This window comes from Coregonus clupeaformis, chromosome 20, assembly GCF_020615455.1.
Source record: "Coregonus clupeaformis isolate EN_2021a chromosome 20, ASM2061545v1, whole genome shotgun sequence".
In the NCBI taxonomy this organism is placed as follows: Eukaryota; Metazoa; Chordata; class Actinopteri; order Salmoniformes; family Salmonidae; genus Coregonus; species Coregonus clupeaformis.
In genome coordinates, this window is record NC_059211.1 from 26188421 (window position 1) to 26260509 (window position 72089).

The window sequence follows — 72089 nt, forward strand, 5'->3', positions numbered from 1 at the left end:
ATAAAGGGGATACAAGGCACTCAAGCATGATTGACAAGGTAAAATCTTTCCTGTCCTGAATGATTTTCCTTAGCATTGCACTTCTCTCTTTCTTTCTACCCTTCTCTCTCAGTCTTTCTGTCCTGGGGCTCTGTGGGGTATGTTTGTGTTTGTGAACAGAGCCCCAGGACCAGCTTGCTTAGGGGACTCTTCTCCAGGTTAATCTCTCTGTAGGTGAGGGATTTGTTATGGAAGGTTTGGGAATCGCTTTCTTTTAGGTGATTGTAGAATTTAACGGCTCTTTTCTGGATTTTGATAATTAGTGGGTATTGGCCAAATTCTGCTCAGCATGCATTTATTGTTGTTTTACGTGGTACACAGAGGATATTTTTGCAGAATTCTGCATGCAGATTCTCAATTTGGTGTTTGTCCCATTTTGTGAATTCTTGGTTGGTGAGCAGACCGCAGACCTCACAACCATAAAGGGTTCTATAACTTGTGATGGAGAGTTTAATGTTGGAGCTTTTCTATTCTATACATTTCTATGTTCTATGTTTGTGCTTTTCTATGAACCAATTTCTGTGTTCATGCAAGTGACTGACTGAACGAATCCTCACTATGAGTAGCTGCAATTTGGCAGTACGCCCAGACCTTTCTTTTGAGAATGGAAGATATCTCAGTTGCAAGGTCTCAGCTTAGAGAGAAGAAGCCTCGTGAGGTATTGGTCTGTCACATGAATGAAACAAAACGGTAATTATGTATGTATTATGCTAAATCATACAAATATAACTTGTCTGTGTATAGCCGTATATAAGACAACTGCTGGGACGGCCCCAGCAGAGCTTGTGATTGACATGTGTACTATGGTGAATTGAGTTGGTTGGAACCTCTCCACCGCGCTGACTATAAACAATGATTAATTTAAGATTGACTTCGAGTGTCCCTGTGTAAGAATTTCCACAACAAACTGATTCAAGTATTTTTAGCCAGATCCTAATTGGTATGTCAAATTTTATGTTCCTTTTGATGGCATAGAAGGCCCTTCTTGCCTTGTCTCTCAGATCGTTCACAGCTTTGTGGAAGCTACCTGTGGCGCTGATGTTTAGGCCGAGGTATCTATAGTTTTTTTGTGTGCTCTAGGGCAACGGTGTCTAGATGGAATTTTATTTGTGGTCCTGGCAACTGGACCTTTTTTGGAGCACCATTATTTTTCCCCCAACACCACTTTCCATCGATTTGTATAGCAGGCCCTCATGCGAAATTGAGTCAAGAGCTTTTGTGAAATCAACAAAGCATGAGAAGACTTTGCCTTTGTTATGGTTTGTTCTTTGTCAATTAGGGTGTGCAGGGTGAGTACGTGGTAATTTGTTAAAAAGTCAATTTGACGTCTACTCAGTACATTGTTTTCACTGAGGAAATGTACGAGTCTGCTGTTAATGATAATGCAGAGGATCTTCCCACTGTAGTTATAAGGGTCAAATTTGTCTCCACTTTTGTGAATTGGGGTGATCAGTCCTTGGTTCCAAATATTGGGGAAGATGCCAGAGCTAAGGATGATGTTAAATAGTTTAAGTATAGCCAATTGGAATTTGTGGTCTGTATATTTTATAATTTCATTTAGGATACCATCAACACCACCAGCCTTTTTGGGTTGGTTTGTATTTTTTCCTGTTGTTCATTTACATTTTAGTCATTTAGCAGACGCTCTTATCCAGAGCGACATACAGTTAGTGAGTGCATACATTTTTCATACTGGCCCCCCGTGGGAAACGAACCCACAACCCTGGTGTTGCAAGCGCCATGCTCTACCAAATGAGCTACAGGGGACTACTTCATTCAATGAAATTCTGGTGTTCTGGTAGTCTTTAATAGTTTATTCTAAGATTTGTATATGATCATGTATATGTTTTTGCTGTTTGTTCTTTGTTATAGGGCCAAAAAGATTGGAGAAGTGGTTTACCCATACATCTCCGTTTTGGATAGATAACTCTTCCTGTTGTTGTTTGTTTAGTGTTTTCCAATTTTCCCAGAAGTGGTTAGAGTCTATGCATTCTTCAATTATATTGAGCTGATTTCTGACATGTTGTTCCTTCTTTTTCCGTAGTGTATTTCTGTATTGTTTTAGTGATTCACCATATTGGAGGCGTAGCCTCAGGTTTTCTGGGTCTCTATGTTTTTGGTTGTATAAGTTTCTCAATTTCTTTCTTAGGTTTTTGCATTCTTCATCAAACCATATGTCATTGAAGTTAATTTTCTTAGATTTTCTGCTTGAAATGTTTTGATTTGATAGGGAAGCTGAGAGGCCATGCAATTCAGTACTCTTCTCAAAAACAAAAGCAATTTAGGTCAAAAGAGTCCATACTAACAAAGGAAATAGAAGGTCTAACAGAGCAGATAGATAGCAATAAAAACTGTACCATAGAGGCTCAGAATAGGTTTGAGGAAAAGCAAATAGAAATGGAGGAATTTATTCAAGAAAGATCAAGTGTAATATATTATACAAATAAAGCAAACCTGATGGAATATGGGGAAAAATGCACCAAATTCTTTTTTAATCGTCAACATAGAAATGCTACCAAAAATAATTTACTGAAACTGGTTACAAATGACAGAGTCACCCATGATTCACCTAATTATATTTTGAAGGAGGAAGCAAAGTACTTTAAGCATATGTTTTCGTTTTAGTCTCCTCCATCTCCTCTAACCGGAGCTAATTGTATGGATTTTTTTTCTATTGATAATGTAAAATTAACAGCTGTACTGAAAGACTCATGTGAAGGCGAAATTACAGAGGAGGAGCTTCTTGATGCAATTAAAGCCTTCAAGTCCGGGAAAACTCCAGGGCTGGATGGCATACCAGTTGAGGTATACCAAACCTTTTTTGATATACTCAGAGGACCATTATTAGCATGTTTTAACCACTCCTATGTAAATGGTAGATTGTCAGACACTCAACAAGAAGGTCTGATTTCTTTATTACTGAAACAGGATACAAGTGGGAAATATAAAGATCCAGTCCATTAAAAAAATTGGAGGCCCCTTACACTTCAAAATATAATAATGTCGGACATTATTCATCCTAATCAGACAGGTTTTTACATGGACGATACATTGGAGATAATACACTGCTCAAAAAAATAAAGGGAACACTAAAATAACACATCCTAGATCTGAATGAATTAAATAATCTTATTAAATACTTTTTTCTTTACATAGTTGAATGTGCTGACAACAAAATCACACAAAAATTATCAATGGAAATCAAATTTATCAACCCATGGAGGTCTGGATTTGGAGTCACCCTCAAAATTAAAGTGGAAAACCACACTACAGGCTGATCCAACTTTGATGCAATGTCCTTAAAACAAGTCAAAATGAGGCTCAGTAGTGTGTGTGGCCTCCACGTGCCTGTATGACCTCCCTACAACGCCTGGGCATGCTCCTGATGAGGTGGCGTATGGTCTCCTGAGGGATCTTCTCCCAGACCTGGACTAAAGCATCCGCCAACTCCTGTACAGTCTGTGGCGCAACGTGGCGTTGGTGGATGGAGCGAGACATGATGTCCCAGGTGTGCTCAATTGGATTCAGGTCTGGGGAACGGGCGGGCCAGTCCATAGCATCAATGCCTTCCTCTTGCAGGAACTGCTGACACACTCCAGCCACATGAGGTCTAGCATTGTCTTGCATTAGGAGGAACCCAGGGCCAACCGCACCAGCATATGGTCTCACACGGGGTCTGAGGATCTCATCTCGGTACCTAATGGTAGTCAGGCTACCTCTGGCGAGCACATGGAGGGCTGTGCGGCTCCCCAAAGAAATGCCACCCCACACCATGACTGACCCACCGCCAAACCGGTCATGCTGGAGGATGTTGCAGGCAGCAGAACATTCTCCACGGCGTCTCCAGACTCTGTCACGTCTGTCACATGTGCTCAGTGTGAACCTGCTTTCATCTGTGAAGAGCACAGGGCGCCAGTGGCAAATTTGCCAATCTTGGTGTTCTCTGGCAAATGCCAAACGTCCTGCACGGTGTTGGGCTGTAAGCACAACCCCCATCTGTGGACGTCAGGCCCTCATACCACCCTCATGGAGTCTGTTTCTGACCGTTTGAGCAGACACATGCACATTTGTGGCCTGCTGGAGGTCATTTTGCAGGGCTCTGGTAGTGCTCCTCCTGCTCCTCCTTGCACAAAGGCGGAGGTAGCAGTCCTGCTGCTGGGTTGTTGCCCTCCTACGGCCTCCTCCACGTCTCCTGATGTACTGGCCTGTCTCCTGGTAGCGCCTCCATGCTCTGGACACTACGCTGACAGACACAGCAAACCTTCTTGCCACAGCTCGCATTGATGTGCCATCCTGGATGAGCTGCACTACCTGAGCCACTTGTGTGGGTTGTAGACTCCGTCTCATGCTACCACTAGAGTGAAAGCACCGCCAGCATTCAAAAGTGACCAAAACATCAGCCAGGAAGCATAGGAACTGAGAAGTGGTCTGTGGTCACCACCTGCAAACCAGTTCTTTATTGGGGGTGTTTTGCTAATTGCCTATAATTTCCACCTGTTGTCTATTCCATTTGCACAACAGCATGTGAAATGTATTGTCAATCAGTGTTGCTTCCTAAGTGGACAGTTTGATTTCACAGAAGTGTGATTGACTTGGAGTTACATTGTGTTGTTAAAGTGTTCCCTTTATTTTTTTGAGCAGTGTATAAGGCAAGTACTGGAAACAATAGAACACTATGAAAAATCTGGGAAACCAGGCCTGCTATTCATAGCTGACTTTGAAAAGGCTTTTGATAAAGTACGACTGGAGTTTATATATAAATGCCTGGAACATTTCAATTTCGGAGATTCTCTTATAAAATGGGTTAAAATCATGTATAGTAACCCTAGGTGTAAAATAGTAAACAATGGCTATTTCAGTTTTAAACTGTCAAGAGGATTAAAACAAGGTTTCCACTATCGGCATATCTATTTATTATGGCCATCGAAATGTTAGCGATTAAAATCAGATCCAACAATAATATCAAGGGATTAGAAATCCAGGGCTTAAAAACAAAGGTGTCATTGTACACTGATGATTCATATTTTCTCTTAAATCCACAATGTGGATCCATCCACAGCCTCATAGAGGATCTAGATACATGTTCTAACCTCTCTGGATTACAACCAGATTATGATGTGTACTATATTCCGTATTGGATCAATAAAAAATACAACTTTTTTTTTCATTATCGTGTAGTTTACCAATAAAATGGTCTGATGGTGATGTGGATATACTCGGTATACATATGCCGAAATAAAGAAATGATCTCACTCCAATACATTTTTATAGAAAGTTAGCAAAAATAGATAAGATCTTGCTACATGGAAAGGTAAATGTCTATTTGTTTATTTGTGGAAAAGTCACCCTGATTAACTCTTTAGTAATATCCCAGTTTACCTATATGCTTATGGTCTTGCCTACACCTAGCGACCTGTTTTTTAAATTATATGAGAAAAAAATATTACATTTGATTTGGAATGACAAGCCAGACAAAAGTAAACGGGCCTATTTTTATAATGAATATGAATTCGATGGGCAGAAATTATTAAATATTAAAGCATTAGACCTCTCACTAAAAGCTTCAGTCATACAAAAGTTATGCTTAAATCCAAACTGGTTCTCTAGCAAATTAGTAAGAATGTCTCACCCTATGTTCAAGAATGGCCTTTTTCCCTTTATTCAGATTACAACCTCTCACTTTCAGTTATTTGAAAAGGAAATAATCTCCCAAATATCACTATTTCTAAAACAATTGTGGTTAAACTCAAATATACTGATTGATAAAAAAACATTGTTTTTTGAAAGAATGTTTAAAAAAGGTGTAATCTTCATAAATTATATCATAGGTAGGACTGGTGGAGTTATGTCACACATGCAGCTAACAAACGCATATGGAAATGTCTGCTCTACCCAAAATTACAACCAACTAATTGCAGCATTACCGCAAAATGGAAGAGGAAAGTAGAAGGGGGAAAAAGTAAGGAGCTTGTCTGTCGGCCCTGCATTAAAGACCATAATAGGTTAAAGAAAATTGTGATAAATAAAATAGTATACCAGTTTCATTTAAGGACTAAATAATTGACTTAGAATTGTTCAATTTAAATTATTATGCAAAATTCTTGCAACCAATAAAATGTCATTTACAGTGGGGAAAAAAAGTATTTAGTCAGCCACCAATTGTGCAAGTTCTCCCACTTAAAAAGATGAGAGAGGCCTGTAATTTTCATCATAGGTACACGTCAACTATGACAGACAAATTGAGGAAAAAAAATCCAGAAAATCACATTGTAGGATTTTTTATGAATTTATTTGCAAATTATGGTGGAAAATAAGTATTTGGTCAATAACAAAAGTTTCTCAATACTTTGTTATATACCCTTTGTTGGCAATGACACAGGTCAAACGTTTTCTGTAAGTCTTCACAAGGTTTTCACACACTGTTGCTGGTATTTTGGCCCATTCCTCCATGCAGATCTCCTCTAGAGCAGTGATGTTTTGGGGCTGTCGCTGGGCAACACGGACTTTCAACTCCCCTCCAAAGATTTTCTATGGGGTTGAGATCTGGAGACTGGCTAGGCCACTCCAGGACCTTGAAATGCTTCTTACGAAGCCACTCCTTCGTTGCCCGGGCGGTGTGTTTGGGATCATTGTGATGCTGAAAGACCTAGCCACGTTTCATCTTCAATGCCCTTGCTGATGGAAGGAGGTTTTCACTCAAAATCTCACGATACATGGCCCCATTCATTCTTTCCTTTACACGGATCAGTCGTCCTGGTCCCTTTGCAGAAAAAGCCCCAAAGCATGATGTTTCCACCCCCATGCTTCACAGTAGGTATGGTGTTCTTTGGATGCAACTCAGCATTCTTTGTCCTCCAAACACGACGAGTTGAGTTTTTACCAAAAGTTCTATTTTGGTTTCATCTGACATTCTCCCAATCCTCTTCTGGATCATCCAAATGCACTCTAGCAAACTTCAGACGGGCCTGGACATGTACTGGCTTAAGCAGGGGACACGTCTCGCACTGCAGGATTTGAGTCCCTGGCGGCGTAGTGTGTTACTGATGGTAGGCTTTGTTACTTTGGTCCCAGCTCTCTGCAGGTCATTCACTAGGTCCCCCGTGTGGTTCTGGGATTTTTGCTCACCGTTCTTGTGATAATTTTGACCCCACGGGGTGAGATCTTGCGTGGAGCCCCAGATCGAGGGAGATTATCAGTGGTCTTGTATGTCTTCCATTTCCTAATAATTGCTCCCACAGTTGATTTCTTCAAACCAAGCTGCTTACCTATTGCAGATTCAGTCTTCCCAGCCTGGTGCAGGTCTACAATTTTGTTTCTGGTGTCCTTTGACAGCTCTTTGGTCTTGGCCATAGTGGAGTTTGGAGTGTGACTGTTTGAGGTTGTGGACAGGTGTCTTTTATACTGATAACAAGTTCAAACAGGTACCATTAATACAGGTAACGAGTGGAGGACAGAGGAGCCTCTTAAAGAAGAAGTTACAGGTCTGTGAGAGCCAGAAATCATGCTTGTTTGTAGGTGACCAAATACTTATTTTCCACCATAATTTGCAAATAAATTCATTAAAAATCCTACAATGTGATTTTCAGGATTTTTTTTCTCTCAATTTGTCTGTCATAGTTGACGTGTACCTATGATGAAAATTACAGGCCTCTCTCATCTTTTTAAGTGGGAGAACTTGCACAATTGGTGGCTGACTAAATACTTTTTTTCCCCACTGTATATGGGGGATACAATCTTCCCAGCTCTGCAGATTTTGCTGCGAAGAAACAGAATCATTAGATAATTTGTTCTGGTACTGTCCATATGTAGCTTGTTTTTGGTCACAGGTCCAGGAATGGCTGAAGAATTGCAATATTTACCTGGAGCTAACCCTGCAGATAGCACTACTGGGTGATTTGAAAAGTCATAGTCAATCGATCAATAATATAATAATACTTTTAGCAAAAATGTTTATTTTCAATTTACAATCTGTAGAAACAATGAGAATAGAAAGGTTCAGAACCTTTGTGAAACATCACAGCACAGTTGAAAAATATTTGGCAAATAGAAATCCTATATGGATGGTGTTAAGAGATAGATGGGAGGGGTTGAACAGAGCTGAAGGTTGGGACTAATAACAACAAGATAACTAATGTAAAACATACTGTGTCCATCTTACGTATATAGGTTATAGGTGAAGAACTTTTGTGAAAGAGCACAGTTTGAAAGATATGACAAATAGAAATCAAACCGGATGGACATCAGACATAGATGGGAGAGGTTGATGGTAGAGGAAGGACAGGAGTAAAAACAAACAAAATAGAACTATTGTAAAATAGACTGTGTCCATAAAATGTATATAGTCTGTATAAGCTGGAAGTAGAGTCATAAGTGTTGTTGTTCACTAGTTTACTCCAATTAGGGGAGGGGTGGTAGGGTTAGAAAGTAATAAAGGAAAATATACACTACCGGTCAAAAGTTTTAGAACACCTACTCATTCAAGGGTTTTTCTTTATTTATACTATTTTCTACATTGTAGAATAATAGTGAAGACATCAAAACTATGAAATAACACATATGGAATCATGTAGTAACAAAAAGTGTTATATATACAGTGAGGAAAAAAAGTATTTGATCCCCTGCTGATTTTGTACGTTTGCCCACTGACAAAGAAATGATCAGTCTATAATTTTAATGGTAGGTTTATTTATAATAATAATACACCGTTTAACAGACACATTTTTCCAAAGCGACTTACAGTCATGTGTGCATACATTTTTACGTATGGGTGGTCCCGGGGATCGAACCCACTACCCTGGCATTACAAGCGCCATGCTCTACCAATTGAGCTACAGAGGTGACAGAAAAACGCATGTCAAAAATGTTATAAATTGATTTGCATTTTAATGAGGGAAATAAGTATTTGACCCCTCTGCAAAACATGACTTAGTACTTGGTGGCAAAACCCTTGTTGGCAATCACAGAGGTCAGACGTTTCTTGTAGTTGGCCACCAGGTTTGCACACATCTCAGGAGGGATTTTGTCCCACTCCTCTTTGCAGAACTTCTCCAAGTCATTAAGGTTTTTGAGGCTGATGTTTGGCAACTCGAACCTTCAGCTCCCTCCACAGATTTTCTATGGGATTAAGGTCTGGAGACTGGTTAGGCCACTCCAGGACCTTAATGTGCTTCTTCTTGAGCCACTCCTTTGTTGCCTTGGCCATGTGTTTTGGGTCATTGTCATGCTGGAATACACATCCACGACCCATTTTCAATGCCCTGGCTGAGGGAAGGAGGTTCTCACCCAAGATTTGACAGTACATGGCCCCGTCCATCGTCCCTTTGATGCGGTGAAGTTGTCCTGTCCCCTTAGCAGAAAAACACCCCCAAAGCATAATGTTTCCACCTCCATGTTTGACGTGGGGATGGTGTTCTTGGGGTCATAGGCAGCATTCCTCCTCCTCCAAACACGGCGAGTTGAGTTGATGCCAAAGAGCTCGATTTTGGTCTCATCTGACCACAACACTTTCACCCAGATCTCCTCTGAATCATTCAGATGTTCAGTGGCAAACTTCAGACGGGCATGTACAGTGGGGAGAACAAGTATTTGATACACTGCTGATTTTGCAGGTTTTCCAACTTACAAAGCATGTAGAGGTCTGTAATTTGTATCATAGGTACACTTCAACTGTGATAGACAGAATCTAAAACAAAAATCCAGAAAATCATATTGTATAATTTTTAAGTAATTAATTTGTATTGTATTGCATGACATAAGTATTTGATCACCTACCAACCAGTAAGAATTCTGGTTCTCACAGATCTGTTAGTTTTTCTTTAAGAAGCCCTCCTGTTCTCCACTCATTACCTGGAATAACTGCACCTGTTTGAACTCGTTACCTGTATAAAAGACACCTGTCCACACACTCAATCAAACAGACTCCAACCTCTCCACAATGGCCAAGACCAGAGAGCTGTGTAAGGACATCAGGGATAAAATTGTAGACCTGCACAAGGCTGGTATGGGCTACAGGACAATAGGCAAGCAGCTTGGTGAGAAGGCAACAACTGCTGGCGCAATTATTAGAAAATGGAAGAAGTTCAAGATGACGGTCAATCACCCTCGGTCTGGGGCTCCATGCAAGATCTCACCTCGTGGGGCATCAATAATCATGAGGAAGGTGAGGGATCAGCCCAGAACTACACGGCAGGACCTGGTCAATGACCTGAAGAGAGCTGGGACCACAGTCTCAAAGAAAACCATTAGTAACACAGTACGCCATCATGGATTAAAATCCTGCAGCGCACGCAAGGTCCCCCTGCTCAAGCCAGCGCATGTCCAGGCCCATCTGAAGTTTGCCAATGACCATCTGGATGATCCAGAGGAGGAATGGGAGAAGGTCATGTGGTCTGATGAGACAAAAATATAGCTTTTTGGTCTAAACTCCACTCGCAGTGTTTGGAGGAAGAAGAAGGATGAGTACAACCCCAAGAACACCATCCCAACCGGAGGTGGAAACATCATTCTTTGGGGATGCTTTTCTGCAAAGGGGACAGGACGACTGCACCGTATTGAGGGGAGGATGGATGGGGCCATGTATCGCGAGATCTTGGCCAAAAACCTCCTTCCTTCAGTAAGAGCATTGAAGATGGGTCGTGGCTGGGTCTTCCAGCATGACAACGACCCAAAACACACAGCCAGTACAACTAAGGAGTGGCTCCGTAAGAAGCATCTCAAGGTCCTGGAGTGGCCTAGCCAGTCTCCAGACCTGAACCCAATAGAAAATCTTTGGAGGGAGCTGAAAGTCCGTATTGCCCAGCGACATCCCCGAAACCTGAAGGATCTGGAGAAGGTCTGTATGGAGGAGTGGGCCAAAATCCCTGCTGCAGTGTGTGCAAACCTGGTCAAGACCTACAGGAAACGTATGATCTCTGTAATTGCAAACAAAGGTTTCTGTACCAAATATTAAGTTCTGCTTTTCTGATGTATCAAATACTTATGTCATGCAATAAAATGCAAATTAATTACTTAAAAATCATACAATGTGATTTTTTGGATTTTTGTTTTAGATTCCGTCTCTCACAGTTGAAGTGTACCTATGATAAATATTACAGACCTCTACATGCTTTGTAAGTAGGAAAACCTGTGTATCAAATACTTGTTCTCCCCACTGTATACAGTGGGGAAAAAAAGTATTTAGTCAGCCACCAATTGTGCATGTTCTCCCACTTAAAAAGATGAGAGAGGCCTGTAATTTTCATCATAGGTACACGTCAACTATGACAGACAAAATGAGGGAAAAAAATCCAGAAAATCACATTGTAGGATTTTTTATGAATTTATTTGCAAATTATGGTGGAAAATAAGTATTTGGTCAATAACAAAAGTTTCTCAATACTTTGTTATATACCCTTTGTTGGCAATGACACAGGTCAAACGTTTTCTGTAAGTCTTCACAAGGTTTTCACACACTGTTGCTGGTATTTTGGCCCATTCCTCCATGCAGATTTCCTCTAGAGCAGTGATGTTTTGGGGCTGTCGCTGGGCAACACAGACTTTCAACTACATCCAAAGATTTTCTATGGGGTTGAGATCTGGAGACTGGCTAGGCCACTCCAGCACCTTGAAATGCTTCTTACGAAGCCACTCCTTCGTTGCCCGGGCGGTGTGTTTGGGATCATTGTCATGCTGAAAGACCCAGCCACGTTTCATCTTCAATGCCCTTGCTGATGGAAGGAGGTTTTCACTCAAAATCTCACGATACATGGCCCCATTCATTCTTTCCTTTACACAGATCAGTCGTCTTGGTCCCTTTGCAGAAAAACAGCCCCAAAGCATGATGTTTCCACCCCCATGCTTCACAGTAGGTATGGTGTTCTTTGGATGCAACTCAGCATTCTTTGTCCTCCAAACACGACAAGTTGAGTTTTTACCAAAAAAGTTCTATTTTGGTTTCATCTGACCATATGACATTCTCCCCAATCCTCTTCTGGATCATCCAAATGCACTCTAGCAAACTTCAGACGGGCCTGGACATGTACTGGCTTAAGTAGGGGACACTCAGGATTTGAGTCCCTGGCGGCGTAGTGTGTTACTGATGGTAGGCTTTGTTACTTTGGTCCCAGCTCTCTGCAGGTCATTCACTAGGTCCCCCCGTGTGGTTCTGGGATTTTAGCTCACCGTTCTTGTGATCATTTTGACCCCACGGGGTGAGATCTTGCGTGGAGCCCCAGATCGAGGGAGATTATCAGTGGTCTTGTATGTATTCCATTTCCTAATAATTGCTCCCACAGTTGATTTCTTCAAACCAAGCTGCTTACCTATTGCAGATTCAGTCTTCCCGGCCTGGTGCAGGTCTACAATTTTGTTTCTGGTGTCCTTTGACAGCTCTTTGGTCTTGGCCATAGTGGAGTTTGGAGTGTGACTGTTTGAGGTTGTGGACAGGTGTCTTTTATACTGATAACAAGTTCAAACAGGTGCCATTAATACAGGTAACGAGTGGAGGACAGAGGAGCCTCTTAAAGAAGAAGTTACAGGTCTGTGAGAGCCAGAAATCTTGCTTGTTTGTAGGTGACCAAATACTTATTTTCCACCATAATTTGCAAATAAATTCATTAAAAATCCTACAATGTGATTTTCTGGATTTTTTTTTCTCAATTTGTCTGTCATAGTTGACGTGTACCTATTATGAAAATTACAGGCCTCTCTCATCTTTTTATGTGGGAGAACTTGCACAATTGGTGGCTGACTAAATACTTTTTTTCCCCACTGTATGTGCTTTCTTGAACTGGGGGACCTTGCGGGCGCTGCAGGATTTCAGTCCTTCACGGCGTAGTGTGTTACCAATTGTTTTCTTCGTGACTATGGTCCCAGCTGCCTTGAGATCAGTGACAAGATCCTCCCGTGTAGTTCTGGGCTGATTCCTCACCGTTCTCATGATCATTGCAACTCCACGAGGTGAGATCTTGCATGGAGCCCCAGGCCGAGGGAGATTGACAGTTATTTTGTGTTTCTTCCATTTGCGAGTAATCACACCAATTGTTGTCACCTTCTCTCCAAGCTGCTTGGCGATGGTCTTGTAGCCCATTCCAGCCTTGTGTAGTTCTACAATCTTGTCCCTGACATCCTTGGAGAGCTCTTTGGTCTTGGCCATGGTGGAGAGTTTGGAATCTGATTGATTGATTGCTTCTGTGGACAGGTGTCTTTTATACAGGTAACAAGCTGAGATTAGGAGCACTCCCTTTAAGAGTGTGCTCCTTATCTCAGCTCATTACCCATATAAAAGACACCTGGGAGCTAGAAATCTTTCTGATTGAGAGGGGGTCAAATACTTATTTCCCTCATTAAAATGCAAATCAATTTATAACATTTTTGACATGCGTTTTTCTGGATTTTTTTGTTTTTATTCTGTCTCTCACTGTTCAAATAAACCTACCATTAAAATTATAGACTGATAATTTCTTTGTCAGTGGGCAAACGTACAAAATCAGCAGGGGATGAAATACTTTTTTCCCTCACTGTATATATATATATTTGAGATTTGAGATTCTTCAAATAGCTACCCTTTGCCTTGATGACAGCTTTGCACACTCTTGGCATTCTCTCTACCAGCTTCACCTGGAATGCGTTTCCAACCATCTTGAAGGAGTTCCCACATATGCTGAGCACTTGTTGGCTGCTTTTCCTTCACTCTGCGGTCCAACTCATCCCAAACCATCTCAATTTGGTTGAGGTCGGGGGATTGTGGAGGCCAGGTCATCTGATGCAGCACTCCATCACTCTCCTTCTTGGTAAAATAGCCCTTACACAGCCTGGAGGTGTGTTGGGTCATTGTCCAGTTGCAAAACAAATGATAGTCCCACTAAGCCCAAACCAGATGGGATGGCGTATCGCTGCAGAATGCTGTGGTAGCTATGGTGGTTAAGTGTGCCTTGAATTCTAAGTAAATCACCAACAGTGTCACCAGCAAAGCACCCCCTCACCATCACACCTCCTCCTCCATGCTTCATGGTGGGAACCACACATGCAGAGATGATCCGTTCACCTACTCTGCGTCTCACAAAGACACGGTGGTTGGAACCAAAAATCTCAAATTTGGACTCATCAGACCAAAGGACAGATTTCTAATGTCCATTGCTCATGTTTCTTGGCCCAAGCAAGTCTCTTCTTCATATTGGTGTCCTTTAGTAGTGGTTTCTTTGCAGCAATTCGACCATGAAGGCCTGATTCACGCAGTCTCTGAACAGTTGATGTTGAGATGTGTCTGTTACTTGAACTCTGTGAAGCATTTATTTGGGCTGCAATCTGAGGTGCAGTTAACTCTAATGAACTCCTGGTCTTCTTTTCCTGTGGCGGTCCTCATGCGAGCCAGTTTCATCATAGCGCTTGATGGTTTTTGCGACAGCACTTGAAGAAACTTTCAAAGTTCCTGAAATGTTCCAGATTAACTGACCTTCATGTCTTAAAGTAATGATGGACTGTCGTTTCTCTTTGCTTATTTGAGCTGTTCTTGCCATAATATAAATATGGATTTGGTCTTTTACCAAATAGGGCTATCTTCTGTATACCCCCCCTACCTTGTCACAACACAACTGATTGGCTCAAACGCATTAAGAAGGAAATAAATTCCACAAATTAACTTTTAAGAAAGTACACCTGTTAATTGAATGCATTCCAGGTGACTACCTCATGAAGCTGGTTGAGTGAATGCCAAGATTTTGCAACGCTGTCATCAATGCAAAGGGTGGCTACTTTGAAGAATCTCAAATATAAAATATATTTTGATTTGTTGAACACTTTTTTGGTTACTACATGATTCCATATGTGTTATTTCATAGTTTTGATGTCTTCACTATAATTCTACAGTGTTGAAAATAGTAAAATAAAGAAAAACCCTTGAATGAGTTGGTGTGTCCAAACTTCTGACTGGTACTGTATATATGTATATTTGCTAAAAAAATATATATGAGGGATTGGAAGTGATGCAGACAAGTACATGAATGGAAGCTACAATCTATCTGCGATATTATGGCTGATCTACCCCCTAAAAAACATCAAAAAAAAAAAATTTTTTAAAGAGAGGTGAAATCTACTTTTTAGGTTTTCTACTGCCAAGTTTACACCTTCACTATTACAGTGGAATGTTTAACCCAGGAAGTTGTTGTCACGATCGTCTAAGGAGGAGGACCAAGGCGCAGCGTTGAAGGTGAACATATTATTTATTATACTGATCACACGATCAAAACAACAGACGATAACGTGATGTCTACGGTTTAACACAAACCAAATAAGAACAAGAAACCACAAACACAAAGGAAAAGACAGACAGTTTAAATATGGCTCCCAATCAGAGACAACCAGCTGACACTCGTTGCCTCTGATTGGGAGTCACTCAGGCCAACATAGAAATACAAACTAGACCCACAACCTACAACACAAAACATAGAAACTAACACCCTGGCTCAACATACGAGAGTCCCCCGAGCCAGGGCGTGACAGTTGTCTAAAATTGATTGAATTTGTTGTTGCCTAATTTTTTTTTGGTAGGTTTCCACATTACTTTCCTTCCATCTATAGCATTTCTTAATATTATTTAGTTCCTTTGGCTTTGATGCCTCATGAGTATTGCTCTGTTCAAGTAGACTGTGATTTTGCTGTGGTCTGATAGGGGTCAGTGGGCTGACTGTGAACGCTCTGAGAGACTCTGGGTTGAGGTCAGTGATAAAGTAGTCTACAGTGCTACTGCCAACAGATGAGCTATAGGTGTATCTACTGCAGGAGTCCCCTCAAAGCCTACCATTGACTATGTACATCCCCAGTGTGCTACAGAGCTGCAGGAGTTGTGACCCGTTTTTGTTGGTTATGTTGTCGTAGTTGTGCCTAGGGTGGCATCTCTCTCTCCCCCTCTCTCTCTCTCTTTTCAATCTCTCTCTCCCTCTCTCTCTCCCTCTCTCTCTCTCTCTCTCTCTCTCTCTCTCTCTCTCTCTCTCTCTCTCTCTCTCTCTCTCTCTCTCTCTCTCGCTGCATTTAACATCACTCCACACTAGGGATCCCCCGTTCCCAAAGCCAGTGACACGAACGGACCCTCTGGCTCTCCTCTCCAGGTTTCAAATAGCCTTTTCCCTGTGGCTAATGTTTTGTCATTCGGTACAGTGATATTATATGAATTACCCTGCCTACGCTGGTGCTGGAGAGGGGCCTTGTGGGTGATTTATCACCTGTTTGGTTGAGTGGGCCACGGTGACGGAGGCGAGCGCAGAGCGGTTGGTTCCTCTCAGTCTGACGTGCGGAGAAAGCGTCTGGTGCAGGGGGGGTTAATTGAGGGCGATTAAGGTGATTAATAGGTTTGTTTGAAGTGAAAACACAAGACAGAACGGCTTGTGTTACAGCCCAAATATTTTTGGGAAAAAGCCATCAGCCATGTATGGGTGGAGTGGTGTGGGAGGGGGCTGAGGGGGTAAGGGGAGTGCGGCTGAGGGGGGTAAAGTGAGGGGGCTGAGGGGTAAAAGGAGGGGTGCTGAGGGGGTAAAGGGAGGCGGCTGAGGGGTAAAGGGAGGGGGGCAGAGGGGGTAAAGGGGAGGGGGGCTGAGGGGTAAAGGGAGGCGGCTGAGGGGTAAAAGGAGGGGGGCTGAGGGGGTAAAGGGAGGGGGGCTGAGGGGTAAAGGGATGGGGCAGAGGGGGTAAAGGGAGGGGGCTGAGGGGTAAAGGGAGGGGGGCTGAGGGGTAAAGGGATGGGGGCTGAGGGGTAAAGGGAGGGGGGCAGAGGGGGTAAAGGGAGGGGGGCAGAGGGGGTAAAGGGAGGGGGCTGAGGAGGTAAAGGGAGGGGGCTGAGGGGTAAAGGGAGGGGGGCAGAGTGGGAAAAGGGAGGGGGCTGAGGGGTAAAGGGAGGGGGCTGAGGGGGAAAAGGGAGGGGGCAGAGTGGGTAAAGGGAGGGGGGCAGAGGGGTAAAGGGAGGGGGGCTGAGGGGTAAAGGGAGGGGGCTGAGGAGGTAAAGGGAGGGGGCTGAGGGGTAAAGGGAGGGGGCTGAGGGGGTAGTGACAAATGCGATCAGGTTGTGTGTGAGTAAGTGTGTGTGTGCGTGTGTGTGTGTCAGGCAGTAACAGAGCAGGCTCCAGAAACAACCCCAGGTGCGGAAGGCAAGGTGAGAGGCTGGCAGGCAGGCAGGCAGGCAGGCAGGTAGGCAGGCAGGCAGGCAGGCAGGCAGGCAGGCAGGCAGGCAGGCAGGTAGGCAGGCAGGCAGGCAGGCAGGCAGGCAGGCAGGCAGGCAGGCAGGCAGGCAGGCAGGCAGGTAGGTAGGTAGGTAGGTAGGCCTGATGGGGATGGTGTGTGGAAACGGAGCCCTGTGCTGTGTGCACTGAGGGGGAAAGAGTAATATTGACACGAAGCTAGCTGGTTATAAAGAGCTCCTGTTTCTACTCCACTTTCCACTCTCATGATTGTCTCTGGGAGACCAACGGCTCAGTTTAGCCTTGCCATGACAGATACACACAGACAATAGTCTGTGTGTATAGTCTGTGTGTATCTCCCTTTACCCCTGTCTGTGTGTATCTGTGTGTGTATCTGTGTGTATCTGTGTGTATCTGTGTGTGTCTGTGTGTGTCTGTGTGTGTCTGTGTGGAGATGTGTGTATCTGTGTGTGTCTGTGTGTATCTGTGTGGAGATGTGTGTATCTGTGTGTGTCTGTGTGTATCTGTGTGTATCTGTGTGTATCTGTGTGTGTCGTAGTGTGTCTGAGCAGAGGGTGTGTTTTATGGAGTAAGTGTGTGTGTATGAGTCTTAAGAAGTGTTTGTAGCTGTGTGCTTTTATCTGTAGTGTGTGTAGCTGTGTGAATCTACGAGAGTGTGTGTTTGAGATTGCTTGTGTGTGTGCGTTTGTGTGCGCGCATGTTTGTGTGGGCGTTCACGCCCTCCCACACAGCCAGTGCAGTGTGAAAGTACCAGTGGAAAGCCTGAAGTCATGTCTAATACTGCTCATCTGAATCAAGTAGGCTACTGCCTTTTTCCACACTCACCACCACATGGACGGGAGGCAGTCAATACTGTTGCATATTAATAGATACTATTACATTTACCTCCAGAGCGTTAAATCCATTATTTTTTCCATTTAAGTAAATGAAGTGTCAGTGGAAGACTTTCAGATTCATGGCTATATTTACGCATCATGATTGTATCCGTGTTTATTAAATGTTTTATTATGCTGCTTTGCTCAGGCCTGCAGTCGACAGTGTTAGAAATCTGTTCATGCAATATCATTACAAGTAACCATATACTAGGTATAGATTGATATATGAATCCCTGCCTACATGTACATATCTACCTCAAATACTAATTTACATTACATTTACATTTTAGTCATTTAGCAGACGTTCTTATCCAGAGCGACTTACAGTTAGACTCCAGTATCCCTGCACATTGTAAATGTGGTTCTGGCACTGACCTGTATATAGTGTCCTCTCTTATTTCTTGTTTTTATACATGTTATTTTATTGGTTATACTATTTTGATATTGAATACTGCACTGTTAGGTAGGGCTTGCAAGTTAAGCATTTCACTGTTCGTGTGCATGTGACAAATAAAACGTGGAACTTTTTTTTTTTTTTTTTTTTCAAATTTATGTTGAATGTGGTCAGTCAGAGCATAGAGAAGGAGTGGGTTTCTCTAGGTGTATAGGCTTGAATCAATGTGGATCTAGCTACTCATATGCCCATCAAGGTCATCTGTCAAAACAGAGACTTACGATCAAATTAGAGGAAGTGTTTCATTTCAGAGAAATCAGTCTAGCCGTGTGTGACACACAGTGACCATAGGTTAAAGCTTAATTCGCCTTATCATCCGGTGTATCTAACGCCAGTCAAAATAGAGGACTGGAAGAGGGAGGCCTGTTTGATCCCTGTGAATGATTCTAACACATGCTGCACAGAAACCCGAGACGCATAATAACAGCCTTTTATTGGCACTATATTGTCACAGCTATTAGAGTAAGTTATATTTTGGACTGTAACCCCTCCCTAGTTTTCCTCTCTCTCTCTCTCTGCTGGTGTTCTCTGTGAGTGGAGGTGTATGGTTAGCTATGTTAGCTATGGTTAGGCTAGCTATGTCTGTAAAGCTATGTCTGTGAGTGGAGGTGTATGGTTAGCTATGTTAGCTATGGTTAGGCTAGCTATGTCTGTAAAGCTAATCCCATGCAGTAAATAGCTTTTAAATAGCCTGCTGTTATTGGCAAGTGAGGGGCAGCTGCATTGACCTAGGGTTTAGCTCAGCGGGCTAACACAGTCTTGTGGCGTGTAAGAGACCTGGATTCAAACTCCAGTCAGTCACATACAGTACATTTTGTCATACAATATTACATCTTGCCATCTTGCCTTGCTTCACCCTGCCAGCCTTCCCCAGCACCCCACCCTCCAGCTCTCTGGCTCTGCCAGCTGTTATTCCCCAGAAGTCTCGTAACCCGACATCAAAACATAGTTTAAATGTCAATAACCCCCCACTTTTCCCCTTTTATGAGCTTTGCCCCCACGGAAATCAATCATTTTTAAGAGGGTGCCAATAAGTTAGCATAGGGGCTTTACAGACGGACACCCAAATAACATTGTGGTGGGTCGCCTTACCAGGACTGGGACTACGTAAGGCATGTTGTTGGTGTTGGTTACTCTGGGGTAGAATAAGAACTAGGCTGGGTAAATATCGCGCTAATGGTTCACAGGGTGGAGGACCAGGGCTATTTTCAGTGCTGTTATTGCTGCCACCCATGGTCCATAAAGTTCCTGAACCACCCTGGCTGGGCTGGCATGCCTTGGCCCTGATATGATATGAAGGGTGAAGGGGTGAATGTTGAGGCTGGGGTGGGCTATGAAGGTTAAAGTTGGATCCAGAGCACAGCATGGAGGGGATGAGGCAGGAATATCCTCTCACCTATTCGTTGCAGTAACCAATTTATAATTAAATGCAAAAGAAACGCCCTTGAGTCACAAGTGGCTTTCACTGTCTCTGGTGATGTAGCGGTGCTTTAACCTTATTGTGACATGAGATGAAGGTGAAGGTCATTGTCTCCAATTGACAATGCATCATCATCATCACCATAATCATCATTTTTATTTTCATTACTGCTCATGCCCCAGCAGCAGCTCACAGCCCTTGGCCCTATTGGCCTATGAGGCGGAGGGGGGCTGAGAGAGGCAGGCTGACAGGGGAGAGGTTGTGGTTGTTTGGTTTCTAATATTTTAGAGGTAGGGTTCCAGCGGCCAAGCCAGCCCATGTGACAGTAACAGTATCGCTGTACAGCTGCAACTGTGGGCACCAGAGGCTGTTAGCTGTTCACTTGGCCTGAGAAGACAGTGGCAGGAAAGGGGAGTTCCACACACAACCCAAGTGGATAGAAAATCCCCGACCAGGGAGATGGATGTGGGGAGAGAGAGGGAGAGAACTCTATACGGCCTGTTTCAAATATGTTTCTAAAGCTGTAAAATGTCTATTCCACAGTGACTGTCTCAGTTACACAGCCTGTCTATTACTAAGTCTCGTGTTTGAGCTTCTGTAAGTGTTATGTGGGGTGGTTAGCCCAAACCCAAATGTTGTATATTAGGAGAGGCTCAAAGTCGAGACCACAGGCTTGTTTTTTGTGAAGGTCCTGCTCCTGCTAAGTTTGGAGGGACAAATAATATTCCTGAGAAATAGAGTGACTATTTTGCTGTAGTTTCAGTATCTGTTACACTGTTTGGTTACTGACCGACTTCGTTTCTGTTGCTGTGTTATTCCAGATTGGAAATACTATACTGTGTCGTATGTGACTATGTTGACAAGAAGTTCTGTGTGTATTGTATTCTATTCTATTGAAGTACCATCTGTTTTGCTGGCTGTGCTGTAGTCTGAGGCAGGTGACACCATACAACTAAACGTTTCTGATGCCCTTTCACCTTCTGGGGTGTGAGCCTGCATAACTCTCCAGAACAGGGCAGGGTGCAGAACAGGGCAGGGCGAGGGCTGGGGAACAGGGCAGGGCTAGGGCTGGAGAACAGGGCAGGGTGAGGGCCGGGAACAGGGCAGGGTGATGGTTGGGGAACAGGGCAGGGTGAGGGCCGGGGAACAGGGCAGAGTGAGGGCTGGGAAACAGGGCAGGTCGAGGGCTGGGGAACAGGGCAGGGTGAGGGCCGGGGAACAGGGCAGGGTGAGGGCCGGGGAACAGGGCAGGGTGAGGGCCAGGGAACAGGGCATGGCGAAGGCCGGAGGAACAGGGCAGGGCGAGGGCCGGGGAGCAGGGCAGGGTGAGGGCCGGGGAGCAGGGTAGGGTGAGGGCCGGGGAACAGGGCAGGGTGAGGGCTGGGGAACAGGGCAGGGCGAGGGCCCGGGGAACAGGGCGAGGGTTGGGGAACAGTGCAGGGTGAGGGCTGGAGCTGTATCCTGAGGAGCTGTATCCTGGCAGCCGGATCAAAGAGCCTCCCTGTGGGCCCTGATACTAAAGGTGCTGATATCTACATTAGGCTACACTAACATGGTGTTCACGCTAGGCACAGCGCTAGGCCAGCAGGGTAAATAAACCTGTCGAGGTTGGGGTTGGAGAGAGGCTTGGTCTGTATTTGAAATAACAGGTCGGTCAAGTTCTGCAATAAGCCAAGCAGCGGTGTGTTTACTAAAGGAAGCAGAGTTTAAGGGCCAAAGCAAGCTTTTTAAAACCACCTGTGAAATGAATATGGCTGAAATGGAAATGAGGTATAAGCGGGCAGAGAGAATGGCAAAGCAGCCAAAAGCTGTGTGACAAGAGGCTGGGGGTTAAAGCTGTTTTGTAGAGCTGATATAAATCTCACAACGTGTTAAAACCAGCAGCTAACTGCTATGTCAGTTACTCGCCCGTCCAATACTGTCCGCATTGGGCACACACACAGACGCACACGCACAAGCACACATACACACTCACACACAGACAGACACACTCCCCCATCCCCCTTGGGGTTTTCCCAACAAAGAAACATTTTAATAAACTGGTGATAGGAAGCCGATTCAGACCTTTCCAAAGAGCAGACAGACAGCTAGGGAACAAAACAGCTAATCTTTCTGTCCCACACAATCCTAATGACAAATGGGACACGACTAGCATTCTGAGTGATGTCACAATCTATTAAGCCCACAGAAGTGTTCTAAAGAAGCCCCAAAATGGAATGTGCCAATGGATGAATGGGTCTTTCCCTCCGCTTTGTGAGAGGAAAAATTGATTTATATGTATTATTCTTCACAAGAGTCATTATCTCAGTGAGGGGTGCTTGTCTACCCCAGTGAGAATGGTCATTTCTGCCCTTCACATCTTAATATGACAAAAATCCACGTTGATAGACTTCAATAAAGACACAGACACATGTTCTTCTGTTCTGTTTGTTGTTGGTACTGGCAGGCCCACCTCTTCTCTTCTTTTCAGTCTACTATCTATGAAAGACCTGAGAGTGAAAAGAGAGAGAAAGGCCTATCTTTCTGCATTCCGGACAAAGACAGGAGCAGTGTGCTATCATCCGTGTTGACGCCACACAGTCCACAGTTGTCAAAACGATCTGTCTTTCTTCTCGCCCAGATTACAACAGAGGATAAGAGAGAGAGAGAAAGAAGAAAAGCCAGTGGAGGATACAGATCAACTGCGGGTTCAAACAAACTCCAGTAGAGTCAAGCTTGGCCTACAATAAAGAACAATGTTGCCTAGGTAACGCTGGCCTGGCACCAGCCCCTCCCCTGTAGAGGCTAGCATATTACCCATCCTGGTTCTGTCTGACTAAAGAAAGGGAACGTGTGTGTGTGTGAGTGGACGTGTAAATGAACAAAAATTTGACCAACTGGGGACATTTTGTTAGTCCCCACAAGGTCAAATGCTATTTCTAGGGGGTTTAGAATAGGATTTTGAATGGGACTGAATTGTGTGTCCCCACAAGGTTAATTGTACAAGACTGTGTGTGTGTGTGTGTGCGTGCGTGTGTGTGCGTGTCGGTTTGTGATGCCATTCTTGTGCATTTGTGTGTGTGATGCCATTCTTTGGTATTTATATATTTGATGGCATGTATTAGAGAGCACTATGAAAGTGTTCAACAGGCTTGGAGGTGTTTCTCTTTGGTTTCTAATGTTCTCTCTCTCACAGAGAGCTGCAGGCCACCAGCCTACCTGTGTACTCCTATGTACTCTAATGTTCTCTCTCTCTCTCTCTCTCTCTCTCTCTCTCTCTCTCTCTTTCTCTCAGAGAGCTGCAGGCCACCAGCCTACCTGTGTACTCCTATGTACTCTAATGTTCTCTCTCTCGCTCTCTCTCTCTCTCTCTGAGAGCTGCCGGTATGGTATTATTTTATGTATCATTAAGGCAAATGTAGGGAGAGGTCAAAGCAGAGACATTTATGTGTTTATCATAAACTCCCTGCAGATGATCTGGGCATGTCAATGACATGTGATGGAGATACAACTCCTCGTGATGGCTGTGTGGAGATTGGAGTAACAATGGACCTAGTGTTATCATTTGTTTTGCTTATGACCTTATGACCTGACATATGGCCACATGCACATAAACTCAAGGGCCAGGGAGGATGGTAAATGATAAATGCCTTAATGTATGTACGTATATTATTTGTAAAGAAGGGGTCTGCAACCATATAATGAGATTAGGGAAAGGGTCTGCTACCAATATAATGCGATTAGGGAAGAGGCTTCCTGTGGAAAAGCGCCCATGACCTTTTGGAGTACATTACAGGTGACATCTGGACGTTGAAAGCTAAGGTAGAGTGGTACTAAAATAAGTTAATCATTTGCCCTAAGGGGAGGGACTGTATATGCTATGTAACATGATTATGCAGTTGTGTGTATAAAAGGGAGCTCTAAGCTAAAGGAAGACAGTTGTGGCTCCATGGACCAAACTCGGCTTTGTATGCAATAAAGTCTAAATTCTTGAATTCACAAGCTCCGGTGTCTTGGAAGATATTTTTGAGTTGATTGTCTCTTAGTCAAATATTTCCACGACATAATTTGGCGAGCTTGCCAGGAGTTGAAAAATAGGGATCAGAGACGGTATACATCTGCAGTTGTGAAACGGCTTGGACAGACCATACAAACAAAAGCGGCCGCTTTTAAAAGGTAAGCCAAGTTCTTACTTATATAGTATAACGTTTGTGTGGTCCGATCCGGGGCTCGGCAACATCTAAAGAAATACCAAAGTAGGTCTCTCCAAATTTAAGAACCAGAAAATTAGACACTAGGAGCTTTTGAATTTAAGAATACATGTCGCTGTTGTTTGTCTGAACCCTCTGTTCAATTGATTTGATTCATTTGATTCATTAGATTCATCTTGCTGGTCGCTTTGTCTGAGTCATTTCGGCACGGGTGGTTGTCCCGCTGGTTGAGCGATCAGACAATAACATGTTAAGTCCTGCAGATACCGCTTTAGACGTGTTGGGGGAGTGAATCGTCTTGAGGACTGCTTAGGTAGGCAGAAATCCTGTGTAATATCGCTCCTTTTTCTGTGTTGAGGAAGTGTAACAGAAAAAATAGGGCAGAATTGACAGGTCGCTTAGGAAAGCGTAGTAGAAGTCCAGGTGTGTTGAGGAAGTGTAATACCTAGGGGGCTAAATAAATAGAAATCCTGTGGATACCGCTTTGGAGAGCTAAAAATTAGCACTCCAGGGGTCTGAACGGGCAGGAAGGGAATCATCCTGTGTTGTGGTGATGCAAAAATTAGGTAGGGTCGATCAGGTAAAAAAGTTAGGTCATCCGGCGTAGGTGACACCATAAATTGGAGTAACACCGGTCATCCTGAGTAGGTGAACGGGTTAAATAGCTACAAGGGCTTCAAAATTTTGATAAAGTGTTATATATAGAGTAGGTCTGCTCATCTCGTATGGTGAATGGGTTGCTAGGGCGGCTGTGAGTCATTCAACTGTCTGATTCATTTGGGCACAAGTGGCTGCTCATCTGTGTGAGTGAGAATAATAAGAAATCCTGCAAGTAAATAGCCTTTCTGTAAGGAAAGGAAATATATTTGAGGTTGTTTGAAGCTTCTGTCTGATGGAGAAAGGGTGTGCCCAATCTCACATTAGGAAAGAGAAGAATAAATGGTGCGTGAATATTCATTGACCAACTGAGTGTAGAAAATTCACGTTACCAGGAGGGGTAGAATAAATCCTGTTGGAGGAACAGGTCACGTGTACCGGTGTGGTCATATGACGTCTATGCATTGTATTTTGATAAATCTGTTAGGGTATGTTTCTGACATTATATTTAGAAACTTTAGAGGTGATGTAGTATTATGATAAATTGACTACAGTAAAATAATAACTAGGATAGGGTTAACATTCCAAATTTGGGCCCTTTGATAGAATAAAATATTCCTGTAGGTTATACAAAGTAATTAAGGGCGTTTAAGAACAACATTGTATAAATATGGAATAAAAGTGGTATAATGGTGTAAATTAGTCGCACTCTGAAGTTTGAATGATGAGATAAAGAGGTGTGTTTGATAATTATATATACGTTGGAATAATAAGCTTTTCTTGTAAATTATATCTTGGAGTTTCGTACAACAATGCCTGTCATAGAATTTTGTAAGATCAGGGAATAGTGACCAGCATATATGATTCTAGGAGGATTCTATGACTGAGGGAAAGGATTTGGGTAATTTGTTGTTTGTTCCGCTGAGACTAGATGGTGATTAACTGATTTGTGGCAATAAAGAATAATTAGAAACATGAATGGTTTGGTAGATATGAATAAATTGGAATATAATGAATTTTAGGTGAGTGTGATTTAATACGAGGGATTGGATAAAATTATAGGTGTTGACTTGCCCAAACACGTAAACGTACGTGGAAATGGGAGAGAGTACATAGGACATGTGGTAGAATTAAGCATTGTAATAAACGATCTATTATTTCAGAAGCAGATATATAATTCATTTGGTTAGGTTGTTAGATCTGTTTCCAAATCAATGAATGTGGGGTTTGACTTGTTGACTGCTAAGTTGATTACGTTGAGCGTGTGAGATCTGTGTCCTTCAAAGCTATTTTCTGATAAAGTGTGGTATGTGCCAGATACTAAAACTACTGACCATTATCATTGGAATAAAGGAGGATTAACTTGTCATTTCGATAAAGCATAGATTCTGCATCGCTGAACAGAGTCTAGGTTTTCTAAGTATAGTTTAGCTATGGTTGTGGGTTGCTTAGATTGAAGGAACAGTCAGGATTATTAGTTATTGTTGGGATGTGAATAGATTTTACTAATGCCATGAATTAGTTTCCGGTTAAAAGAGAGTCATACTTGTTTGACTGTATCGAGCTGAAAGAGTTATTTAAAGAAAGTTTGAATAGTTGGATGGAAAACATTTATTTGACAAAATTCTAATTGTTATTACTTTATTCTATGGTTTGCGTGACATCAGTAATGTATGCGAGTAGTTGAATTCTAGAATGATAATGTATTTTCGTTACGTAAACCAGGGGATGCAAGGAGCTTTGGCTTTTATGCTGAGGGAATAGCATCAATTTATAGTGGGTTCTGGATTTGTTGAATAAACAAACTTATGTTTTGAACTAAAGTAATGCAATGGGCTACAATTATAGCATTATCAGAGGAGGGCACTGTGCGCTCATCTGTGGTCCTCTGTAGCTCAGTTGGTAGAGCACGGTGCTTGCAACGCCAGGGTTGGGTGTTCGATTCCCAAGGGGGGCTAGTATAAGTATAATAATGTATGAGCACATTAATTGTGAGTCGCTTGGAATAAGAGCATCTGCTAAAGGACTAAAATGTTAACGGAGAGGAGACTACGTGGTAATCATTTTTAGTCATTGAATGAGGTTTTGCTAGATTAAACGAGTGACAATGGTGAAATATGTCTATAAATAAATTGGATTGTGATAAATGGATGATTTCAATATATGATGGTAAACTACAGCAAGTGTTTGGTGTTACTTGTAGCTTACTTAGAAAGGATAGTTAATTCATTCTGTAATGGCGGGGTGATGATTTGCATGGCTATGATTTTAGTTGATTACAGGAGAAATAGGATATAGTTTACGACGCATGGAGAAGTGAATGTCTTATATGGTAATAGATCAACTGAACCAAACATGATGTTACTACGGCAATTTAGGATGGATAATGTTGTTAAGTTCGGTTTTAAACCCTATGATAGAGGTAAATGCAGAACGTTGTTTGAAAGTGGTTTATTAGATCTGCTAGGAAAAATTGAAGAATTTCCATTTTTGTCTGTGGATGTTGGACATTGGGGCTTGCTGAAACGTGAGAGCGCTATAAGGGATATTATGGGTTACGTTAAGTGCACAAGGATTGCGTATTTTGTAGGAAGTCATAGGAGATTGAATATTATGACTGTGGGTCGCTTTGGATAAAGGCGTCTGCTAAATGGCATATTATTATTATTATTGTTATCGGCAGGAGATTGCTAGCTAGTTAGCGGTGAGAGCTAGTGCGGTTTTCGTTGGGTGACGTCACTTGCTCTATGAACTGGAAGTAGATGTTTTGTGTGGCACTGGTGGAGCGACGGGTATCGGTGCTTCGATGGTGAATGTTGTCAATGTGTGCAGAGGGTCCCTGGTTCGAATCCAGTGAGGGACAGAAAGCAAATATTTTACATTGATGTTGTTGATGTGAATTACTGGTTTCATTGATAACATTATAGGAAATATGTTGTCCTACCAATCCATGTTGGATAGGATAACATAGTAATTGAAATTGCATATTGGTGAATTGGATGTTTTATTGGTTTTTTACTATAAATATAAAATAAGTTGTCATCTGTTGAGGTACCGTTATGAGGGAAATTAGCGGTAAAGTATGATAGATATTGTAGAGGGTTTTAAAAAATAAGTTAATTGGGTGATGAGACAGGTTGACTTAATGTTGAATGGGATTGTTTAATAGAAGTAATTATTTCTACTTAGGAGAATGAGAATATGATATTAGGTAGTATTGCTTTGTGGAGACGATTAACTAATGAAGAACATGTCTCGATAGTTGAATAAGGAACGATATTTGATAATTGATCATTTTATTACGACATTATATAGGTTGTTTAAACAGCAGTGAGTTATGATGATGTTTTATTACTTCAGATAGCGATAATTCGTTTATAGTACGTTGAACCTTGGGAGGTAGTTGTTGCTGTTGACTTGATGGATTAAGTAGACATCTTTTTATGGGTTTTGGATTATGAAACAATAAGTTTATATTTTAGAAGAAAAAAAAAGAGAACATCAATGCAACAGTTTGCGACGTTTAGATTACTAAAAAGGGGTTATAGGTTTATAGTGGAAGGTGTAGTTAGCTTAATAAAATGTGTTATTATCTAGTGTCTTCTAAGTGGGAGTTTCTTTTAAGGGTTGATGGGAGTCTCCTATAATATTATGTTAGGGGTAAGGTAGGACAAGACGTATCAAACAATTTTTAATCGATGCTGGGGTTAATGATTGTTGATGAGATAGGACTGGGGATATATGTATGATGTTTTGTGTGTAATTACTAACTTTGGATTGTTGATTATATGTTAACGACATGTATACTTTCTCTTCCAGGAACATGGGGATTTCTTTATTGGGAGGTTAAAAAAGTCTGTCGGCTAGGGTGGAACTAGTTAGTAAAATTAAGTAGTTTTATTTTTAGGTTGTCACAGGGAGCTACCAAAATAAATAAGGCCTGGCCATTTTTTTTTGTTTATTGTTTTATTATATGGTGTTCAAATAACCACAAACAAACTACTTAGTATGAAATGTTAGCTGTATAGGATTTTTATTTCTATTTGGGGTTTTTTGACAGGATGGAAGTGAAATATCTTAAAGGGGCATGCGCATGTAATTTGGGTTTTATTTACTGAGGGATAAGTAAATATGTATGATTTATTTTGAAAAGAGCTGTACTAAGGAATTACAACATTTATGAAAACTCTTGATGGTTGTTAGGAGTAGTATACTATTGGATGAAACAATTAATTGAATGATTTCAATGACCTCTGAAATCTGTCCTGGCTTTATAGTGCGACCTGATCACCCGCACTATGAATTCTAGAGGCATGCTGAATTAGGGGGTTAGATAAAATAAGGATAATTGTGAAGAAGTTTATAATTTGGAAAAAATCCTATATATAAATTAGTCCAAACAGGACAAGGATGAAGTGAGAGAGTTAGTCCTGAAGGAGAGGTATTCCTTGAATAGTGTTATGGGATACAGTTAAGTAAAGATATGCTCATGGGTTGTCATTTTCAGTTTAGTTATTATTTTTGGTTTAATAGGCAATATTGTTGTTGTTTTGTTTTTTGAACACATGAATCACGATGTGATCCATGTGTCCAAGGGGGGAAGTTGGGATTACAGAGGTTTTAATGTTTTATAATGGTTTTGTGGGGAAATATGCAAGGTGTATTAAGGATATGAGCAGTAGTAATAAAGTGTTATGGGTTAGGTTAAATCTTTTTTGTCTTTGTGATAGGAGGCATGAAATAAGTGGACTACAACAAGCTGGAAGCAGGTGTGCTTCATAATCTCAAGGCTTCTCTTGACGGATGAGAGGACATGAGTAACATACTTTGTCTCACCTAACCTAACAATGTTCTTAATATTTTATTTTCATGGGTGAAGATAACTCTGCCCAACTGAGTAGGATAATCTGAGTATTTTCTGTGCCCTGGAGACTATGTGATGGCAAAAGACTACAAAAGAAAGAACTGGAAAGACCCTAGGTGTTGGGCCTGTACCAGGTGTTGTTGGCTACCTTAATGATGGTAAAAGTGGTGGAGACAGATACTTAGATTCATGTTTCCCACTATAGGAGTGTTCCAACCTCAGCCATTGGGTAGCATTGTTGTCTTTTGTGTGTGTCTGTGCTTGTGTCTTTGCAGCAGTAACTCTGAGCTTCCCTATGAGTAGGCTGATAGAAGGACACTTTTCACAGACCGATGTCGATAGATTGAGAGGGACTCTGGCTGATCCGGAGACCCTAGTGACGGGGGAAGGTTAACAATTGAAGTGACCATACACATCGTTGTCCAGGTTATACCAACGATGGTACGGATAGAGGGGAGTATCGGGTATCATCTTAACCATTGTACCAGAGTGAGGGAACTGATGATTAAGAGACTTTAAGGACCTTCCAGACCGCCGAGAGATTCCAGACCACCGAGAGATTCCAGACCTCCAAGACGCACCAGATATCCTTATCATTGATTTCTCTACACTTGACTAGTTACCTGAGAATAAGGGGAATGGAGTACTGATAATAATAAAGAGCAGAAGGAAAAGACACAGAAGGGATCACTATTAGAATACAAGGGTTAAAATATTATTGGTGTGTGAGAAACCAGCACAAAGAGTATGGGGAAGTCACATGGGGTAGTGTGACCTTAAGATAATGAAAGAAAGAGACAGGTGAATCATAGACATAAGGAAAACAGTCCAAGACTTAGATAAACAATTTGATGTAGTATTTGGTGTTAGATTTCCAGGGGAAAGTGTTATTAGAAGAGAGAAGTGTAAGCAATTGTTAGAATAGGAACAAGGAAAGGAAACACCAGAGTAATGTCAAATAGAGTATGAGCAAAAATATAGGAATGTTACAATAAAACAATTGGGTTATATAATTTGGGAGAATTCAAGGGAGAATGTGAAACATAATGATTTGTCATGTAGACAATGTTAATAGGGATGTTTTGGATTGGAAATTAACTCAACTGAACTGTTATGATCTGTCCTTTCCTGAGGTTGCTACGGATGGTGTCGTAATGCATTGCAGAGATAATTTGGCCCAGAACGGTGTAAACCTCAATAAAAACCAAAAATCCTCTACTCGGCTGAAGAGGAACAACAAAGGCGTTGAAGACGTTCCTGTCTGAACCACTTCTGCCAGGAGACCTGAATCCAGCATCAAATCAAAGCAATATACTGGTTTGCACATGGACAAAACAGGATGATGGTGGAGCTGTGGCGGTTCAGGTGTGACATTGGAATTGGGACATTGCTATGGGTAATCCAAGATGAACTATGAAGAACATAATGAAGAACATAATGAAGACGCCAGAAGATTGAGTGCCGGTAGAGGAAGGGAGTGTTAGTTGAGGTATTATGTTGATTAAGGAGGTATTATACACTACTAAATTTATAGTAATTTGGACAATGCATTAGGGTACTGATCTGATGTAATTCTTGTTATGAGGAAGTTAATGCTAGAATTATTATAATATAAATATACATTCGGCTAGTATCAATATGTGCCAAGGTGAGAGTTTTAACTTTGAATGATGGAACAAAGGTGACTAATTAAGAATTGTCATTCTAAAGTTGTTTTGGGTAATTAATTTGATTATGATTATAAATTATAAGTTGACTGACTGATCTGAATAACTTATTAATATTAATGCTTAGTAATGTCGACATGGCAATTACTTGATTAGATATGGATATTGATTATTTTGATTGTTATAATACTTGTGATATGGGTGATTAATCTTTGTATTGATGGGACATTGGTGGAATGTCCCATAGGGGGGATTATATGGTATTATTTTATGTATCATTAAGGCAAATGTAGGGAGAGGTCAAAGCAGAGACATTTATGTGTTTATCATAAACTCCCTGCAGATGATCTGGGCATGTCAATGACATGTGATGGAGATACAACTCCTCGTGATGGCTGTGTGGAGATTGGAGTAACAATGGACCTAGTGTTATCATTTGTTTTGCTTATGACCTTATGACCTGACATATGGCCACATGCACATAAACTCAAGGGCCAGGGAGGATGGTAAATGATAAATGCCTTAATGTATGTACGTATATTATTTGTAAAGAAGGGGTCTGCAACCATATAATGAGATTAGGGAAAGGGTCTGCTACCAATATAATGCGATTAGGGAAGAGGCTTCCTGTGGAAAAGCGCCCATGACCTTTTGGAGTACATTACAGGTGACATCTGGACGTTGAAAGCTAAGGTAGAGTGGTACTAAAATAAGTTAATCATTTGCCCTAAGGGGAGGGACTGTATATGCTATGTAACATGATTATGCAGTTGTGTGTATAAAAGGGAGCTCTAAGCTAAAGGAAGACAGTTGTGGCTCCATGGACCAAACTCGGCTTTGTATGCAATAAAGTCTAAATTCTTGAATTCACAAGCTCCGGTGTCTTGGAAGATATTTTTGAGTTGATTGTCTCTTAGTCAAATATTTCCACGACACCGGCCACCAGCCTACCCGTGTAATCCTATGTACTCTAATGTTCTCTCTCTCTCTCTCTCTCTCTCTCTCTCTCTCTCTCTCTCTCTCTCTCTCTCTCTCTCTCTCTCTCTCTCTCTGAGAGCTGCCGGCCACCAGCCTACCCGTGTACTATTTTCTTTGTTAATTTTCTTTAGAATTAAAGGGATTTTTGAACACCACAGAGTTTATTTTGACAGCAAGGGAGGACAGGAGCCGGCAGTGTGGATACTGTGATCGGGGATATACCAAAAGTACCGTGCAGCAGTTCAGTCACTGACCTCTCTACTTTCCCCTTTTCAAAGAACTTCAATGTGTGAAAACATTCTAAAAGTATCTTCTGAATTATTTAAATGTGAGAGTGTTGGTCTTATTTTACAGTTGCTTTAGCCAAGGGAGTATAGCACATGCATCAGTATACCAATAAATTAATATGACACATGAAAGTGTTTTTTTAAGTTAAAGGAAATTTGCGGTTAGCAAAATAAAAATAAAATATTTACAACAATTGTGCAGACAATAATATGGGAATACAAACTGGAGATTATACAACATGTTACATTGTATAGACATATCTCGTTTATTGCTTTCAAAACACAATATTTTGCAATCCTTTGAAAAATGCTGAGCAAATGTATAAAACTAACTAACAAATATATAACACTTCAAAATAGATTTGGGTATAAATATTCCACTAGTTACACATTTTACACTAACCAGTGTTGTTATAGAAAATGCACTTCTGGACATGATAAGCAAAATAAATATATTGGGACACCTACAGTAAAGTGCTACCAAAATATTTTTAACACTTACATTCCACTGTTTTAGATATAGCATAGACACCTCTATTTCTTACTAGCTAACGATTATTACCAAGAGTTCTTCAAGCCCTCAGCAATGACTCCACTGAGAACGGTAATGGCTGCCTCACCACTGTGGGTTTCACTAAGTTGATCTGAGGTCTGTCATGATGCCTAGTCCCCCCTGCTGACCAGTCCTTGGGTGGGAGGAGGTGAGGTTCTGGGAACCTGCTGTGCCTGTAGGGTTGTTCCTCTCTCTGAAACACATGCTTAGGCTCAGAGGGAGAGTCAGAGTGTGTGAGGGCTGTTTTTGGCATGCCAAACTTTGGAGCTGTTGGAGCCGTTGGATCATCTTTTAGCCTTTTTGGCGTGGCCTTATCCCTGTCCAGATCAGCTGAGCCTTCAGAATAACTACTCCCGCTCTGTTGGAGTTGTAGTGAGGGCTGGAGTAACGGCTCTTGACAGCTCTCCTTCTTCCCAGAACACTCCCAGCTCTCCAGTGCTCTCTCCCTGGCTCGCTCCATGTGTTCCAGAATTACGGAGTTAGAGTTACACTGTGACATGAACTGACCGTAACCATAACCGCTCTCTGCTGTAGATCGGACCTTGAGCTCTTCGTGGTAGCAGTGGAAGTCACACTCATACAACACAGGGCCCGGTTTGTATTTGTACACAGGCATGTAGGTGGCCGCCCCGGGGTCCTTCAGTGGGCAGCAGTGGTGGGAGGAGGAGGGCAGCCCTGCCAGGGCAGGGTGGTGAAGCAGGGTGAGACCTGATAGGTCCTCCAGCTCTCTCTGTCTCAGCTCCCTCTCCAGCATTACACTCTCCAGCTCCTTATCAGCAAATGCCCTCCTCTTCCTCATCCGGGCACTGACCGAGGAGAAGTGACCTCGATTGGACCAGGGTCCGTCCTCATTCACTGGGGGTTTGTAGCCTATAGGGAAATAAACAAGACTGATGTCATTTACCTGTCTAATGATTAATTAAACACTCTTAGAAAAAGGTTCCAAAAAGGTTATGTGGCTGTCCCCATAGCATAGGATAACCTGTTTTGGTTAATGTAGAACCCTTTTTGGTTCCAGGTAGAACTCTTTTGGGTTCCATGTAGAACCCTCTGTGGAAAGGGTTCTACATGGAACCCAAAAGGGTTCTACCTCAATCAATCAATCAATCAAATGTATTTATAAAGCCCCTTTTACATAAGCAGATGTCACAAAGTGTTATACAGAAACCCAACCTAGAACCAAAAGGGTTCTACCTGGAACCAAAAGGGGTTCTTCAAAGGGTTATCCTATGGGGACAGCCGAAGAACCCTTTTTGGTTCTAGATAGCACCTTTTTTTCTCAGAGTGTACCTCAGAACACATTCTGTTTTAATATAATATAATTTACTAAGTTTATTTAGGTAAATGAAGTCGAAATTCATAAAGGCAAAGTAGGTGCTCTAAACACTGCTGTGATTACATGGCCTAGTGTGTGTACACGTTCATGTGCATACTCAGGGGAAAGTAGAAGAAACATGACCTCAAAACAATGTTGTCCCTCCCAACCGCTCGCTGGTAAACACAATGTGTAATTCCTTACCCTCTCATTTTCATAATTTGTATTACCCCAGGTGTGTCACTGATACATACTCTCTGAGATACTCTTAAAGTATATACAGTGGGGGAAAAAAGTATTTAGTCAGCCACCAATTGTGCAAGTTCTCCCACTTAAAAAGATGAGAGAGGCCTGTAATTTTCATCATAGGTACACGTCAACTATAACAGACAAAATGAGGGAAAAAAATCCAGAAAATCACATTGTAGGATTTTTTATGAATTTATTCGCAAATTATGGTGGAAAATAAGTATTTGGTCAATAACAAAAGTTTCTCAATACGTTGTTATATACCCTTTGTTGGCAATGACACAGGTCAAACGTTTTCTGTAAGTCTTCACAAGGTTTTCACACACTGTTGCTGGTATTTTGGCCCATTCCTCCATGCAGATCTCCTCTAGAGCAGTGATGTTTTGGGGCTGTCGCTGGGCAACACGGACTTTCAACTCCCTCCAAAGATTTTCTATGGGGTTGAGATCTGGAGACTGGCTAGGCCACTCCAGGACCTTGAAATGCTTCTTACGAAGCCACTCCTTCGTTGCCCGGGCGGTGTGTTTGGGATCATTGTCATGCTGAAAGACCCAGCCACGTTTCATCTTCAATGCCCTTGCTGATGGAAGGAGGTTTTCACTCAAAATCTCACGATACATGGCCCCATTCATTCTTTCCTTTACACGGATCAGTCGGTCCCTTTGCAGAAAAACAGCCCCAAAGCATGATGTTTCCACCCCCATGCTTCGCTTCACAGTAGGTATGGTGTTCTTTGGATGCAACTCATCATTCTTTGTCCTCCAAACACGACGAGTTGAGTTTTTACCAAAAAGTTATATTTTGGTTTCATCTGACCATATGACATTCTCCCAATCCTCTTCTGGATCATCCAAATGCACTCTAGCAAACTTCAGACGGGCCTGGACATGTACTAGCTTAAGCAGGGGGACACGTCTTGCACTGCAGGATTTGAGTCCCGGGCGGCGTAGTGTGTTACTGATGGTAGGCTTTGTTACTTTGGTCCCAGCTCTCTGCAGGTCATTCACTAGGTCCCCCTGTGTGGTTCTTGTGATCATTTTGACCCCACGGGGTGAGATCTTGCGTGGAGCCCCAGATCGAGGGAGATTATCAGTGGTCTTGTATGTCTTCCATTTCCTAATAATTGCTCCCACAGATGATTTCTTCAAACCAAGCTGCTTACCTATTGCAGATTCAGTCTTCCCAGCCTGGTGCAGGTCTACAATTTTGTTTCTGGTGTCCTTTGACAGCTCTTTGGTCTTGGCCATAGTGGAGTTTGGAGTGTGACTGTTTGAGGTTGTGGACAGGTGTCTTTTATACTGATAACAAGTTCAAACAGGTGCCATTAATACAGGTAACGAGTGTAGGACAGAGGAGCCTCTTAAAGAAGAAGTTACAGGTCTGTGAGAGCCAGAAATCTTTCTTGTTTGTAGGTGACCAAATACTTATTTCCCACCATAATTTGCAAATAAATTCATTAAAAATCCTACAATGTGATTTTCTGGAAAAAAAATTCTCAATTTGTCTGTCATAGTTGACGTGTGCCTATGATGAAAATTACAGGCCTCTCTCATCTTTTTAAGTGGGAGAACTTGCACAATTGGTGGCTGACTAAATACTTTTTTTCCCCACTGTAGGTGCTCTGGTGTATCACTCATACCCTCTAAGATGCTCTTAGCTAGAATTCTAGGTGATACATACCCGCTAAGATATTCTTAGCTAGAATTCTAGGTGATACATACCCTCTAAGATACTCTTGGCTAAGATGCTAGGTGCTCTGGTGTAGCGTTGATACACTGTGCGATGTAATGGTGCGGCTGCTCCTCTGACCCCTTTTTTCCCCTGCAGAGGAACGGGGGGAGAGATAACATACATTTAAATATATTTACATATGCATTAACCCCACGCTGTAAAAGAATGTCTAGTTATTTCAACTAATTATTATGAATTAACTGGTTCCACAGCGTTTTTTCGTTTACTCAACTTGTCGATCAAAGTGTTACCTACAATTTTATTAGTTGGCCCAAACTTATCACCAACTTGTCTCTTAAAATTCTTATTTGGGCATCTTCACTAAAAAAGGCTGTGGAACAAGTTACACACATGGTGCTTTTGACATACAATGTTTTCAACTGACATATCTGACACACGTTGACATAAAGTGGCTTGCGAAAGTATTCACCCCCCTTGGCATTTTTCCTTTTTTGTTGCCTTACAACCTGGAATTAAGATGGATTTTTTGGGGGGGTTGTATCATTTGATTTACACAACATGCCTACCACTTTGAAGATGCAAAATATTTTTTCTTGTGAAACAAACAAGAAATAAGACAAAAAAACAGAAAACTTGAGCGTGCAGAACTATTCACCCCCCCAAAGTCAATACTTTGTAGAGCCACCTTTTGCAGCAATTACAGCTGTATGTCTCTTGGGGTATGTCTCTATAAACTTAGCCTTTTTAGTTAAGATGCCCACATCATTATTTCTAGTTGAAAGAACATACAGTGGGGAGAACAAGTATTTGATACACTGCCGATTTTGCAGGTTTTCCTACTTACAAAGCATGTAGAGGTCTGTAATTTTTATCATAGGTACACTTCAACTGTGAGAGACGGAATCTAAAACAAAAATCCAGAAAATCACATTGTATGATTTTTAAGTAATTCATTTGCATTTTATTGCATGACATAAGTATTTGATACATCAGAAAAGCAGAACTTAATATTTGGTACAGAAACCATTGTTTGCAATTACAGAGATCATACGTTTCCTGTAGGTCTTGACCAGGTTTGCACACACTGCAGCAGGGATTTTGGCCCACTCCTCCATACAGACCTTCTCCATATCCTTCAGGTTTTGGGGCTGTCGCTGGGCAATATGGACTTTCAGCTCCCTCCAAAGATTTTCTATTGGGTTCAGGTCTGGAGACTGGCTAGGCCACTCCAGGACCTTGAGATGCTTCTTACGGAGCCACTCCTTAGTTGCCCTGGCTGTGTGTTTCGGGTCGTTGTCATGCTGGAAGACCCAGCCACGACCCATCTTCAATGCTCTTACTGAGGGAAGGAGGTTGTTGGCCAAGATCTCGCGATACATGGCCCCATCCATCCTCCCCTCAATACGGTGCAGTCGTCCTGTCCCCTTTGCAGAAAAGCATCCCCAAAGAATTATGTTTCCACCTCCATGCTTCACGGTTGGGATGGTGTTCTTGGGGTTGTACTCATCCTTCTTCTTCCTCCAAACACGGCGAGTGGAGTTTAGACCAAAAGCTCTATTTCTGTCTCATCAGACCACATGACCTTCTCCCATTCCTCCTCTGGATCATCCAGATGGTCATTGGCAAACTTCAGACGGGCCTGGACATGCGCTGGCTTGAGCAGGGGGACCTTGCGTGCGCTGCAGGATTTTAATCCATGACGGCGTAGTGTGTTACTAATGGTTTTCTTTGAGACTGTGGTCCCAGCTCTCTTCAGGTCATTGACCAGGTCCTGCCGTGTAGTTCTAGGCTGATCCCTCACCTTCCTCATGATCATTGATGCCCCACGAGGTGAGATCTTGCATGGAGGCCCAGACCGAGGGTGATTGACCGTCATCTTGAACTTCTTCCATTTTCTAATAATTGCGCCAACAGTTGTTGCCTTCTCACCAAGCTGCTTGCCTATTGTCCTGTAGCCCATCCCAGCTTTGTGCAGGTCTACAATTTTATCCCTGATGTCCTTACACAGCTCTCTGGTCTTGGCCATTGTGGAGAGGTTGGAGTCTGTTTGATTGAGTGTGTGGACAGGTGTCTTTTATACAGGTAACGAGTTCAAACAGGTGCAGTTAATACAGGTAATGAGTGGAGAACAGGAGGGCTTCTTAAAGAAAAACTAACAGGTCTGTGAGAGCCGGAATTCTTACTGGTTGGTAGGTGATAAAATACTTATGTCATGCAATAAAATGCAAATTAATTACTTAAAAATCATACAATGTGATTTTCTGGATTTTTGTTTTAGATTCCGTCTCTCACAGTTGAAGTGTACCTATGATAAAAATTACAGACCTCTACATGCTTTGTAAGTAGGAAAACCTGCAAAATCGGCAGTGTATCAGATACTTGTTCTCCCCACTGTATGAGACAAGTTGAACAAACAGATCATTTTAAGTTTACTGAATTTTTGCCCAATTTTTCTCAATATTGGAGCTAAGTTTGGGCCACTAAAAATTGTACGTTTGGGTAACACTTTGACCAAAAAGTTGAGTAAACTAAAAAAGTATGTTACTTAATAATAATTAGTTGAAACAACAAAAAAGTGCATGGGGAAATTATAAAGGAATAAGTTATTACATTAAACCAGGTACGTAAGTATAGTCATAGATTCTGTAATGTATTGTAGGCTACTGCATGGAGTTGCTAGTTTGTTACAGAATAATTACATGTTAGTTTCCTTGGTGTAAGGCCTATAATTCCTATGATAAGACACTTGTGAGTGTAAACGAATTAGTTTTATGAGTGGAATAACTGAATCTATACTGAACAAAAATGTAAACGCAACATGTAAAGTGTTGGTCCCATGTTTCTTGAGCTGAAATGTAAGATCCCAGAAATTTTCCATACACACAAAAAGCTTGTTTCTCTCAAATTGTGTGCACAAATTTGTTTACATCCCTGTTAGTGAGCATTTCTTCTTTGCCAGTATAATCCATCCACCTGACAGGTGTGGCATATCAAGAAGCTGATTAAACAGCATGATCATTACACAGGTGCACCTTGTGCTAGGGACAATAAAAGGCCACTCTAAAATGTGCAGTTTTGTCAGACAACACAATGCCACAGATGTCTCAAGATTTGAGGGAGCGTGCAATTGGCATGCTGACTGCAGGAATGTCCACCAGAGCTGTTGCCAGAGAATTAAATATTCATTTCTCTACCATAAGCCGCCTCCAACATCATTTTAGAGAATTTGGCAGTACTGAGACCAGCCACCCAGACAGTATCGTCTGAGACCAGCCACCCAGACAGTATCGTCTGAGACCAGCCACCCAGACAGTATCGTCTGAGACCAGCCACCCAGACAGTATCGTCTGAGACCAGCCACCCAGACAGTATCGTCTGAGACCAGCCACCCAGACAGTATCGTCTGAGACCAGCCACCCAGACAGTATCGTCTGAGACCAGCCACCCAGACAGTATCGTCTGAGACCAGCCACCCAGACAGTATCGTCTGAGACCAGCCACCCAGACAGTATCGTCTGAGACCAGCCACCCAGACAGTATCGTCTGAGACCAGCCACCCAGACAGTATCGTCTGAGACCAGCCACCCAGACAGTATCGTCTGAGACCAGCCACCCAGACAGTATCGTCTGAGACCAGCCACCCAGACAGTATCGTCTGAGACCAGCCACCCAGACAGTATCGTCTGAGACCAGCCACCCAGACAGTATCGGTCTGAGACCAGCCACCCAGACAGTATCGTCTGAGACCAGCCACCCAGACAGTATCGTCTGAGACCAGCCACCCAGACAGTATCGTCTGAGACCAGCCACCCAGACAGTATCGTCTGAGACCAGCCACCCAGACATGTTGCATTTATATTTTTGTTCAGTATAAATAAAACAAATAGAACAGGAAAACATAACCTATGCTATCCAGAAATGTAAAGCAAAAACAGCCTATGTTTTTGTTTTCATTATCACAAAAGTTAAAGAGCAATGCATATGAATCTGCTTAGTCACACACTATCTAAGAGAATATATCAATCATAGGCTTTTTTTTTGTTTTTTACATAGAATAGGACAATTAATTGTTCTCCTGTTTAATTTTTCACAATTATCTACCAAAGCTAATGTAGACAAAAAGGAACAAGTGCATGATGTACAGGGGTTAGTCATCATTTCTGACCTGTATTAATCTGTAATTACATCATCATGGACCTACACAAATTACAAAACATTTGAATACAGCATTTAGGCCTACATGATATGATAATTATCTTTCTTAAATTCTATCCTGCCATTAAAAGTCGGATGGCCCTGACGCTCACCTCTGTCGCCTGTTGTCTCCGCAGGGCGACTTGCGCAGCCATCACCCGCTGCCGCTCCACTACGAGCACACAGTTCGCGCACTGGCAGTCACGCCAGCGACAGAAGCGCTTGTGGCCTTTGAGACAAGACACAACGCCGTGGTTCCGACAGCGGGCGCATTTGGGGCTGCGGAGCATCTTGCGCGGCGTCTGTGGCGGAGGCTGCTCCGTGGCCACCTTCGCTCCTTTCTCTGCTCCGCCGTGCCGCCCCTCGGGCAGGCATCCGTCGAGACTTTCCACATCAATCTCCTCATCGAATTCGAGTTTCAGCGCATTAAGCTTGGTCGTCTCTAGCTGTAGGCCTCTTTCCAATTGAGTGGACATCTATGAGAAATTCCTTCCACGCTGTTGCAGTGCTTTATTCCCCACTTTAAAAGTTGTTAAGTTGTTGAAGCGCACCGTTCCGTTTGGCTGAACAGAACAGTAACTCTGTGAGCAGGGAGACGAGACTTTTGAAACCACCAGACTTGAAATGTTAAGCTCCCAGCTGTTCTCTGACATTCGACAGAGTTTTTTTCCGAGAACGGAGGCGAGGCACACACTGTTACGCTCCTGGCTGGTGAGATGAGACACAGTGTGGTAGGTAGGATATGTTCGCTCACAGCACAGCCTGTAGCCTGCCTACCTGCCTTACACACCTTCAGACACCACACCACACCACATTTTTATTGGACGTCCCAACTGTGCGAATCTCTAGACATCTTCAACGTCATCAGTTTGAAATGTAATGCAGGTTAACCCCTCCTGTTCACATTTGGAACGTTACCACAGCGCGCGCACTTGTCAGTAACTTGTCACTCATATCAGTACATTTAGGTAGTTTATTTCCCTAATGAGTTGTTAATTTCTGAACAATTCTGTGACTCATTATGAGTAAATTTTCGGCCCAAACCGTCCAAAACAAATATGGAATGTAATTTTCATAACTACACCCCTTTTTCTAATTGATGTGACACAGACACACCATGTAAATAGTCAAATTAAGTGTAAATGAAACACAGCGTAATGAATTAGGCCTGCTCTTGACATAGGTGAGGAGGACGGTACAACTATTTTCACACCAAGGTGAGTTTAGACATGATATAGAAACGAGGCACAATGTGGTTTCTTTACACATTGCACGGCACATGCCTCAGGGAGCAGAGCTAGAGCAGAGTTATATTTGGAGAGCATGGCGTCACCACAGACAGAGCTGAGGGAAAAGTTAAACGAATTATATTTTCCCATTTACCTGGCAGTTCTCCTTACTCCCTCACAGTCATATACAGTGAGGGAAAAAAGTATTTGATCCCCTGCTGATTTTGTACCTTTGCCCACTGACAAAGAAATTATCAGTCTATAATTTTAATGGTAGGTTTATTTGAACAGTGAGAGACAGAATAAAAACAAAAAAATCCAGAAAAACGCATGTCAAAAATGTTATAAATTGATTTGCATTTTAATGAGGGAAATAAGTATTTGACCCCATCTCAATCAGAAAGATTTCTGGCTACCAGGTGTCTTTTATACAGGTAACGAGCTGAGATTAGGAGCACACTCTTAAAGGGAGTGCTCCTAATCTCAGTTTGTTACCTGTATAAAAGACACCTGTCCACAGAAGCAATCAATCAATCAGATTCCAAACTCTCCACCATGGCCAAGACCAAAGAGCTCTCCAAGGATCTCAGGGACAAGATTGTAGACCTACACAAGGCTGGAATGGGCTACAAGACCATCGCCAAGCAGCTTGGTGAGAAGGTGACAACAGTTGGTGCGATTATTCGCAAATGGAAGAAACACAAAATAACTGTCAATCTCCCTCGGCCTGGGGATCCATGCAAGATCTCAGCTCATGGAGTTGCAATGATCATGAGAACGGTGAGGAATCAGCCCAGAACTACACGGGAGGATCTTGTCAATAATCTCAAGGCAGCTGGGACCATAGTCACCAAGAAAACAATTGATAACACACTACGCCGTGAAGGACTGAAATCCTGCAGCGCCCGCAAGGTCCCCCTGCTCAAGAAAGCACATATACAGGGCCGTCTGAAGTTTGCCAATGACCATCTGAATGATTCAGAGGAGAACTGGGTGAAAGTGTTGTGGTCAGATGAGACCAAAATCGGGCTCTTTGGCATCAACTCAACTTGCCGTGTTTGGAGGAGGAGGAATGCTGCCTATGACCCCAAGAACACCATCCCCACCGTCAAACATGGAGGTGGAAACATAATGCTTTGTGGGTGTTTTTCTGCTAAGGGGACAGGACAACTTCACTGCATCAAAGGGACGATGGACGGGGCCATGTACCTTCAAATCTAGGGTGAGAACCTCCTTCCCTCAGCCAGGGCATTGAAAATGGGTCGTGGATGGGTATTCCAGCATGACACTGATCCAAAACACACAGCCAAGGCAACAAAGGAGTAGCTCAAGAAGAAGCACATTAAGGTCCTGGAGTGGCCTAGCCAGTCTCCAGACCTTAATCCCATAGAAAATCTGTGGAGGGAGCTGATGGTTCGAGTTGCCAAACGTCAGCCTCAAAACCTTAAAGACTTGGAGTAGATCTGCAAAGAGGAGTGGGACAAAATGTGTGCAAACCTGGTGGCCAACTACAAGAAACGTCTGACCTCTGTGATTGCCAACAAGGGTTTTGCCACCAAGTACTAAGTCATGTTTTGCATACAGTGGGGAAAAAAAGTATTTAGTCAGCCACCAATTGTGCAAGTTCTCCCACTTAAAAAGATGAGAGAGGCCTGTAATTTTCATCATAGGTACACGTCAACTATGACAGACAAAATGAGAAAAACAATTCCAGAAAATCACATTATAGGATTTTTTATGAATTTATTTGCAAATTATGGTGGAAAATAAGTATTTGGTCAATAACAAAAGTTTCTCAATACTTTGTTATATACCCTTTGTTGGCAATGACACAGGTCAAACGTTTTCTGTAAGTCTTCACAAGGTTTTCACACACTGTTGCTGGTATTTTGGCCCATTCCTCCATGCAGATCTCCTCTAGAGCAGTGATGTTTTGGGGCTGTCGCTGGGCAACACGGACTTTCAACTCCCTCCAAAGATTTTCTATGGGGTTGAGATCTGGAGACTGGCTAAGCCACTCCAGGACCTTGAAATGCTTCTTAGGAAGCCACTCCTTCGTTGCCCGGGCAGTGTGTTTGGGATCATTGTCATGCTGAAAGACCCAGCCACGTTTCATCTTCAATGCCCTTGCTGATGGAAGGAGGTTTTCACTCAAAATCTCACGATACATGGCCCCATTCATTCTTTCCTTTACACGGATCAGTCGTCCTGGTCCCTTTGCAGAAAAACAGCCCCAAAGCATGATGTTTCCACCCCCATGCTTCACAGTAGGTATGGTGTTCTTTGGATGCAACTCAGCATTCTTTGTCCTCCAAACACGACGAGTTGAGTTTTTACCAAAAAGTTATATTTTGGTTTCATCTGACCATATGACATTCTCCCAATCCTCTTCTGGATCATCCATAGTGGAGTTTGGAGTGTGACTGTTTGAGGTTGTGGACAGGTGTCTTTTATATTGATAACAAGTTCAAACAGGTGCCATTAATACAGGTAACGAGTGGAGGACAGAGGAGCCTCTTAAAGAAGAAGTTACAGGTCTGTGAGAGCCAGAAATCTTGCTTGTTTGTAGTTGACCAAATACTTATTTTCCACCATAATTTGCAAATAAATTCATTAAAAATCCTACAATGTGATTTTCTGGAATTTTTTTCCTCAATTTGTCTGTCATAGTTGACGTGTACCTATGATGAAAATTACAGGCCTCTCTCATCTTTTTAAGTGGGAGAACTTGCACAATTGGTGGCTGACTAAATACTTTTTTTCCCCACTGTAGGGGTCAAATACTAATTTCAATTCAAAATCAATTCATAACATTTTTGACATGCGTTTTTCTGGATTTTTTTGTTGTTGTTTTGTCTCTCACTGTTCTAATAAACCTACCATTAAAATTATAGACTGATCATGTCTTTGTCAGTGGGCAAACATACAAAAGCAGCAGGGGATCAAATCTTTTTTTCCCTCACTGTATGCTCTTGAAATATTCAGGTTTTTGCCAAAATCGAGTTCAGAATATTCACAATGTTTCTTTTAATTCCTGTGCATAAAACTGAATCACTTCACTGAGGCCAATGATTCCTCTTAAAAATACATTATAGCCTATGTCTCATGGGTATTGTAGAATATGTTTTACAATAATCTAGACATAGACATCAATATTCAATGACTAATGCCTATTATTTCTATGTTTTTTTTGTTACTCAAATGTTGGCACCTTTGTATTTAATCTCATATAGGTTTACAAAGGCTACACATACTAGGTTCAGTTAAAATCATAGTGAGTCAGGAGTTGCCTGTATAGTCAAGATTACTTCTTAGCATCCCTGCAAAAGTGCCACCCTGTGTTAATCCAACTTTGTATCTAACTATAATAGCACGCAGACAATAAGGTGAATATGTAATTCCTCTTAACACACTCTCTCTCTCTCTCTCTCTCTCTCTCTCTCTCTCTCTCTCTCTCTCTCTCTCTCTCTCTCTCTCTCTCTCTCTCTCTCTCTCTCTCTCAACTCTCTCTCTCTCTCTCTCTCTCTCTCTCTCTCTCTCTCTCTCTCTCTCTCTCTCTCTCTCTCTCTCTCTCTCTCTCTCTCTCTCTCTCTCTCTCTCTCTCTCTCTCTCTCTCTCTCTCTCTCTCTCTGTCCTGTTCCAGGTCTGAGCCCTCGCTCACAGGGAAGCTTTGCCAGTGCATCTATACCTGGAGGGCTGTGGCCTTACAGAGGTGAGATAGCACAGCAGAGAGACTGTAATGTTGTCACTCACACCTGCCTCACCTGACCAAGTTGTCCTATGGATGTATATGGTTTCCATGAGGACCAAGAGAGGGCATGAGAGGTGTGCTCCCTGGTGGTCACAGTAAGCCACTACACCCTGTGTAGTTGTGACTATGGTCTATGGAGAAGCCTATCAGCCAGTTCCAAATCGATACTAGCATGTCTGAAAGGTCTGGTTAGGTATAAGTAGTGGTAAAGATTTCACAGTATTTCTTCCACCCTACAAATCTGCAAACATTGAAAGGTTAGCGCCAAGGGAGGGGAAGGGATCTAATTGGGACCGTCTGTCTGTGTTTAAATCAAACCTTTTCAATAACACTCCAATGTTAGCCTGCCTCTGTGTCTAAGCTGCTGATCAACTGAGAGGAATATTCACTGACAATGGAGCTCCAATATTGACAAAACTATAAGAGGCGACTAAGCACCAATTAATGCAAGCTTTTATAAGCAAAAATGCATGGCCATGAAGCTGGATTGACCACATCAAACGAAACGGAGCTTGATGGCCAGTCGTTTCATTTCGGATGATTCATGAACAGTTCCATTTAACAATGCCTCCCATCAGAACATGCCTCCTCTATGTGCCAATATTTTTTTCTTCAGATTGACTGTATCACATTGGGTTCTATGGTGTGATGGTTAGCACCTAGGTCTCTCTGCATATAAATTGGATGTAAATTAATTGGCCAGAGGACGACAGACTGAGGTCTGTACTGCATATGAGATGAGCTGGAGATCACACAGCCTAATGTAGTTTACGGAAGCTTAATCAGGAATGCTGGTGTGAATGCTCGTTTAACTTCATCCAGTAAGCATAACATAATTCACTGTTTCCTGTTCTAGGGGCATAGTGGGAATGAATACAAAACGTATCATCATCAGCATAGTGGGAATGAATACAAACGTATCATCATCAGCATAGTGGGAATGAATACAAACGTATCACCATCAGCATAGTGGGAATGAATACACACGTATCATCATCAGCATAGTGGGAATGCCATTCCCCAAACTATTGAATAAAATGTAATATTGCATTCCGTCTTTGTTGTTCATTCAGTTAAGCCTGTACTCGATTGAACTGTAGTCTATTGTTTGTGTTTGAGCGAACTCTGAGATAGCCTCCATCATCTCCCTCTCTGATTGACTGTGTGACACAGACAGAAAAAGACCAGACTTTATTATAACTTACGTTTCAGCTCAAAGTGAGAAGGCTTTGTAGAAGGTGGCATCTGTTCTTTCTCTCTCTCTCTCTCTCTCTCTCTCTCTCTCTCTCTCTCTCTCTCTCTCTCTCTCTCTCTCTCTCTCTCTCTTTCTCTCTTTCTATCTATCTCTCTATGTCTCTCTCACTCTCTCTCTCTCTCTCGCTCTCTCTCTCTCTCTCTCTCTCTCTCGCTCTCTCTCTCGCTCTCTCTCTCGCTCTCACTTTCTATCTCTCTCTATGTCTCTTTCTCTCTCTCTATGTCTCTCAGTCTCCTCTCTCTCTCTATTTCACTCTCCTCTCTGTCCCTCCTGCCCCTCTATCATTCACTTATTGCTGGTTTTCTTTTCAGTCTTGAGATACCAAAAATCCCAGAATTACAGTCCTCAATTGGACATGATTGAGGAGACTGGGTTGAAGTGAAAACCTAGTGTCCCTCAGAAGTGGTGTAGTAGTAACCTAGCGCACTGCTTCTCAACCCAGATGCCAAACAGAACCTCATGGACAAAGTGACCCTCATCGGCTCTGACATTTACTCTGGCATTCCTGTCACACAGTCCCCTTCTCCCTTCTCCCTCTCTTCCTTTCTTCCTCAGCCTATCACTCCATCCACTGGCTGTAGGGGACAGAGAAACTAGTGCCCCTCTGCTTCCATTATTCTGAGGAGATGGACTTTGACAGATCCCTCCATTCCTCCATTCGCCCTGTGAGTGTGTCCTTTCCTAGCCCCTACCTTCCTTCCTATGACTGCTAGTGCTATGTCAGCCCCGAGGGAGAAAACACATCAAATGAACACCAAAGGAAAACCGTTAAGTTAGCCTCAAGGTCAGAGAAGGCTCTACTTTTTAATGCAGTGAAGTTTAAGGAGAATAGCAAAGGAGAAGAGGTTCGTGTATTTGACTTTCAAAACTGAATCCTGAGCTGAATGTCAATCTGCTTCCAAAGGGAAAGTAAAGAACCTGGGCTTTGTTTAGTTGCCTTTTCACACAGTATTTAACACCTTTCCCACCTTCACATACAGTACCGTTCAAAAGTTTGGGGTCACTTAGAAATGTCCTTGTTTTCGAAAGCTGTCCAGTCAGTCAGCCAGTCAGCCTGCCAGTAGCCGTCATGGTCAGGGGAGCACAAAAGCTAAGTGCTGAGCATCACTCTGGCATCTCCATAAAGCTTGGTCTCCATACAGCCTGGTCTCCATACAGCCTGGTCTCCATGCAGCCTGGTCTCCATGCAGCCTGGTCTCCATGCAGCCTGGTCTCCATACAGCCTGGTCTCCATACAGCCTGGTCTCCATACAGCCTGGTCTCCATGCAGCCTGGTCTCCATGCAGCCTGGTCTCCATACAGCCTGGTCTCCATGCAGCCTGGTCTCCATGCAGCCTGGTCTCCATGCAGCCTGGTCTCCATACAGCCTGGTCTCCATGCAGCCTGGTCTCCATGCAGCCTGTAGAGCTGTGATTCACCTATCCTATCCTACCCCCTACCACAGACGACCCCCAGGAGAGCTGTGAACTCCCTACCCTAACCTACCCCCTACCACAGACAACCCCAGTAGAGCTGTGAACTCCCTACCCTAACCTACCCCCTACCACAGACAACCCCAGTAGAGCTGTGACTCACCTAACCTACCCTACCCAACCCCCTACCACAGACGACCCCCAGTAGAGCTGTGACTCACCTATCCTACACTACCCCCTACCACAGATGACCCCCAGAAGAGCTGTGACTCACCTATCCTACATTACGCCCTACCACAGACGACCCCCAGTAGAGCTGTGACTCACCTATCCTACCCTACCCCCTACCACAGACGACCCCCTGTAGAGCTGTGAACTCCCTACCCTAACCTACCCCCTACCACAGACGGCTCCCAGTAGAGCTGTGACTCACCTATGCTACCCTATCCCCTACCATAGACGACCCCCAGTAGAGCAGTGACTCACCTATCTTACCCTACCCCCTACCACAGATGACCCCCAGTAGAGCTGTGACTCACCTATCCTACACTACCCCCTACCACAGATGACCCCCAGAAGAGCTGTGACTCACCTATCCTACATTACGCCCTACCACAGACGACCCCCAGTAGAGCTGTGACTCACCTATCCTACCCTACCCCCTACCACAGACGACCCCCAGTAGAGCTGTGACTCACCTATGCTACCCTATCCCCTACCATAGACGACCCCCAGTAGAGCAGTGACTCACCTATCTTACCCTACCCCCTACCACAGATGACCCCCAGTAGAGCTGTGACTCACCTATCCTACACTACCCCCTACCACAGATGACCCCCAGAAGAGCTGTGACTCACCTATCCTACCCCCTACCACAGACGACCCCCTGTAGAGCTGTGAACTCCCTACCCTAACCTACCCCCTACCACAGACGGCTCCCAGTAGAGCTGTGACTCACCTAACCTACCCTACCATCTACCACAGACGACCCCCAGTAGAGCTGTGACTCACCTATGCTACCCTACCCCCTACCATAGACGACCCCCAGTACAGCAGTGACTCACCTATCCTACCCTACCCCCTACCACAGATGACCCCCAGTAGAGCTGTGACTCACCTATCCTACCCTACCCCCACCACAGACGATCCCCAGTAGAGCTGTGACTTACCTATCCTACCCTACCCCCACCACAGACGACCCCCAGTAGAGCTGTGACTCACCTACCCCACCCTACCCCCTAACACAGACGACCCCCAGTAGAGCTGTGACTCACCTACCCTACCTTACCCCCTACCACAGTCGACCCCCAGTAGAGCTGTGAACTCCCTACCCTATCCCTACCACAGACAACCCCCAGTAGAGCTGTGACTCACCTGTCCTACCCTACCCCCTACCACAGATGACCCCCAGTAGAGCTGTGACTCACCTATCCTACCCTACCCCCTACCACAGACGACCCCCAGCAGAGCTGTGACTCACCTATCCTACCTTACGCCCTACCACAGACGACCCCCAGTAGAGCTGTGACTCACCTACCCTACCCTACCCCCTACCATAGACGACCTCCAGTAGAGCTGTGACTCACCTACCCTACCCTACCCCCTACCACAGACGACCCCCAGTAGAGCTGTGACCTCCCTACCCTAACCCCTACCACAGATGACCCCCAGTAGAGCTGTGAACCTCCTACCCTAACCTACCCCCTACCACAGACGACCCCAGTAGAGCTGTGACTCACCTAACCTACCCTACCCCCTACCACAGACGACCCCCAGTAGAGCTGTGACTCACCTATCCTAACCTATCCTACCCCCTACCACAGACGACCCCCAGTAGAGCTGTGAACTCCCTACCCTACCCTTCCCCCTACCACAGACGACCCCCAGTAGAGCTGTGACTCACCTATCCTACCCTACCCCCTACCACAGACGACCCCCAGTAGAGCTGTGACTCACCTGTCCTACCCTACCCCCTACCACAGATGACCCCCAGTAGAGCTGTGACTCACCTATCCTACCCTACCCCCAACCACAGATGACCCCCAGTAGAGCTGTGACTCACCTACCCTACCCTACTCCCTACCACAGACGACCCCCAGTAAAGCTGTGACTCACCTATCCTACCCTACCCCCTACCACAGACGACCCCCAGTAAAGCTGTGACTCACCTATCCTACCCTACCCCCTACCACAGATGACCCCCAGAAGAGCTGTGACTCACCTACCCTACCCTACCCCCTACCATAGACGACCCCCAGTAGAGCTGTGACTCACCTATCCCTACCCTACCCCCTACCACAGACGACCCCCCAGTAGAGCTGTGAACTCCCTACCCTACCCTACCCCCTACCACAGACGACCCCCCAGTAGAGCTGTGACTCACCTATCCTACCCTACCCCCTACCACAGACGACCCCCAGTAGAGCTGTGACTCACCTGTCCCACCCTACCCCTACCACAGATGACCCCCAGTAGAGCTGTGACTCACCTACCCTACCCCCTACCACAGATGACCCCCAGTAGAGCTGTGACTCACCTACCCTACCCTACTCCCTACCACAGACGACCCCCAGTAAAGCTGTGACTCACCTATCCTACACTACCCCCTACCACAGACGACCCCCAGTAAAGCTGTGACAAACCTATCCTACCCTACCCCCTACCACAGATGACCCCCAGTAGAGCTGTTACTCACCTATCCTACCCTACCCCCTACCACAGATGGTCCCCAGTAGAGCTGTGACTCACCTGTCCTACCCTACCCCCTACCACAGATGACCCCCAGTAGAGCCGTGACTCACCTATCCTACCCTACCCCCTACCACAGACGGTCCCCAGTAGAGCTGTGACTCACCTGTCCTACCCTATCCCCTACCACAGATGACCCCCAGTAGAGCCGTGACTCACCTATCCTACCCTACTCCCTACCACAGACGGTCCCCAGTAGAGCTGTGACTCACCAACCCTACCCTAACCTAATGATGCCCTGATATTTAAGAATTGACCATTCTACAGAGGATGGAAGACAGTGTTGTTGTGTAACTACAGGGAGAGAAGGAAGGACCATGTTGAGGATTAATTAAGACACTTCCTGTTGCCACAGGAAGCTAATCCTCAACACAAGACATCCCTATAAGGTCTCGATTGGTTGTGTGCAAGGACGGTTAGCTAGCTCAATCCTCAGCCCGCACATGGTTATGTAAGTAATGCTATGGAAGAAAATCCTTGTTCTCTGTGGGACCAAGTTTTTACTGTGAAGAGTTAATTTCACAGTCAGACGTAGGCTTGAATGAGACCATGCATGAATTTTGTTTCTAGCCTCAACCGTTCTGCCGATGTCACTCAAAAGCACATTAAGTCTAGGTCAGGCTTGAAGTGAGACCTACCTTTCTACCATGTAATGGGGGGAGGGGAAAATGTATTAAATGTTCATTGGATTAACGTTAGGGTTATGTCTAGGGTTGAGGCCCAAATCATTAACCCTAACTCTAGCTTCATGTCCACTCCAAGCTCAACCCTAAACCTAGCCTCAACCCTAACCCTAGTTTCATATCAACTCCCAACTCTAACCCTGACCCTAACCCTAACCCTAACCTTATTGAGAAAAACGTCAACCCTGTGACACTCATTTATTTTATTTTTTATTTCACCTTTATTTAACCAGGTAAACCAGTTGAGAACAAGTTCTCATTTACAACTGCGACCTGGCCAAGATAAAGCAAAGCAGTGCGATAAAAACAACAACACAGAGTTACATATGGGGTAAAACAAAACAAAGTCAAAAATACAACAGAAATACATATATATACAGTGTGTGCAAATGTAGCAAGTTATGGAGGTAAGGCAATAAATAGGCTATAGTGCAAAATAATTACAATTAGTATTAACATTGGAATGATAGATGTGCAAGAGATGATGTGCAAATAGAGATACTGGGGTACAAATGAGCAAAATAAATAACAATATAGGGATGAGGTAGTTGGGCGGGCTAATTTCAGATGGGCTGTGTACAGGTGCAGTGATCGGTAAGGTGCTCTGACAACTGATGCTTAAAGTTAGTGAGGGAGATAAGTGTCTCCAGCTTCAGAGATCTTTGCAATTTGTTCCAGTCATTGGCAGCAGAGAACTGGAAGGAATTGCGGCCAAAGGAGGTGTTGGCTTTGGGGATGACCAGTGAGATACACCTGCTGGAGCGCAGACTACGGGTGGGTGTTGCTATGGTGACCAATGAGCTAAGATAAGGTGGGGATTTGCCTAGCAGTGATTTATAGATGGCCTGGAGCCAGTGGGTTTGGCGACGAATATGTAGTGAGGACCAGCCAACAAGAGCGTACAGGTCACAGTGGTGGGTATTATATGGGGCTTTGGAGACAAAACGGATGGCACTGTGATAGACTACATCCAATTTGCTGAGTAGAGTGTTGGAGGCTATTTTGTAAATGACATCGCCGAAGTCAAGGATCGGTAGGATAATCAGTTTTACGAGGGCATGTTTGGAAGCATGAGTGAAGGAGGCTTTGTTGCGAAATAGGAAACCGATTCTAGATTTAACTTTGGATTGGAGATTCTTAATGTGAGTCTGGAAGGAGAGTTTACAGTCTAACCAGACACCTAGATATTTGTAGTTGTCCACATACTCTAGGTCAGACCCGTCGAGAGTAGTGATTCTAGTCGGGTGGGCGGGTGCAAGCAGCGTTCGGTTGAAGAGCATGCATTTAGTTTTACTAGTGTTTAAGAGCAGTTGGAGGCTACTGAAGGAGTGTTGTATGGCATTGAAGCTCGTTTGGAGGTTTGTTAACACAGTGTCCAATGAAGGGCCAGATGTATACAAAATGGTGTCGTCTGCGTAGAGGTGGATCTGAGAGTCACCAGCAGCAAGAGCGACGTCATTGATATACACAGAGAAAAGAGTCGGCCCAAGAATTGAACCCTGTGGCACCCCCATAGAGACTGCCATAGGTCCAGACAACAGGCCCTCCGATTTGACACATTGAACTCTATCTGAGAAGTAGTTGGTGAACCAGGCGAGGCAGTCATTTGAGAAACCAAGGCTATTTAGTCTGCCAATAAGAATGCGGTGGTTGACAGAGTCGAAAGCCTTGGCCAGGTCAATGAAAACGGCTGCACAGTACTGTCTATTATCGACCGCGGTTATATAATATCGTTTAGGACCTTGAGCGTGGCTGAAGTGCACCCATGACCAGCTCGGAAACCGGATTGCATAGCGGAGAAGGTACGGTGGGATTCGAAATGGTCGGTGATCTGTTTGTTGACTTGGCTTTCAAAAACTTTTGAAAGGCAGGGCAGGATGGATATGGGTCTGTAACAGTTTGGATCTAGAGTGTCACCCCCTTTGAAGAGGGGGATGACCGCGGCAGCTTTCCAATCTCTGGGGATCTCAGACGTTACGAAAGAGAGGTTGAACAGGCTAGTAATAGGGGGTTGCGACAATTTCGCGGCTAGTTTTAGAAAGAAAGGGTCCAGATTGTCTAGCCCAGATGATTTGTAGGGGTCCAGATTTTGCAGCTCTTTCAGAACATCAGCTGTCTGGATTTGTGTGAAGGAGAAGCGGGGGGGCATGGGCAAGTTGCAGCGGAGGGTGCAGAGCTGGTGGCCAGGGTAGTGGTAGCCAGGTGGAAAGCATGGCCAGCCGTAGCAAAATGCTTGTTGAAATTCTCGATTATTGTAGATTTATCGGTGGTGATAGTGTTTCCTAGCCTCAGTGCAGTGGGCAGCTGGGAGGAAGTGCTCTTATTTTCCATGGACTTTACAGTGTCCCAAAACTTTTTGGAGTCAGTGCTACAGGATGCAAATTTCTGTTTGAAAAAGTTAGCCTTTGCTTTCCTAACTGCTTGTGTATATTGGTTCCTAACTTCCCTGAAAAGTTGCATATCGCGGGGGCTATTTGATCCTAATGCAGTACGCCACAGGATGTTTTTGTGCTGGTCAAGGGCAGTCAAGTCTGAGGAGAACCAGGGGCTATATCTGTTCTTAGTTCTGTATTTTTTGAATGGGGCATGTTTATTTAAGATTGAGAGGAAATTACTTTTAAAGTACAACCAGGCATCCTCTACTGACGGAATGAGATCTATATCCATCCAGAATACCTGGGCCAGGTCAATTAGGAAGGCCTGCTCGCTGAAGTGTTTTTGGGAGCGTTTGACAGTGATGAGGGGTGGTCGTTTGACCGCGGACCCGTTACGGACGCAGGCAATAAGGCAGTGATCGCTGAGATCCTGGTTGAAGACAGCGGAGGTGTATTTAGAGGGTAAGTTAGTCAGGATGATATCTATGAGGGTACCCATGTTTACGGATTTAGGGTTGTACCTGGTAGGTTCGTTGATAATTTGTGTGAGATTGAGGGCATCTAGTTTAGATTGTAGGATGGCCGGGGTGTTAAGCATATCCCAGTTTAGGTCACCAAGCAGTACGAACTCTGAGGATAGATGGGGGGCAATTAATTCACATATGGTGTCCAGGGCACAGCTGGGGGCTGAGGGGGTCTGTAGCAGCGGCAACAGTGAGAGATTTATTTCTGGAAAGGTGGATTTTTAGAAGTAGAAGCTCAAACTGTTTGGGCACAGACCTGGATAGTATGATAGAGCTCTGCAGGCTATCTCTACAGTAGATTGCAACTCCACCCCCCTTTGGCAGTTCTATCTAGACGGAAAATGTTATAGTTGGGGATGGACATTTCAGAATTTTGGTGGCCTTCCTAAGCCAGGATTCAGACACTGCTAGAACATCAGGGTTGGCGGAGTGTGCTAACGCAGTGAATAACTCAAACTTAGGAAGGAGGCTTCTGATATTTACGTGCAGAAAACCAAGACTTTTACGGTTACAGAAGTCAACAAATGATAGCTCCTGGGGAGTAGGAGTGATACAGGGGGCTGCAGGGCCTGGGTTAGCCTCTACATCACCAGAGGAACAGAGGAGGACTAGAATAAGGATACGACTAAAGGCTTTAAGAACTGGTCTTCTAGTGCGTTGGGTACATAGAATAAAGGGGGCAGTTCTCCGGGCGTTGTAGAAAAGATTCTGGGCATTATGTACAGAAAAGGATATGGAAGGATATGAGTACAGTTCAGGTAACCCTAAGCGTTGGGTAACAATGAAAGAGATAGCGTCACTGGAGCCACCGATTGAGCCGGTCTCGGCGTGTATGGGAGGTGGAACAAAGGAACTATTTGAGGCAGTTTGAGAGGGACTAGGGGTTCTACAGTGAAATTGTATAATAAGAACTAACCCAAACAGCAATAGGCAAGGCATAATTGACATGGGAGAGAGGCATAAAGCAGTCACAGGTGTTATTAGAGAGAGCTAAAACAACAACTGGAAATAGCGATAACGTTTGGGCTAAGGCTAAACAGAATAAACAGGACAGGGTACCGTGTAAAGGAACAGTCCAGCAGGCATCAGCTGTGCAGCTGAGTGATCATAAGGTCCAGTGAACAGCAATATGTGAGTCCGAGAGCAGTTCAAATTGGTGCTTCAGCACAGCTAGCAGGGAGCACAGTTGTAGTTTGCGTGTGCTAGCGGGCCGGGGCTGACAGATGGATCTTCGTGGTCGTCGCAACGGGAAGCCTGTTGAAACCACATCAGACTATTTAGTCGGCAGACCAGTCGTGTTGGATCGGCGGGGCTCAGTGTCAACACCAGGAGGTCCCGTCCGGTTGACAGAGAGGTAGATAGCCGGGAGATGGGCCTGAGGCTAGCTCAAGGCTAACTGGTGCTTGCTATAGGGCAATGGTAATCAGCCAACAACAGGTTGCAGCTAGCTAGCTGGTTGCGATGATCCGGCGCTAGGGTCCAGTGATTCCGGCAGAAAGTCCAATAAGCTCTGGGTCGATAGCACGCTGTGCAGACTGGCCGACGAATTGTCCAGGCTAGAGCTAGAGCTGGCTGGTGGATAGTGTAGGCCACGGACAGTGGTGAAGACGCTAACGGTGACTAATAACAAGTAGCCATTCAGTTGCAGCTACACTATTTTCAGCTTACGGTTCTTGATGAAAGTTATAAAGAAATAATAGAATCCTTTCCACGTTGGGTGAGGCGGGTTGCAGGAAAGTATATTTAGTTAAAGAATGAAAAGTAAAAATTGAGAAATATATACAAAATAGACAAAAAAACTAGAAACGGGATATTTACACAGGGACAATGAATAAAAGCGACCGCACTGCTACGCCATCTTGGATTAACAGTACATTGCAGTCATCTTTTCCCATTGACTGCAATGTACTGAGAAAAACGTCCACCCTGTGACATTTTACCTTTTTTACACGTCCCAGGATGACATTGTCAGGCTGATAATGGGTTCTGATATTCAATGAAGTGGAACCAATCCATCACATCTTTGTCTGGGGGTGGGGGGTGTTTCCATACAGAACACAAAGCAGCATGATCAGTGTGCTGTTTAACATGAGACACCACAGACGAAGGAGAATCAATGCAATAGCAGTCTCCCTCTTCAGGCTAGATGAGATTGTTATCTCAGTAAATGTGTTCGGTCCTCATATGCAATTATATCTCTCCCCGTACCTGGTATATCTTTCACAGACTGGGAGGAGAGAGCAACGAGCCGTACACACACACACACGCACAAACCTACACACACGTACGCACACGCACACAAACATGCACACACACACGCACAAACCTACACACACACGAACGCACACGCACACAAGCATGCACACACACGTACGCACAAGCACACAAACATGCACACACACACGCACAAACCTACACACACACGTACGCACACGCACACAACCATGCACACACACATGTCTGTGATGCTTTGTCTCTCAGCTCAGCATGGCTATTGATTCCTGCCATATCGGAGCTCAGGTTAATGAGAGATGTTAAATAATACAGGCCTGTCTGCCTTTCTTTCTGCCTTTCTGTCTGCCTGCCTGCCGTGTAGGTTATACACGCACCAGTCTCTCTCTCTCTCTCTCTCTCTCTCTCTCTCTCTCTCTCTCTCTCTCTCTCTCTCTCTCTCTCTCTCTCTCTCTCTCTCTCTCTCTCTCTCTCTCTCTCTCTCTCTCTCTCTCTCTCCCAGTAGAGCTGTGAACTCCCTACCCTAACCTACTCTACCCCCTACCACAGACGGCCCCCAGTAGAGCTGTGACTCACCAATCCTACCCTACCCCCTACGACAGATGACCCACAGTAGAGCCGTGACTCACCTATCCTACACTACCCCCTACCACAGACAACCCCCAGTAGAGCCGTGACTCACCTGTCCTACCCTACCCCCTACCACAGACGACCCCAGTAGAGCTGTGACTCACCTAACCTCTCCTACCCTACGCCCTACCACAGACAACCCCCAGTAGAGCTGTGACTCACCTATCCTACCCTACCCATACCACAGACGACCCCAGTAGAGCCTTGAATACCTATCCTACCCTACACCCTACCACAGACGACCCCAGTAGAGCTGTGACTCACCTAACCTACCCTAGCCTACCCCCTACGATAGACGACCCCCAGTAGAGCTGTGACTCACCTATCCTACCCTACCCTACCCCTACCACAGATGACCCCAGTAGAGCCGTGACTCACCTATCCTACCCTACCCCCTACCACAGACGACCCCCAGTAGAGCTGTTACTCACCTCTCCTACCCTACCCCTACCACAGACGACCCCCAGTAGAGCTGTGACTCACCTACCCTACCCTACCCCCTACCACAGACGACCCCCAGTAGAGCTGTGCACTCCCTATCCTACCCTACCCCCTACCACAGACGACCCCCAGTAGAGCTGTGACTCACCTACCCTACCCTACCTCTACCACAGACGACCCCCAGTAGGGCTGTGACTCACCTACCCTACCCTACCCCCTACCACAGACGACTCCCAGTAGAGCTGTGACTCACCTACCCTACCCTATCCCCTACCACAGACGACCCCCAGTAGAGCTGTGACTCACCTATCCTACCCTACCCCCTACAACAGACGACGCCCAGTAGAGTTCTGACTCACCTATCCTACCCTACCCCCTACCACAGACAACCCCCAATAGAGCTGCGAACTCCCTATCCTATCCTACCCCCTACCACAGACGACCCCCCAGTAGAGCTGTGACTCACCTATCCTACCCTACCCCTACCACAGACGACCCCCAGTAGAGCTGTGACTCACCTATCCAACCCTACCCCCTACCACAGACGACCCCCAGTAGAGCTGTGAACTCCCTCTCCTACCCTACCCCCTACCACAGACGACCCCCAGTAGAGCTGTGACTCACCTATCCTATCCTACCCCCTACCACAGACGACCCCCAGTAGAGCTGTTACTCACCCTCTCCTACCCTACCCCTACCACATACGACCCCCAGTAGAGCTGTGACTCACCTACCCTACCCTACCCCCTACCACAGACGACCCCCCAGTAGAGCTGTGACTCACCCATCCCACCCCTACCACAGACGACCCCCAGTAGAGTTGTGACTCACCTACCCTACCCTACCCCCTACCACAGACGACCCCCAGTAGAGTTGTGACTCACCTACCCCCTCTTACCCCCTACCACAGACGACCCCCAGTAGAGCTGTGACTCACCTACCCTACCCTACCCCCTACCACAGACGGCCCCCAGTAGAGCTGCGAACTCCCTATCCTATCCTACCCCCTACCACAGACGACCCCCAGTAGAGCTGTGACTCACCTATCCTACCCTACCCCTACCACAGACGACCCCCCAGTAGAGCTGTGACTCACCTATCCAACCCTACCCCCTACCACAGACGACCCCCAGTAGAGCTGTGAACTCCCTCTCCTACCCTACCCCCTACCACAGACGACCCCCAGTAGAGCTGTGACTCACCTACCCTACCCTACCCCCTACCACAGACGGCCCCCAGTAGAGCTTTGACTCACCTATCCTACCCTACCCCTACCACAGACGACCCCCAGTAGAGCTGTGACTCACCTATCCTACCCTACCCCTACCACAGACGACCCCCAGTAGAGTTGTGACTCACCTATCCTACCCTACCCCCTACCACAGACGACCCCCAGTAGAGCTGGGTGTGAAAGGCTCTGTAGGCCCAGTACTGAAGTACAGTATTGCAGGGCCTGTTTGCGTGTCTGTGTGTGTCTGTGTGTGTGTATTTGTGTTTGTGTGTGTGTCTGTGTGTGTGTGTGTGTCCTTGTCTCTGTGTGTGTGTGTGTGTGTTTCTGTGTGTGTGTGTCTGTGTGTGTGTGTGTCCGTGTCTCTGTGTGTGTGTGTGTGTGTGTGTGTGTGTGTGTGTGTGTCTGTGTGTGTGTTTGTGTGTGCGTACGTGCGTGCTGCGGATGACGTTTTTCTCAATTCATTGCAGTAAATGGAAAACATGAGTGTCACAGGGTTGATGTTTTTCTTAATTATTGCAGTCAATGTTTTTCTCGTTTATCTCATATCTGTCTTTCTTTCTCTACCTCCTCTTTATCCCCCCTCATTCACCTCTTGTTCCCTCCCCCTTCTTTCACCCCCTCTCCCCCTCTCTCTCCCTCTCTGTCTCTCTCTTCCCTCGCTCCACCTCTCATCTCTCTCTCCCTCTCTCTCCTCTCTCCCTCCTCTCTCTCCCCGTCTCTCCTTCACCCTCTCTCTCCCCTTCCCTCACTCTCCCCCTTCTCTCTCTCCTCTCCCTCCATTCTCTCTCCTTCCTTCTTTCCCTCCCTCCCCCTCTCATCTCTCTCTCCATCCTCTCTCTCATCTCTCTCCCTCCTCTCTCCCACCTCAGTATGTCTGTTGAATCTCTCTCCCCTCTCTCCCCCTCCCTCCTTCTCCCTCTCCCTCCCCTCTACCCTCTCTCCCCTCCTTCTCTCTCCTTCCTTCCTTCTTTCCCTCCCTCCCTCCCTTATACACGCACTAGTCTATCTCTCTCTCTCTCTCTCTCTCTCTCTCTCTCTCTCTCTCTCTCTCTCTCTCTCTCTCTCTCTCTCTCTCTTTCTGTCACGCTTTCTCTCTCTTTTCTTTTCATCTTAGCTGCCGTAGAAGATTACCTGCCAAAATCTCTGATCTCATTGTGTCTTTGAGTGGCAGAATTCTGCTGTTACAGTTGCTGTATAATAACAAGCTAATTCCACTTCTTTCTGTCTTTACAAATGTTAATCCTTTCTTAAAAGCCTCTGTGTTGGAATTTCTCAATTTAGGTTCTTTCAAATACTTGAATGTAGTCCAAATGTTTTTTTTGTTAATGTTTTTTTTTCTGGATAATTTAAGCAATGCTGGATCAAGCCTGAAGTTAGCTACACTGTCATACGTAGACTTCTTTAGAAAATAATGACATCCAGTGATGTTTAAGGAGAAAAGGGGCAGGTTTTTCAGGCCTCGGTGTGAGTTGAGATGTGGGGGACCCGCTTGACTCCAGCGTGGGTCTGACAGCGCAGATATAGGCAGTGCTTTGCATTGCAAAACATATCATTATGACTGCGTTAGATTATTCTGCTGTGTCTGGCTGCACCAGGGAGCTGGATTAAATGGGTTTTAATGTAATTGTATTCAGGCTAGATGCACAAACAAAAAGCTGATAAAAAGAATTGCGTCATGCCGACGCAAACACTGGAAGAACTATTTCCCAAAACATCAATTATGTTCAACAAGCGGGTTTTGATATTTGTTTATAGGCTGTTAGAAAGCTTTCCACGGCTAAACAATTAGTCAATTCGTTAACGATCTGTCTTTCTAGTTTGACAAGCACCAGAAATAGACACTGGAGACTGGAGTGTAGATGAACAGATGTTAATTGTGACTTGCTCTTTGACTAGCGTGTTGATAATCTGCCGGTCTGCCTCCCTGCCTACAGTACACTGTGGTGGGTGCTGGGTAGGGTATACAGGATTGAAAAGGCTTCTCAACACTGGTGTTCACTCACTCTAATTCTGGTTCTCCTCTTGTTGTAAGGTACAGCAGTGGACTGTGTGTGACAGTTGGGCAGAACAGCCAGTCTCTGATGACGGTGCATTATATGTGGTCTCACGCTTCTATGTTTCTTCCATTAAATCTACTCATCAATCAAATTAGCTTTTTTTCCCCTCCCCTAGCTCGACTTTGGAGGCCTATACCCTGGTTTGTGCTCTCAATAAATGCAGGAGAGGTGTAATGGAATGAATAAATGGATTTCTACATGAATAGAATAAATAAAAACCTAGCATAACCAGTATCTATGGGCGCAGAGGAACACATTTACATCCAGCAATGTGCTTTTCTACTTTACTGGGCTCTAATTGTTGATTTCTCTGACTGCTTCACTGTCTCCCTCGTCCCCAATTATACCATACTGTACAGATCTCCATATGTTAGGAGAGAGATGGTGAGAGACAGAGAGAGAGATATGGAGAAATACAGAGAGAGCGAGATAATGTGTGTGTGTGTGTGTGTGTGTGTGTGTGTGTGTGTTGTGTGTGTGTGTGTGTGTGTGTGTGTGTGTGTGTGTGTGTGTGTGTGTGTGTGTGTGTGTGTGTGTGTGTGTGTGTGTGTGTGTGTGTGTGTGTGTGTGTGTGTGTGTGTGTGTGTGTGTGTGTGTGTGTGTGTGTGTGTGTGTGGGTGGGTGTGTGGGTGGGTAGGTGGGTGGGTGAGAAAGAGAGAGACAGAGAACACAGACTTAAGCGATAAAGGACTGAGTTCTCTAACAAGGAACCTTCTTCCGTCTCACCCCTACGGTGTCACGACCCTCCACCATCACTCTCGACAGCTAAAAGAAAAACAAGTGCAACTTGGCAATATTCTGTGTGTGGGTGACAGAGAGAGAAGAAGAGTTATAGTGTTCTAAGACACAGGGAATTGGACAACATTGCCACTTACACTCAGAAACAACCTGCAGGGAGAATTCTGCTGAACGTTGCTATGGCAGTAACTTTTAAAAAGAGAAGAAGAAAGAACTATGTGAAGCATCAAATGAATCAAAAACAGAAATGTTAAATGTAACAAAACAAAGCAACCTGGCATTAAACCTTAATGTAGACTACCATCCTCTCCATCTCGCTACACATGGTGTGTATCACACAGTGGTATCAGACAGACAGTGTGTCAGAAAGGAGAGAGATCCTCTTGCTCTCTCTGGCTGGTTTTCCCCCACATTCTGGGGGCATCGCTCCATTTCTCTAACTCTACCTCTCCACCAAGCAGCACACTTGTGTTTCATCCTCTCTGTTATCTCCTCCTCCTCCTCCTCCTCCTCCTCCTTGTCCTCTCCCCCTCCTCCTCTCCTGGCCCCAGGGCTGAGAGGGATGCCCCGCAGGCACCTCAGCCTCTCCATCTAACCCTAATCTGGGTGACTCTACTGGGCTACAGAGGCAGTTGTGGCCCTTTGATTGGGCCTGGTGGGGCCCGGTGGCTAAGCCACCCAACTCTGCTGTGTCCACCATTAAGACTGAGACAGGGTGTCATCATTAGAGGGACTGTGACACACCTGCCTGCCTGAGACCTCAAATTATTGCTGTCACACTAACAAGGACCCCAGAGTGGCTGTAAAATCACAACATTTGTTTAAAATGAACCCTACAAATAGCAGTGTTGGGCGATTTGGAAAGCCATAGTCAATCAATCAACAATATAACAATACTCTTAGGAAAAATACAGTTGAAGTCGGAAGTTTACATACACTTAGGTTGGAGTCATTAAAACTCATTTTTCAACCACTCCACACATTTCTTGTTAACAAACTATAGTTTTGGCAAGTCGGTTAGACAACTACTTTGAGCATGACACAAGTAATTTTTCCAACAATTGTTTACAGACAGATTATTTCACTTATAATTCACTGTATCACAATTCCAGTGGGTCAGAAGTTTACATACACTAAGTTGACTGTGCCTTTAAACAGCTTGGAAAATTCCAGAAAATTATGTCATGGCTTTAGAAGCTTCTGATAGGCTAATTGACATAATTTGAGTCAATTGGAGGTGTACCTGTGGATGCATTTCAAGGCCTACCTTCAAACTCAGTGCCTCTTTGCTTGACATCATGGGAACATCCAAATAAATCAGCCAAGACCTCAGAAAAAAATGGTAAACCTCCACAAGTCTGGTTCATCCTTGGGAGCAATTTCCAAACGCCTGAAGGTACCACGTTCATCTGTACAAACAATAGTACGCAAGTATAAACACCAAGGGACCACGCAGCTGTCATACCGCTCAGGAAGGAGACGCATTCTGTCTCCTAGAGATGAACGTACTTTGGTGCGAAAAGTGCAAATCAATCCCAGAACAACAGCAAAGGACCTTGTGAAGGTGCTGGAGGAAACAGGTACAAAAGTATCTATATCCACAGTAAAACGAGTCCTATATCGACATAACCTGAAAGGCCGCTCAGCAAGGAAGAAGCCACTGCTCCAAAACCGCCATAAAAAAGACTACGGTTTGCAACTGCACATGGGGACAAAGATCGTACTTTTTGGAGAAATGTCCTCTGGTCTGATGAAACAAAAATAGAACTGTTTGGCCATAATGACCATCGTTATGTTTGGAGGAAAAAGGGGGTTGCTTGCAAGCCGAAGAACACCATCCCAACCGTGAAGCACAGGGGTGGCAGCATCATGCTGTGGGGGTGCTTTTCTGCAGGAGGGACTGGTGCACTTCACAAAATAGATGGCATCATGAGGAAGGACAATTATGTGTATATATTGAAGCAACATCTCAAGACATCAGTCAGGAAGTTAAAGCTTGGTCGCAAATGGGTCTTCCAAATGGACAATGACCCCAAGCATACTTCCAAAGTTGTGGCAAAATGGCTTAAGGACTACAAAGTCAAGGTATTGGAGTGGCCATCACAAAGCCCTGACCTCAATCCTTTAGAACATTTGTGGGCAGGGAATTTTTACTAGGAATACATGTAAGGAATTGTGAAAAACTGATTTTAAATGTATTTGGCTAAGGTGTATGTAAACTTCCGACTTCAACTGTATAGTTGAAAAATATATGGCGGGTAGAAATCAAATGGGGGTGGTTTACAGAGATAGGTGGGATGGGCTGAGAGAAGCAGAGGGCTGGGTTTAAAAAGCTCATGATCGGTAATAGTTATTACTGAAAACAACATATAGATGTCAGAGTACTAACGATCCAAAATGTTATGAGTATATATAAAACAATTAATTATGTCTTTGTTATGTAACTGTGTAAAAAAAAAAAGTACCATGTATGTAAAATGTCTGTAAAATGTATATGTAACAAAAAACCTGTAAAAACAAAGTTACTTTTGTCCTCCGAAGATGGGGGGTGGATGGACTAATGATAATACCAAATAATAATAATAATAATAATAATAATAATACAAGGATCCCAGAGTCATTCTGAGACTGTTCTCAGAACTCTTCATATTGTTTTCTGTCTTCAATGTGAAAACTGTGGAGGACTGACAGGGAGAGAGATAAGTGCTGTTGGGAAGATAGGAACGTTCTGCCAATAGGTCACACTACCTCTCCACAAGAGACTTTTGACAAGGTTGAGTTTGCTTTTTCAGGTAAAGGTGCATGTTTAATGCAGCATTGCTGGTGACTGGTTTGATTAGCTGTGGTCCTCTGTAGCTCAGCTGGTAGAGCACGGCGCTTGTAACGCCAAGGTAGTGGGTTCGATCCCCGGGACCACCCATACACAAAAAATGTATGCACGCATGACTGTAAGTCGCTTTGGATAAAAGCGTCTGCTAAATGGTATATTATTATTATTATTATTATTATTAATGGTTTTGAGTGGAGCTCCTCCAGACCCAAGAGTTTGTGGTGGCTGCCTAGCACTCTGTCCTCTGTTAAGGCTGCCTCTCTTTATCTGGGCTCTCCATCAATCTCTCCTCTGTCAGGACTGCATCTCTTCATCTGGGCTCTCCATCACTCTCTCCTCTGTCAGGACTGCATCTCTTCATCTGGGCTCTCCATCACTCTCTCCTCTGTCAGGACTGCATCTCTTCATCTGGGCTCTCCATCACTTTCTCCTCTGTCAGGACTGCATCTCTTCATCTGGGCTCTCCATCACTCTCTCCTCTGTCAGACTGATCTCTTCATCTGCTCTCCATCACTCTCTCCTCTGTCAGGACTGCATCTCTTCATCTGGGCTCTCCATCACTCTCTCCTCTGTCAGGACTGCATCTCTTCATCTGGGCTCTCCATCACTTTCTCCTCTGTCAGGACTGCATCTCTTCATCTGGGCTCTCCATCACTCTCTCCTCTGTCAGGACTGTATCTCTTCATCTGGGCTCTCCATCACTCTCTCCTCTGTCAGGACTGCATCTCTTCATCTGGGCTCTCCATCACTCTCTCCTCTGTCAGGACTGCATCTCTTCATCTGGGCTCTCCATCACTCTCTCCTCTGTCAGGACTGTATCTCTTCATCTGGGCTCTCCATCACTCTCTTTTTTCCTCTCCTCCTTCATCTGACCTTGTCTTCCTTCCATGATGCTCTCTTCCTCCTTTTCCAGAGAGGTGTCACTCTGTCACGCAACCTCTTCTCCTAAACGTACACGTCTAGCTCTGTGTGTGGACGTGCCTGTCAGCTCTCCTTATCGTGTGTGTGTGCGTGTGTCTGTGTCTATAGGTGTGGATGTGTGTGTGTGTGTAGGTGTGTATGTGTTGGTAGGTGTGTGTGTTTGTGTGTGTGTTTTAGGTGTGTCTTTGTATGCTAGACAGACTCATTCCCCATGCTGTCAAATTATAGCTTAACTTTGACTCCTGTCTGGAATGCTGAGAGATGGAGAGAGAGAGGGAGAGTGAGATCGAGAGTGAAAGAGAGAGGGAGAGAGAAAGAGAGGGAGAGCGAGATGGAGAGAGAAAGAGAGGGAGAGCGAGATGGAGAGAGAAAGAGAGGGAGAGCGAGATGGAGAGAGAAAGAGAGGGAGCGCGAGAGGGAGAGAGAGAGGGAGAGAGAGAGGGAGAGAGAAAGAGAAGGAGAGAGAAAGAGAGGGAGAGAGAAAGAGAGGGAGACAGAGATAAAGCGAGAGAGAAATCCTCTAAGGTCCATTCTAGATTCCCAGTACACTCAGAGCCCAGGAAGAATTTAAAATTGTGTTGCCACCGAGGTCTGACAAGATTTCTTTCTTTCTCTTTCTTTCTCTCTCTATCTTTTTAATTTTCCCATCTAGCCTCCCTTCCTCCGACATCTGTAGCAGGGCCTGTGTCCATCTTTCCAGCCTCTAATTTGAACAAGTTATAAATCGGCTTACGGCCTGGTCCAATCTCTCTCTCTCCATCCTGGATAGGAACCGGCTCTGCTTCAGGCAGCCACAAGGCCTGTACCTCACAGGGAAAACGGGACTCGTCCAATATTTGAGTGGAGAAATCGTGCTGGCTGATGCTTTAAGTGAGCGTGACTATGAAATGATATGGCAGACATAGGCTTAGGCATGGCCAGTGATATGGCTTAGGCATGGCCAGTGATATGGCTTGGGCATGGCCAGTGATATGGCTTGGGCATGGCCAGTGATATGGCTTGGGCATGGCCAGTGATATGGCTTGGGCATGGCCAGTGATATGGCTTGGGCATGGCCAGTGATATGGCTTGGGCATGGCCAGTGATATGGCTTGGGCATGGCCAGTGATATGGCTTGGGCATGGCCAGTGATATGGCTTGGGCATGGCCAGTGATATGGCTTGGGCATGGCCAGTGATATGGCTTGGGCATGGCCAGTGATATGGCTTGGGCATGGCCAGTGATATGGCTTGGGCATGGCCAGTGATATGGCTTGGGCATGGCCAGTGATATGGCTTGGGCATGGCCAGTGCCCTGACTGCACAACTTATGTAACTTACAAAGGGTAAATGTTTGCTCTCAGTTTAGGATTTCCCTGAAAAATGGCTGAAGTGATTTGGGTAAATATGAAATGTGGGAAGTGAAAACTTTAGTTTTGTTTACCCTCATAGGGGAGAAGAAACCAAATTCATTAATCTACGTTTTGAAAACAGAACGCTTTCTCATCCGAGCAATTATGTATAATTAATAAATTAAAAATGCTCAGTGCCTTGATTTGAATTTGAATTTAAGCGTGTGGGTGTGCGTGTGTGTGCGTGAATGTGTGCACAAGTGTGTGCGTGTGTGCGTGGGTGGGTGTGCGCATGCGTGTCTGTGCGCTCACATCTCCTTGTCTCCCATAATCTTTAAATTTACTCTATTTTGGGACATTCCGCATGGTAAACAGTATGAAGTATTGGAGTGTCTTATGCATTTTTCATTTGGATGCACAAAATAAAAACTAATATAGGTTTAAGGAAAGAGTTCATTTTCAGATGAGTATGTAATGAAGCCTCTAAATGATCTCTTTAGAACATAAACACACCAGCCCTGATATTCTGTTACATTTCAATATCGCTCAATTAATTAACATATTCTGGTCCAATATTCTAATTATCACCTATTGTACCTTCCACAGATATCAAACATTTTGACTTGAACTAAACACCTTAGTCAACACCAAGAAGATACATCCAGGTACAAGCTCTCTTGCTATCTGATTACCCATATTAACAGAGCAGTGTCACCTTGGAGAATGGTATCAGATTTGCCCAAAGGGCTATCAAATCTGCTGCATTGTCACAAAAGATAGGATAGGAGTAGGCTGGCAAAGGCAAGCAGTTGATCTTGTTTTCCTAATAAAGACGTTTGGCTTGTAGGCTGCGTTCTCCTGACATGATAAATGCATCTACAATCAATGATTATTCACTGTAAGTGAATTAGCGTGTTGGTTGGTTGCTGAGAATAGATTTTCCTCTTTAATTTACATTTATAAAATCCAATCTTTCATAGTTACACTTAATCCTGGTTAATGTGTTCATTGCTGAAGAAGCATAGGATGTTATACTATAGTTAGTGTGTGTGTGTCTGTGCATGTGTGTTTGTGTGTGTGTGTGTGTGTGTGTGCGTGTGCGTGTGTGTGTGTGTGCTTGTGTGCGAGTCTGGGTGTGTGTCTGCATCCGTGCTAGCGAGTGTGAGTGCTTTGTCTTCTTATTTACAGTCATGTGTCACAACTTCCTCTGAAGCTGCCTCCCCTCCTTGTTCGGGCAGGCTTCGGCGTTCGTCGTCACCGGCCTTCTAGCCACTGCAGCTCCATATCTCATCATTCCATTTGTCTTGTCTTGTCAATTACACACACCTGGTTCATATTCCCCTCATTAGTACGTGTTTAGTGTTCCCTCTGCCCCCCTTGTCCTTGTGGGTGATTGTTCATTGTGAGGATTAGTAGCTCGGTTGAGCTCAGTATTTTGTATTGCTGGAGTATTTTCCCTGTGTGCATGTTTGTTCCAGTGCGCCTGTTTTGCGCACTGGACTGGTTACGCTGGATTACGGAATAAACTCTGTATACTGTGATTTACCCTCCTGCACCTGACTCCTTCAAATCACGCATCACATCATGTCTGTGTTGTAGTAGTGTTGATATCATCCTGCAAAGCATCGATGATGACACACGTACTGCAGTGGCTGCTGCTACTGATGCAATTGATCTGCTTCGTTTTCGCCTCATCATAGTAGCCTAGTCCGAGATCTGTTTGTGCTGTCTTCCTAAATACTATGGTCATTGCGTAGAACAGATCAGGGACCAGTGCTAATATTCTACTAGTTGTTTTCATGTTATTACATTTCAGAGCATATGGGCCATTAAGTAACTTCTGTCTCAGTGTGGTTATTTGGCCAGTGTGTGTTGCTGATGCTGCAGCTGTGTAATGGTACTACTACTAAACGAGCCAGTCAGCCTAACTGCTGAAGAGCAGTCAGAGACCTCTGGGCCTGCAGGACAGATGTCTGCAGCAGTTAACAACTCCACACTGATGACAGCTCTTAATTTGTCATGTTTTTGTCCACTAAACTCAGAGAGGCGAGGTGACGGCCATGCCTGGAGCTAAGGGCTAGCTATTCATTTCACTTACAGTACGGGGAGAGTAATGGATGTGACACCAGACAGTCACATGATCCGGCCAATGAGAGGCCATGTGTGTTAATTGGCAGTTAGAGAACCTGTCAATCATCTGGGGGTTCCGGAACGCTGAGTGAACCTCATTTGCATATTCCATTCCGTGCAAGCTGCTCCATTCAGCCAATCCAGAGGCTGCTTTTAAAGTCATATGTCTCATTGTGTTGTGATAACTTCCCCCGAGACCCCCATTTCTCCCTGTCTCGCCTGTCCTCTGCTCTGTCAAATAGCCTCACATCCTGTGCAGTAGTCGGAGGGCCGGCCTGGTAATTGAGAGGTGGTTCTAATAACAGTCTGTCATTCAGGCCTGAGTGGACTCCATTATTTTCGCTTGTTACTCTGGGTAAATGCAGTACAGGTGGGAGGAGAGGAGACAAGGGGGGTGGACTGACTGCGGGGGGAGGGGGTGTCTAGGACCGGTGTGTGTGGAAGCAGCGTGTGTGTGTGTGCGTCAATCAAAATTGTATAAATCCCTGTGCCTGTGTGTGTGCGTGTGTATGTTAGTAGTCCATGGCAGGTGCATACAGATGCAAATTGGGCCCCATCTCTGATTTGGCAACAAAACCACCTGTCTGTCTCTATGTCTGTCTGATGCGTCTGAATGAAAAGTCCCGATGGCACTGTCTCTATTCCCCCAGAGACTTCCTTCACTGTCTGTCTGTCAATCCCCCAATAACACATATGTATCTCTACCCCCGACAATGGCTTATTGGGACATTATTGGGTATCTGTCTGTGTAATACCAACCCTGTAATAGACTGAGCCAATCTACAGGAACTGGGACTGTGTGTATAATCCTTCCCAGAAGCCTATTCAAATGAAGATGTTTTCCTTTCCCGCCACGGCCCTCTAAATCACATCAGCATCTCCCAGTATTATTCTGAGTGAAGGAGAGGAGAGAGAAATCCCACCGTGACAGAGGGAGAGAGAGGAGAGAGAGAGAGAGGAGATATAAACATCACCATGACAGAGAGAGGAGAGAGAGAGAGAGAGAGAGAGAGAGAGAGAGAGAGAGAGAGAGAGAGAGAGAGAGAGAGAGAGAGAGAGAGAGAGAGAGAGAGAGAGAGAGAGAGATAATATAGAAACTTCACCATGACAGAGAGAGAGAGAGGAGAGAGAGAGAGAGAGAGACAGGAGAGAGAGACAGGAGAGAGAGAGAGAGAGAGAGAGAGAGAGAGAGAGAGAGAGAGAGAGAGAGAGAGAAGATAGAAACTTCACCATGACAGAGAGAGAGAGAGAGAGAGAGAGAGAGAGAGGAGAGAGAGAGACAGGAGAGAGAGGAGAGAGAGAGAGGAGAGAGAGAGAGGAGATAGAAACATCAGAGAGAGAGAGAGAGAGAGAGAGAGAGAGAGAGAGAGAGAGAGAGAGAGAGAGAGAGAGAGAGAGGGGAGTTATAAACATCACCATGACAGAGAGAGAGAAGAGGAGAGAGAGAAATATCTCCATGACAGAGAGAGAGAGGAGAGAGAGAAATATCACCATGACAGAGAGAGAGCGAGAGGAGAGAGTGAGAGAGAGAGAGAGAGAGAGAGAGAGAGAGAGAGTGAGAGGAGATAGAAACATCACCATGACTGAGAGAGAGAGAGAGAGTGAGAGGAGATAGAAACATCACCATGACAGAGAGGAGAGACAGAGGAGAGAAAGAGACAGAGGAGAGAGAGAGAGGAGAGAGAGAGAGAGAGAGAGAGAGAGAGAGAGAGAGAGAGAGAGAGAGAGAGAGAGAGAGAGATAGAAACATCACCATGACAGAGAGAGAGAAGAGAGAGAGGAGATAGAAACATCACCATGACAGAGAGAGAGAAATATCTCCATGACATAGAGAGAGAGAAATATCACCATGACAGAGAGAGAGCGAGAGGAGAGAGTGAGAGGAGATAGAAACATCACCATGACAGAGAGAGAGAGAGAAATATCACCATGACAGAGAGAGAGAGAGAGAGAGAGAGAGATAGAGAGAGAGAGAGAGAGAGAGCGCAATATCACCATGACAGAGAGAGAGAGAGAGAGAGAGAGAGAGAGAGAGAGAGGAGAGAGAGAGAGAGACAGAGACCGAGAGCGAGAGCGCAATATCACCATGACAGAGAGAGAGAGAGAGAGAGAGAGAGAGAGAGAGAGAGAGAGAGAGAGAGAGAGAGAGAGAGAGAGAGAGAGAGAGAGAGCAGAGACAGAGACAGAGACAGAGACAGAGACAGAGACAGAGACAGAGACAGAGACAGAGACCGAGAGCGAGAGCGAGAGCGCAATATCACCATGAGAGAGAGAGAGAGAGAGAGAGAGAGAGAGAGAGAGAGAGAGAGCAATATCACCATGACAGAGAGAGAGCGAGAGAGAGCGAGAGAGAGAGAGAGAGAGAGAGAGAGAGAGGTGAGAGAGAGAGAGAGATAGCAATATCACCATGACAGAGAGAGAGAGAGAGAGAGAGAGAGAGAGAGAGAGAGAGAGAGAGAGAAAGAGAGACGAGAGAGAAACCCCACCATGAAAGAGAGAGAGAGGACTGTAGATTACTTCATCACTGACCTCAACCCAGAGACTCTCAGACCATTCACAGTCAGCCCACTAACAATCCTATCAGATCACAGCAAAATCACAGTCTACCTGAACAGAGCAATACTCAATCATGAGGCATCAAAGCCAAAGGAACTGCACAATATTAAGAAATGCTATAGATGGAAGGAAAGTAGTGTAGAAACCTACCAAAAAACAATGAGGCAGTAACACATTCAACTTCCTGGACAAAACATTTCACTGTAATTGTGAAGGTGTAAACTTGGCAGTAGAAAGCCTAAACAGTATATTTGACTTTTCAGCTTCCCTATAAAAATGTTTTTCAAGCAGACATCCTAAGAAAATGAACAACAATGATTAATGGTTTGATGAAGTATGCAAAAACCTAAGAAAGAAATTGAGAAATCTATCCAACCAAATACACAGAGACCCAGAAAACCTGAGTCTATGCCTTCACTATTGTGAATCACTAAAACAATAAAGAAATACACTATGGAAAAAGAAGGAACAGCTCAT

At 44.3% G+C, this 72089-nt stretch overlaps 1 protein-coding gene across 1 annotated transcript; it reads right to left on the reverse strand.

Moving 5' to 3' along the window:
• Nucleotides 1-32520: 32520 nt before the first annotated feature.
• Nucleotides 32521-41306, reverse strand: LOC121532843. Its single transcript, XM_041838635.2, has 3 exons — nucleotides 40653-41306; nucleotides 36375-36474; nucleotides 32521-33959 (listed from the first exon to the last, which is right to left on the reverse strand). Exons 1-3 carry the CDS (start codon nucleotides 41013-41015, stop codon nucleotides 33109-33111), a joined length of 1314 nt encoding a protein of 437 aa, XP_041694569.1. The 5' UTR covers nucleotides 41016-41306; the 3' UTR covers nucleotides 32521-33108.
• Nucleotides 41307-72089: the final 30783 nt, after the last annotated feature.

Excerpts from the sequence above, each read along its gene's own strand:
- LOC121532843 (XM_041838635.2), bottom strand. The coding sequence starts at position 41,015 with ATGTCCACTCAATTGGAAAGAGGCCTACAGCTAGAGACGACCAAGCTT. Across the intron at positions 36,475-40,652 it reads GGAGACAACAGGCGACAGAG|GGGAAAAAAGGGGTCAGAGG; the intron begins GTGAGCGTCAGG and ends GTTCCTCTGCAG. Across the intron at positions 33,960-36,374 it reads AGCCAAGAGTATCTTAGAGG|GCTACAAACCCCCAGTGAAT; the intron begins GTATGTATCACC and ends ATTTCCCTATAG.